We start from the raw sequence: 72,089 nt of genomic DNA, 5'->3' as shown, positions 1-72,089 counted from the left end.
CCACACCTTTGGACTTTGGGTGGAAACAGAATAATCCGGGGGATACCCTCGCAGACACGGGGAGAATGTGAAACTCCACACAGACAGTCGCCTGAGGGTGGACAGGAGCCCGGGTGCCTGGTGCTGTGAGGCAGCAGTGCTAGCCTCTGAGTTTTGTGATACTACCCTCTGCTGGCCTCGCCACACCACTGCATCGATGGCAGAGTTTTTTTTACTCTCAGAAGATAACAAATCATTTACTGTGAATCTCTCAAATTGCACGAATGTTTGAATTTTCAATAATATCTTTGGAAGCATAGAGCTGTTTTGTCCGATATTGAGCAATGTTGTTCCTGCGTCATTAGCAACACTACTGGGTCTTTTTTCAGGAGTTTTCAATACTTTATCACATGAGTTTTAAGCATTGCAAGTCACAGAGTGAGAAATTAATTCATCTCATCTCATGACAAAATGGTTCACAAAGAGATGAGCATTTCCATTCTGACAGGCCCAAGTATATTTGCAACATTCCATCTACCAGCATGTGTGTGCGAGCCTGTTCGTGTGTGTGTGTGTGTGTGTGTGTGTGTGTGTGTGTGTGTGTGTGTGTGTGTGTGTGTGTGTGTGTGTGTGTGTGTGTGTGTGTGTGTGTGTGTGTGTGTGTGTGTGTGTGTATTCATGGTGCTGTCAGTTTGGATCGTGCTATGAGCTCTCTCAATCTCTTTCCCTCCAAGACTCAATCCTCGAGGGTTGTCACTCTCTGCCACTGTCACTGCAGTTGGGTGGGCAGGCCAGCTGAGGGAGAGATTTTTTCACTTTCAGCACAACAGAGACGGTCAGACCTGCACTTACATATGGATACTCACAGAATCAAATACAGACACACAGGTACGGGTAGTGGTGAGGAGATGGATATTGGGCACTTCACCACCCGGCTTGTCCTATTCCAGGCTGTTTCTCTTGGAATGCGAGAAATAGAGGAAGGGACTGAAGGTGGGAGTGGGGGTCCCTGCTTTCGTGCTGGTATTGGTGGGGTGGGGGGGAGGGGCGGTGGGTGGAGAGGGTGGTGTGTCCAGAGGGAGTCAGTCCATAGTGTTGTATTGAAACAGTGTTATTATTGACAGAGGTATAGTGGAGGCGAAAGAAAGAGAGACGGAAGGTGTTGTTTGCAGCAGTGAGAGTGGTGCAGCATGAGCCTTGTTCGGGGGTCGGTGCTATAACAGATATACAGTGAGTGTGAGGGAGCAGAGAGAATACAGTGAGCCTTATCCTGACAGAGCGGGGAAGGTTATTGATGCTTGTCCTGTATTGATGGACATTTGTTCAGTCCACAGATACTGCACTGAGCTGGGTGGTGAGCTCAGACCATGCTCGGTGGGTCTGGTGGCGTGGTCTCCTCTGGGAAGAGAATGGTCCCCTCTGTACTAGCCTATCCACCAGGACCTCCGTGTCCCTGTCGACAAACCATGGTGTAATTGCTCCTTACCTGCTTTCCTCGGGATAAACTGTGCAGAGCAACTCTAAGCTGAGAAAGCTCAACCGTATGCCCATTGCCCTTTTAAAGATGGCACCATTTTCAGGGATCACGGAATACCCAGGGGCATCTGGGCAATGGTGAGTACCTCCAGCCATGATGGGTGGGAGAATCGGAGTAGCATTGAATGTGAGGGGCATCATGGGGTGGGGTGGGTAGTTAATGAGGTGCATTCGATAGGATAGCACCAGGAAACTAGATCAGTCTCGTGCAGACAATCCCTCTGTCACACTCAATGAAAATGTCACTGAGACAAATTATTGTTAGAATCAACCCAACGGGTCGAAGACTCTGCAGACCCCAATCCCAGTTACAAAGCTGCAGCTGCTTTTCCAATGCTCTCCATCACAGGGAAGGAGCTAAACGTCACCTTACCCTTGGGAAATATGGTAATGGGGAGGGGGTGGTTGAGGTATCAGTCGGGGAGCACTTTATGGCAAGTCATCATAATTCTATTAGTTTCAAAATAAAAATGGAAAAGGATGAACCATGTCTAAAACTAAAAGTTCTAAATTGTTGGAAAGCCAATTTTGATTATATTAATCAAGAATTTTCCAAAGTCGATTGGGACAGATATTCGCAGAGAAGGGGGTCAGTTGGGAAGTCGGAAGCCTTCAACAATGAGACGTTCGTGTGAAGGGTAACGCTGATAAATGCAAGGAATGCTGTAGGATTGGAGAAGTTGAGGTTCTGGTCATGGATAAAAGTGAAGCGTATATCAGGTAAAGGCAGCAGGAATTGAGGGTTTTTTTCCCCCTTAATTCATTCACGGGATGAGGGCGTCCCTGACTAGGCAAGCATCTATTACCCATCCCTATTTGCCCAGAAGGCAGTTAACAGTCAACCACATTGTTGTGGGTCTGGAGTCACATGTAGGCAAGACCAGGTAAGGATGGCAGATTGTTTCCTTAAAGGGTGTCAGTGAACCAGATGGATTTTTCTGCCAATCGGGATGGTCATCATTATCCTCTTAATTCTTGATTTAAAATGAATCACTAGATGAGTCTGAAGGCAACAAGAGTATAGTTAAGAGGGAAATTGGGAGCATAAAAAGGGGACGTGTGATAGCTTTGGCAAATATAGTTAAGGAGAATCCAAAGGAATTCTACAAATACGTCAAGGACAAAAGAGTAACTGTGGAGAGAACAGGACATCCTTAAAGATCAGCAAGGCTGCCCATGTGCAGACCACTGGAAACGGGGGAGACACTGGACGAATATTTTGTGTCAGTATTTACTGTGCAGGAGGATATGGAAGCTAGAGAACTTGGGAAATAGGTAGTTGCATCTGGGAAAGTGTCTGTACGGCAGAGGAGATGTTGGAGATCTTAAAAGGAAGGAAAATGCCTTGGATTTTATTGGATGCACTCTCGGAATCTGTGGGAATCTAGGGAAGTGATTGTTGAGCTCCGTGTTAACATCAATAGCCACAGGTAAAATGCCAGAAGACTGAAGGATGACTAACGTGGTGTCACTACTTAAAGGATTTATGAAGAGTAATAAGGAAAAACCAGTGAGCCTGACGTTAGTGGTGGGTAAGTTGTTGGACCGGATTATGAGGCATATGATTTTAAAGCATTTTGAAAGGTAACGACTAATTAGGGATAGTCAACATGGCTTTATGTAAGCAATATTGTGTCTCACTGACTTGACAGATGTTTTGAAGAAGCGACTAAGAAGATTGATTGAGAGAGAGTGGTCTACATTATCGATCTGGACGTCAGTAAGTCGTTGAATAACATTGTGCATGGTCATCTGTTTAACAAGGTTGGTTCATATGAAAACCATTTGGTTACAAAACTGTCTCAAAGTTAGGAGGCAGAGGGTGGTGGTAGAGGGCTGCAATATCCTGGCAAAGGTTTGCAATGCTTCCCCCTGCTGTGCAGATAGTTCAGTTTATGGAATAATCCCTTGCATGACCTGCACAGCTCTCCATCTTAGCCATTACCTTACCCCAGTTCAGAATTTGAGGCAACAGACCGTTCTAGCCGATTTGGCAATGTCTCCATTTAATGTTTGCTTTCTTAGCATTGGATCCACCATCGTCTCTCTTATCCCGTTATTCCGCTCCCCATCTCCTTATTCATATTTTCAGCAAGTTATCAATTAATAAATTATTCGTTTTTCTTCTGTATCTTTCCCTGGCCTTAGGTTTTGACTCCCTCGTACATTGAGTGCTGGCATTGTGAAGCTCAGAAACATTGAAATAGTGTGTGTCCGGCTGTTGTTCACTTCCCGATGTGTCCCATGTGGTGTTCTATGGACAGGTGTGTTACGTACACTGACACCATCAAAGTCAACCTGACCCGCTCACACTCACTCCATCACCATCACACTGAAAGCCCTCACACTCACTCCACCACCGTCACACTGACCTCCTCACACTCACTTCATCACCGTCACCCTGACGCCCTCACACTCACTCCATCACCATTACCCTGGCACCCTCACACGCACTCCATCACTGTCAAACTGTCCCCCTCACACTCAGTCCATCACCGTTATCCTGACACCCTCACGCTCACTCCATCACATTCACCCTGACACCCGCACACTCACTCCATCACGGTCATACTGACCCCCTCACATTCACTCCATCACCGTCACCCTGACCCCTTACACTCACTCGATCACCGTCACCCTTACTTCCTGACTCACTCCATCACCCTCACCCCGATCCTCTCACACTCTCTCCATCACCATCACCATGACCATCTCACACTCACTCCATCACCGTCACCCTGACCTGCTCACACTCACTCCATCACCATCACACTGAAAGCCCTCACATTCACTCCACCACCGTCACACTGACCTCCTCACACTCACTTCATCACCGTCACCCTGACGCCCTCACACTCACTCCATCACCATTACCCTGGCACCCTCACACGCACTCCATCACTGTCAAACTGTCCTCCTCGCACTCAGTCCATCACCGTTATCCTGACACCCTCACGCTCACTCCATCACATTCACCCTGACACCCGCACACTCACTCCATCACGGTCATACTGACCCCCTCACATTCACTCCATCACCGTCACCCTGACCCCTTACACTCACTCGATCACCGTCACCCCTTACTTCCTGACTCTCACTCCATCACCCTCACCCCGATCCTCTCACACTCTCTCCATCACCATCACCATGACCATCTCACACTCACTCCATCACCGTCACCCTGACCACCTCACACTCACTCCATCATCATCACACTGACCCTCTCACACTCAATCCTTAACTGACATCCAGACCCCCTCACACTCACTCCATCACTCTCACCCTGACACACTCACAGTCACTCCATCACTGTCACACTGACCCCAACACACTCACTCCATCGCCGTATCCTGACGCCACATACTCACTCCATCACTATCACCCTGACCCTCTCACACTCACTCCATCGCCGTTACCCTGACCTTCTCACACTCACTCCATCACCGTCACACTGACTCTCTCACACACTCCATCACAGTCACCCTGACCACCCTCACTCACTCTATCACCATTACCCTGAACGTCTCACACTCTCTCCATCATCGTCAAACCGACCCCCTCGCACTCATCCATCAACATCACACTGACCTCCTGACACTCACTCCATCACTGTCACCCTGTCCCTCTCACACTCACTCCATCAGTCACCCTGACCCTCTCACTCACTCCATCACAGTCATCCTGACCACCCTCACTCACTCTATCACCATTACCCTGAACTCACACTCTCTCCATCATCGTCAAACCGACCCCTCGCACTCATCCATCAACATCATCACACTGACCTCCTGACACTCACTCCATCACTGTCACCCTGACCCTCTCACACTCACTCCATCAGTCACCCTGACCCGCACACTCACTCCATCACAGTCACCCTGACTCTCTCACACTCACTCCATCACTGTCGCCCTGACCCCATCACACTCACTCCTTCACTGTCACATTGATCCTCTCACACTCGCTCCACCATCGTCACCCTGACGCCAGCACACTCACTCCATCACTTTCACCCTGACCCTCTCACACTCACTCCATCATCGCCACACTGACCCGCTCACATTCACTCACATCATCGTCACACTGACCTTCTCACACTCATTCCATCAACATCACACTGACACCCTCACACTCACTCCATCACCGTCACCCTGACCCCCTCACACTCATTTCAACACCGTCACACTGACTCACTGACACTCACTCCATCACCCTCACACTGACCCGCTCACAGTCATTCCAAGACTGTCATCCTTAACCTCTGACACGATCTCCATCACTGACACACTGAACCCGTCACACTCACTCCATCACCGTCAACCTGATCCACTCACACTCACCCCATCAACGTCACCCTGACCCCCTGACACTCACTCCGTCAACCTCACCCTGACCCGCTCACACTCACTCCATCACTGTCACCCTGAACTTCTCACACTCACTCTATATCTGTCACACTGAAACCCTCGCACTCACTCCATCATCGTCACCCTGTCCCTCTCACACTCAATCCCTCAATGTCACTCTGATCCCCTCACCCTCACTCCTTCACCCTCAACCTGTACCCCCACACTGACTCCATCACCATCGCGCGGACTCTCTCACACTCACTCCATCACTGTCACCCTGACCCCTTTACACTCACTCGATCACCGTCACCCTTAAATTTCAATCTCACTCCATCACCCTCACCCCGACCCTCTCACACTCACTCCATCACCGTCACGATGACCACCTCACACTCACTCCAGCTTTGTAACAGTGACCTCCTCACATTCACTCCATCACCGTCTCCTTGACCCTCTCACACTCACTCCATTACCGTCACCCTGAGCCCCTCACACTCACTCCATCATTGTCACCCTGACCCGCTCACACTCACTCCATCACCGTCACACTGATCCCCTCACTCTCACTCCATCACTTTTAACCAGACTCTCTCACTTTCACTCCATCACCATCACCCTGACCCCCCACACTCACTCCATCATCATTACCCTGAACCTCTCACACTCTCTCCATCATCGTCAAACTGACCCCATCGCACTCATCCATCAACATCACACTGACTCCCTGACATTCACTCCATCGCCGTCACCCTGACTCTCTCACACTCACTTCATCACCATCAAACTTACCCCCTCACACTCACTCCATCACCGTCACACTGACTCCCTGACACTCACTCCATCACCGTCACCCTCACCCCCTCACACGCACTCCATCACTGTCGCCCTGACCCCATCACGCTTGGTCCATCACCATCACCATGACCCCCTCTCACTCACTCCATCACTGTCATCCTGACCCTCCCACACTCACTCCGTCAACGTCACACTGACCCCCTCACACTCATTCCAGCATCGTCACACTGATCCCCTCATACTCACTCCATGACCGTTACACTGACCCACTCGCGCTCACTCCATCACTGTCAACTAATCACGTCACACTCACTCCATCAACGTCACCCTGAGCCACTCACACTCACTTCATCTTCGTCATCTTGACCCACTCACACACACGCCACCACCGTCACTCTGACCCGCACATACCCCATCACCGTCATCTGACTCCCTCACACACACTCCATCGCCGTCACCCTGACCCCCTCACAATCACTCCATCATTGTCATACTGATACTCTCACACTTGCTCCATCACTGTCATGCTGGTACCCTCACACGGACTCCATGACAGTCACCCTGAACCTCTGACACTCAATCCATCTCCGTCATACTAAAACCCTCACACTCACTCCGTCACACTCACGCTGACCCCCACACTCACTCCATCACCATCACCCTGACTCTCTCACACTCACTCTATCACTGTCACCCTGACACACTCACAGTCACTCCATCACCATCAGACTCATCCTCCCACTCTCACTCCATCACCGTCACCCTGACAGCATCACACTCGACCCATCACCGTCAGCCTGATCCCCTTACACTCACTCCATCTGCATCACCCAGACAATCTCGCTCTCACTCCATTACCATCACCCAGACAATCTCACTCTCACTCCATTACCATCACCCACACCCTCTCACACTCACTCCATCACCGTCACACTGACCTCCTCACACTCACACCATTACCCTAACACTGACCCACTCGCTCTCACTTCATCACCGTCACACTGATCCCCTCAGACTCACTCCATCACCGTCACCCTGACCCTCTCACACTCACTCCATCACCGTCACCCTGTCACCCTCACACACACACGTCATCTCCGTCACCCTGACCCTCTCGCACTCACTCCATCAACATCATCTTAACCACCTCACACTCACTCCATCGTGGTCACCCTGACCCACACGTACTTAGTCCATCACCATTTGCCTGACTCCCTCACAATCACTCCATCACTGTCACACTGATCCCCTCACACTCATTCCATCACCGTCATACTGATCCCCTCACACTCACTCCATCACCGTGACCCTGACCATCTCACACTCACCCCATCACCATAAGCTTGACCCTCTCACACTCACTCCATCAACGCCACGCTGACACACACACTCCATCACCATCACAATGATACCCTCACACCCACACCATCATCGTCACACTGAACCCCTCACACTCTCTAAATTATCAACACCCTGAGTCCCTCACTCTCTCTCCATCACCGTCACCCTGACCCCACACACTCACTCCATCACCGTCACCTTCAACCTCTCACACTCTCTCCATCATCGTCAAACTGACCCCCTCACACTCACTCCATTACCGTCACCCTGACTCTCTCACACTCACTCCGCCACCGTCAGCCTGATCCCCTCACACTCACCCCATCTGCATCACCCTGACCCCCCACACTCACTCCATCTTCGTCACCCACACAATCTCACTCTCACTCCATTACCATCACCCTCACACTCTCACACTCTATGCATCACCATCACCCTGACTCCCTGCCACTCACTCCATCACCGTCACCCTGAACCTCTCACACTCACTTCATCACTGTCGCCCTGACCCCAGCAGAATCACTCCATCACCATCACCCTCACCCCCTCACACTCACTCCGTCACCGTCAGCCTGATCCCCTCACACTCACTCCATCTGCATCACCCTGACCCCCTCACACTCACTCCATCCCCGTCACCCAGACAATCTCACTCTCACTCCATTACCATCACCCTCACACTCACACCCTCACCGTTAGCCTGACCCCCTCACAATCACTCAATCACTGTCACACTGATCCCCTCACACTCATTCCATCACCGTCATACTGATCCCCTCACACTCACTCCATCACCGTGACTCTGACCATCTCACACTCACTCCATCACCATCACCTTGACCCTCTCACACTCACTCCTTCAATGCCACTCTGAGACACACACACTCCATCACCATCAAACTGACACCCTCACACTCATTCCATCATCGTCACACTGACCCACTCGCCCTCACTCCATCACCATCACACTGATCCCCCAGACTCATTCCATCACCGTCACCCTGACCCTCTCACACTCACTCCATCACCGTCACCCTGTCACACACACACACGCGATCTCCGTCACACTGACCCTCTCACACTCAGACCATCACCATCATCTTAACCACCTCACACTCATTCCATCGCGGTCACTCTGATCCACACATACTTACTCAATCATCATTACCCTGACCCCCTCACAATCACTCCATGACTGTCACACGGATCCCCTCACACTCATTCCATCACCGTCATACTGATCCCCTCACACTCACTCCATCACCCTGACCCTGACCATCTCACACTCACACCATCACCATCACCTTGACCCTCTCACACTCACTGCATCAGCGCCACGCTGACACACACACACACTCCATCACCATTACACTGACACCCTCACACCCACTCCATCATCGTCACACTGAACCACTCACACTCTCTCCATTATCATCACCCTGACCCTCTCACACTCACTCCATCACGGTCTGCCTGACCCTCTCACACTCACTCCATTACCTTTACCCTGAGTCCCTCACTCTCACTCCATCACCGTCACACTGACCCCACACACTCACTCCATCACCGTCACCCTCAACAACACACACTCTCTCCATCATCGTCAAACTGACCCACTCACACTCACTCCATCACCATCACCCTGACTCTCTCACTCACTCCCTCACTGTCACCCTGACACCCTCACACTCACTCTATCACCATCACCCTCAACCCCTCACACTCACTCCGCCACTGTCAGCCTGATCCCCTCACACTCACTCCATCTGCATTACCCTGACCCCCTCACACTCATTCCATCCCCGTCACCCAGACAATCTCACTCTCACTCTATTACCATCACCCTCACACTCTCACACTCTATGCATCACCGTCACCCTGACTCCTGACACTCACTCCATCACCATCACCCTGAACCCCTCTCACTTACTCCATCACTGTCACCCTGACCCCCTCACACTCAGTCCATCACCGTCGCCCACACTCTCTACACTCACTCAATCACTGTCACCCTGACCCTCTTACACTCACTCGATCACCGTCACCCTTACCTCCTGAAACTCACTGTATCATCCTCACCCCGAACCTCTCACACTCACTCCATCACCGTCCCCCAGACAATCTCACTCTCACTCCATTACCATCACCCTCACCCTCTCACACTCACTCCATCACCGTAACACTGACCGCCTCACACTCACAACATTAACCTAACACTGACCCACTCGCTCTCACTCCATCACCGTCACCCTGGCTCCCTCACACTCACTCCATCACCGTCGTCCTGACTCTCTCACACTTACTCCATGACAGTCACCCTGACCCCCTTACACTCAGTCGATCACCGTCACCCTTACCTCCTTACACTCACTCCATCACCGTCATCATAACCACCTCACACTCACTCCATCACTGTAACCGTAAACCCCTCACACTCAACCCATCACCGTGACCCAGACAATCTCACTCTCACTCCATTACCATCACCCTCACCCTCTCACACTCACTCCATCACCGTCACACTGAACCCCTCACACTCACACCACTACCCTAACAATGACCCACTTGCTCTCACTCCATCACCGTCACACTGATCCCCTCACACTCACTCCATCACCGTCACCCTGACCCTCTCACTCTCACTCCATCACCGTCACCCTGTCACACTCACACACACGACATCTCCATCACCCTGACCCTCTCGCACTCAGTCCATCACCGTCATCTTGACCCCCTCACACTCACTCCATCGTGGTCGCCCTGACCCACACGCACTTACTCCATCACCGTTAGCCTGACCCCCTCACAATCACTCAATCACTGTCACACTGATCCCCTCACACTCATTCCATCACCGTCACACTGATCCTCTCACACTCACTCCATCACCGTGACCCTGACCATCTCACACTCACTCCATCACCATCACCTTGACCCTCTCACACTCACTCCTTCAATGCCACTCTGAGACACACACACTCCATCACCATCAAACTGACACCCTCACACTCACTCCATCATCGTCACACTGACCCACTCGCCATCACTCCATCACCATCACACTGATCCCCTCAGACTCACTCCATCACCGTCACCCTGACCCTCTCACACTCACTCCATCACCGTCACCCTGTCACACTCATACACACGCGATCTCCGTCACACTGACCCTCTCACACTCAGTCCATCACCATCATCTTAACCACCTCACAGTCATTCCATCGCGGTCACTCTGATCCACACACACTTACTCCCTCACCATTACCCTGACCCCCTCACAATCACTCCATGACTGTCACACTGATCCCCTCACACTCATTCCATCACCGTCATACTGATCCCCTCACACTCACTCCATCACCGTGACCCTGACCATCTCACACTCACACCAGCACCATCACCTTGACCCTCTCACACTCACTCCATCAGCGCCACGCTGACACACACACACTCCATCACCATCACACTGACACCCTCACACCCACTCCATCATCGTCACACTGAACCACTCACACTCTCTCCATTATCATCACCCTGACCCTCTCATACTCACTCCATCATCGTCTTCCTGACCCTCTCGCACTCACTCCATTACCTTTACCCTGAGTCCCCCACTCTCACTCCATCACAGTCACACTGACACCACACACTCACTCCATCACCGTCACCCTCAACAACACACGCTCTCTCCATCATCGTCAAACTGACCCACTCACACTCACTCCGTCACCATCACCCTTACTCTCTCACTCACTCCGTCACTGTCACCCTGACACCCTCACACTCACTCCATCACCATCACCCTCACCCCCTCACACTCACTCCGCCACCGCACCCTGATACCGCACACTCACTCCATCACTGTCACCCTGACGCTCTCACACTCACTCCATCAACATCACACTGAGCCCCTAACTCTCACTCCATCATCCTCACCCTGACACCATCACACTCACTCCATCACCATCACCCTGCCCCCCATACTCACTCCATCACCGTCGCCCATACTCACTACACTCACTCAATCACTGTCACCCTGACGCCCTTACACTCACTCGATCACCATCACCATTGCCTCCTGACTCTCACTCCATCACCTCACCCCGAACCTCTCACTCTCACTCCATCACCATCACACTGACAGCATCACACTCAACCCGTCACCGTCACCCTGATCCCCTCACACTCACTCCATCTGCATCACTCTGAACGCCTCACACTCACACCATCACCGTCACCCAGACAATCTCACTCTTACTCCATTATCATCACCCTCACCCTCCCCCTCTCACACTCAGTCCATCACCGTCACACTGACCCCCTCACACTCACACCATTACCCGAACACTGACCCACTCGCTCTCACTCCATCACTGTCACACTGATCCCCTCACACTCACTCCATCACCGTCACACTTACCCCCTCATAATCACACCATTACCCTAACACTGACCCACTCGCTCTCACTCCGTCACTGTCACACTGATCCCCTCAAACTCACTCCATCACCGTCACCCTCTCACACTCATACACACGCTATCTCCGTCACCCTGACCCTCTGGCACTCACTCCATTACCGTCATCTTGACCCTCTCACACTCACTCCGTCGCGGTCAACCTGACCCACGCATACTTACTCCATCACCGTTACCCTGACCCTCCCACAATCACTCCATCACTGTCACACTGATCCCCTCACACTCATTCCATTACCATCATACTGATCCCCTCATACTCACTCCATCACCGTGACCCTGACTATCTCACAGTTAATTCATTACCATCACATTGACCCTCTCACACTCACTCCTTCAACGACACCTGACATGCACACACTCACTCCATCATCGTCACACTAACCCACTCGCTCTCACTCCATCACCAAAACACTGATCCCCTCACACTCACTCCATCACCGTCACTCTGACCCTCTCACACTCACTCCATCACCGTCACCCTGTCACACTCACACACACGCCATCTCCATCACCCTGACCCTCTCGCACTCACTCCATCACCGTCATCTAGACCGCCTCACACTGACTCCATCGCGGAAACACTGACCCACAGATACTTACTCCATCACCGTTACCCTGACCCCTTCACAATCACTCCATCAATGTCACACTGATCCCCTCACACTCACTCCATCACCGTGACCCTGACCATCTCACACTCACTCCATCAACGTCACCCTGAGACACACACACTCCATCACCATCACACTGACATCCTCACACTCACTCCATCATCGTCACACTGACCCTCTCACAATTACTCTATTACATTTACCTGAGACCCTCACACTCACTCCATCATAGTCACCCTGACCCTCTCACACTCACGCCATCACCGTCACACTGATCCCCTTACTCTCACTCCAGCACCATCACCCTGACCCCACACACTCACTGCATCACCGTCACCCTCAACCTCTCAAACTCTCTCTATCATTGTCAAACTGACCCCCTCACACTCACTCCATCACTGTCACCCTGACCCCCTCACACTCAGTCCATCACCGTTACCCTGACTCTCCCATACTCATTCCATCACTGTCGCCCTGATCCCATCACACTCACTCCATCATCATCACACTGATCCACTCACACTCACTCCATCACTGTCAACCTGTCTCTCTCACATTCACTCCATCACCGTCACCCTGACCCCTCACACTCACTCCATCACCGTCACCGTGAATCTCTCACACTCATTCCATCACTGTCGCACTGACCCCATCACACTCCCTCCATCACCGTGACCCTGACCATCTCACACTCACTCCATCAACGCCACCCTGTGACACACACACTCCATCACCATTACACTGACATCCTCACACTCACTCCATCATCGTCACACTAACCCTCTCACAATCACTCTATCACCTTTACCTGAGAGCCTTACACTCACTCCATCATAGTCACCCTGACCCTCTCACACTCACGCCATCACCGTCACACTGATCCGCTTACTCTCACTCCAGCACCATCACCCTGACCCCACACACTCACTGCATCACTGTCACCCTCAACCTCTCAAACTCTCTCTATCATTGTCAAACTGACCCCCTCACACTCACTCCATCACTGTCATCCTGACCCCCTCACACTCAGTCCATCACCGTTACCCTGACTCTCTCATACTCATTCCATCACTGTCGCCCTGATCCCATCACACTCACTCCATCATCATCACACTGATCCACTCACACTCACTCCATCACTGTCAACCTGACTCTCTCACATTCACTCCATCACCGTCACCCTGACCCCTCACACTCACTCCATCACCGTCACCGTGAATCTCTCACACTCATTCCATCACTGTCGCACTGACCCCATCACACTCCCTCCATCACCGCCACCCTCACCCCCTCACACTCACTCCATCACCATCACTCTGACCCACTCGTGCTCACTCCATCACCGTCAACCGATCACGTCACAGTCATTCTATCAACGTCACCCTGACCCACTCACACTCACTCCATCACGTGACCTTGACCCCCTCACACTCACTCCATCTCCATCACCCTGACCCCCTCACAATCACTCCATCACTGTCACTCTGACCCTCTCAAACTTGCTCCATCACCGTCACGCAGGTACAATCACACTGACTCCATGATCATCACCCTGAACCCCTCACAGTCACTCCATCTCCGTCACGCAGCAACCCTCTCACTCACTCCATCATTGTCACAATGACCCTCCCACACTCACTCCATCAACGTCACACTGACCCCCTTACACTCACTCCATCATCGTCACCCTGACCATCCACACAGACTCCATCACCGTCACACTGATCCCCTCACACTCACTCCATGACCGTAACACTGACTCACTTGTGCTCACTCCATCACAGTCACCCTGACACTCTCACACTCACTCCATCAACATCACACTGACCCCCTGTTCCTCACTCCATCACCCTCACCCCCTCACACTCACACTCACTCCCCTCACACTCATTCCATCACCGTCACACTGATCACCTCACACTCAAATCATCACCCTCACCCTGACCACCTCTACTCACTCCATCTCTGTCACCCTGACCCCCCTCACACTCACTCCATCATCGTCACCCTGATCCCCTCACACTCACTCCATGACCATTACACTGACCCACTCGCGCTCACTCCATCACCATCACGTTGACCCACTCATATACACGCCATCACCGTCAGCCTGACCCGCACATACCCGATCACCGTCATCCTGACTCCCTCACACTCACTCCATCGTCATCACCATGACCTCCTCACAATCACTCCATCATTGTCACACTGATCCTCTCACACTTGCTCCATCACCATCACGCTGGTACCCTCACACTGACGACATGACCGTCACCCTGAACCCCTCACACTCACTCCATCTCCGTCACACTGAAACCCTCACACTCACTCCATCACCATCACCCTGACCCTCTCACACTCACTGCATCAGCATCACACTGACCTCCTGACACTCACACCATCACCGTCACCATGACCACCTCACACTCACTCCATCACTGTAACAGTGACACCCTCACTCTCACTCCATCACCATCACCCTGACATCATCACGCTCAACCCATCACCGTCACCCTGATCCCCTCACACTCACTCCATCTGCATGACCCTGATCCCCTCACACTCAATCCCTCGCCATCACCCAGACAATCTCACTCTCACTCCATTTTCGTCGCCCTGACTCTCTCACACTCACTGCATCACTGTCACCCTGACCCCTTTGCACTCACTCAATCACCATCACCTTTCCCTCCTGACACTCACTCCATCACCCTCACCCCGAACCTCTCACACTCACTGCATCACCGTCACCCTCATCCCCTCACACTCAGTCCATTACCGTCACCCAGACAATCTCACTCTCACTCCATTACCGTCACCCTCACACTCTCACACTCACTCCATCACCGTCACCCTGACCTCCTCACACTCACTCCATTACCGTCAGCCTGAAACCCTCACAATCACTCCATCATAGTTACACTGTACCCCTCACACTCACTCCATCACCGTCACCCTGACCCCCTCACACTCACTCCATCACTTCACCCTGACGCCACATGCTCACTCCATCACCGTCACCCTGACCCTCTCACACTCACTCCATTACCGTCAGCCTGAAACCCTCACAATCACTCCATCATAGTTACACTGTACCCCTCACACTCACTCCATCACCGTCACCCTGACCCCCTCACACTCACTCCATCACTTCACCCTGACGTCACATGCTCACTCCATTACCGTCACCCTGACCCTCTCACACTCATTCCATTACCGTCACCCTGAACCCCTCACAATCATTCCATCATACTTACCCTGTACCGCTCACATTCACTCCATTACCGTCACCCTGACCGTCTCAGATTCACTCCATCACCGTCACACTGCCACCCGCACATTCACTCCATCACTTTCACCCTGACCCTCTAACACTCACTTCTTCATCGTCACACTGAAATTCTCACACTCATTCCATCATTGTCACACTGACCGACTCACACCCATTCCATCAACCTCACACTGACACCCTCACACTCACTTCATCACCGTCACACTGACTCCATGACACTCAATCAATCCCTATCACCCGGACACGCTCACACCCACTCCATCACCGTCACCCTGACCGGCTGACACTCATTTCATCACCGTCATCTTGACCCCTCACACTCACTCTATCACTGTCAATCTGACACAATCACAATCACTCCATCAACATCACAATCACCATCACCCTGACCCGCTCACACTCACTCCATCACCGTCACCCAGACCATCTCAGACCCACTCCATCACCGTCATTCTGACCCACTCACACTCGCTCCATCACCGACACCCTGACCCCCTCACACTCACTCCATAAGCGTCAAACTGACCCCATCAGACTCACTCCATCTCCATCAAACTCAGACCATCACTGTCACCTTGACCTTCTCACACTCATTCCATCAGAGTCATCTTGACCCCCTCACACTCACTCTATCACTGTCAACCTGACACACTCACTCTATCACTCCATCACCTTCACCCAGACCCCGTCATACTCACTCCATTACCGTCACCCTGACCCGCTCACACACATTCCATGACTGTCAACCTGACCCCCTCACACTCACTCCATCACCGTCAAACTGATCCCCTCACATTCACTCCATCACCGTCAAACTGACCCCCTCACACTCACTCCATCTGCGTGACACTGACCCCCTCACACTCACTCCATCTCCGTCACACTGAACCCGCACAGTCACTCCATCGCTGTCAACCTGACACACTCACAATCACTCCATCACACTCACCCTGACCCCTTAACACTCACTACATCACCGTCAAACTGACACCATCGCACCCACTCCATCACCGTCACCCTGACCTTCTCACACTCACTCCATCACCGTCACCCTGACCCCCTCACACTCACTCCATCTCCGTCACCCTGACCCTCTCACACTCAATCCATCATCCTCACCCTCTCCTCTCACACTCACTCCATCACCTTCACACCAATCCCCTCACACTCACTCCATCACCGTCAAACTGACCCCCTCACACTCACTCCATCTGCGTGACACTGACCCCCTCACACTCACTCCTTCTCCGTCACACTGACCCCCCACACTCACGCCATCGCTGACAACCTGACACACTCACAATCACTCCATCACCCTCACCATGACCCCTTCACACTCACTACGTCACCGTTTCACTGACACCATCGCACCCACTCCATCAATGTCACCCGGACCCTCTCACACTCACTCCATCACCGTCACACTGACCCCCACACACTCACTCCATCATCCTCACCCTGACCCCGACACACTCATTCCATCACCGTCACACTGAGCCAACACTCATTCCATCACCGTCACACTGACCCCAACACTCACTCCATCTCCGTAACACTGACTCCATTAAACTCACTCCGTCATCGTCATACTGACACATTCACACTCACTCCATCACCCTTACCCTGACAAACTCACACTCACTCCATCACAGTCACACTCATCCCCTCACACTCATTCCATCGCCGTCACCCTGACACCATCACACTCACTCCTTTTCCCTCACTTTGACCCCCTCACACTCACTCCTTTACCATCACCCTGACACCATCATACGCAATACATTTCCGTCACACTGACACCATTAAACTCACTCCATCAGTGTCACACTGAGACACTCACACTCACTCCATTACCCTCACACTGACACCCTCAGATACACTACATCACTGTCACATTGACCACAACACATTCACTCCATCACCGTCATACTCATCTCAAACACACTGACACCATCACCCACACCCTGACCCGCTCATACTCATTCCATCACCTTCATCTTGCCCTCCTCACATTCACTATATCACTATCAACCTGACACACTCACTATCACTCCATTACCATCACCCTGACACCATCACACTCATTCCATCACCGTCATCGTGACCCCCTCACACTCACTCTATCACTGTCAACCTGGCACAATCACAATCACTCCATCACCATCTCCATCGCCCTGACCCCCTCACACTCACTCCATCACCGTCACCCCGACTCCCACATACTCACTCCATCACCGTCACACTGACCCCTTCACGCTAACTCCTTCACCGTCACCCTAACACACTCACACTCACATCATCACCGTCATACTGACCCCGTCACACTCACTCCTTCACCGTCACCCTGACCCCCTCACACTCACTCCATCACCGTCACCCTGACCTGCTCACACCGATTCCATCACCGTCATCTTGACCCCCTCACACTCACTCTATCACTGTCAACCAGACACAATCACAATCACTCCATCGCCATCTCCATCACCCTGCCCCCTCACACTCACTCCATCACCATCACCCTGAACGCCTCACACTCACTCCATCACTGCCACACCGACTCCCACATACTCACTCCATCACCGTCAGTCTGACCCCCTCACACGCACTCCACCACCGTCACAATGACCCCCTCACACTCACACCTCCGTCACTTTGACCCTCTCAGACTCACTCCATCACCGTCACACTGACCCCCTCACACTCACTCAATCACCATCACCCTGAACCCCTCACACTCACTCCATCACCGTTACACTGACCTCCTCACTCTCACTCCATCACCAACACCCTGACCACCTCACACTCACTCCATCACTGTCGCACAGACCCCCTCACACTCACTACATCACCGTCACACTGACCGCCACACAATCACTCCATCACCGTCACCCTGACCCCCTTACCCTCACTCCATCTCAGTCACCCTGACCCTCTCACACTCAATCCATCATCCTCACTCTCTCCCCCTCACACTCACTCCATCACCCTCACACCAAACCCTCACACTCACTTCAGCACTGTCACCCTGAACCTCTCACACTCACTACATCACCGTCACACTGATCCCCTCACACTCACTGCATCACCGTCACCCTGACTCCCACATACTAAATCCATCACCGTCACACTGTCAATCCCACACTCACTCCATCATATTAACACTGAGCCCTCACACTCACTCCATCACCATCACTCTGACCAGGTCACACTCACTCCATTACCGTCATCTTGAGCCCCTCACGCTCACTCCATCACCATCACCCTGACCCCATCACAATCACTCCATTCCATTCATTCTGACCGCCTCACACTCACTCAATCACTGTAGCCCTGACCCCCTCACAGTCACTCTATCACTGTTACACTGACCCCGACACACTCACTCCATCATGCTCACCATGACCCCGTAACAGTCATTCCATCACCGTCACCCTGACCCCGACACACTCATTCCATCACCGTCACCCTGACCCCGGCACACTCACTCCTTTACCATTACCCTGACACCATCACACTCAATCCATCTCTGTCACACTGACTCCATTAAACTCACTCCATCAGTGTAACACTGACACACTCACACTCACTCCATTACCCTCACACTGACACCTTCAGATACACTACATCACTGTCACATTGACCACCTCACATTCACTGCATCACCGTCACACTGACTCCCACACACTGACACCATCACCCTCACCCTGACCCGCCCACACTCATTCCATCACCGTCATCTTGACCCACTCACACTCACTCTATCTCTGTCAACCTGACAAACTCACAATCACTCCATCACCATCACCCTGACCCCCTCACACTCACTCCATCACTGTCACCCTGATCCCCTCACACTCACTCCATGTCTGTCACACTGACCCTCTCACACTCAATCCATCATCCACAACCTCTCCCCCTCACACTCACTCCATCACCGTCACACTGAACCCCACACACTCACTCCATCACAGTCACCCCGACTCCCACATACTCAGTCCATCCCCGTCACACTGACCACCTCACATTCACGACATCACCATCACACTCACACCATCTCTGTCACACTGACCCTCTCACACTCAATCCATCATCCTCACCCTCTCCCCCTCACACTCACTCCATCACCTTCACACCAACCCCCTCACACTCACTCCATCGCAGTCACCCTGATCCTCTCACACTCACTCCATCACCATCACACTGATCCCATCACCCTCACTCCATCACCGTCACACTGATCCCCTCACACTCACTGCATCACCGTCACCCTGACTCCCACACACTAAATCCATCACCGTCACACTGTCAATCCCACACTCACTCCATCAAGTTTACACTGATCCCCTCACATTCACTCCATGACCATCACTCTGAGCACCTCACACTCACTCCATCACCGTCATCTTGACCCCCTCACACTCACTCCATCACCGTCATCTTGACCCCATCACGCTCACTCCATCACCATCACCCTGACCCCATCACAATCACTACATTCCATTCATTCTGATTCCCTCACACTCACTCCATCACGGTCACCCTGAACCTCTCACACTCACTCCAACTCCAACTCACTGACCCCCTCACACCCACTCCATCACAGTCACCCTGATCCTCTCACACTCACTCCATCACCATCACACTGATCCCATCACCCTCACTCCATCACCGTCACACTGATCCCCTCACACTCACTGCATCACCGTCACCCTGACTCCCACACACTAAATCCAACACCGTCACACTGTCAATCCCACACTCACTCCATCATGTTTACACTGATCCCCTCACACTCACTCCACTACCATCAATCTGAGCACCTCACACTCACTCCATCACCGTCATCTTGACACCCTCACGCTCAGTCCATCACCATCACCCTGACCCCATCACAATCACTCCATTCCATTCATTCTGATACCCTCACACTCACTCCATCACCGTCACCCTGAACCTCTCACACTCACTCTATCTCCAACTCACTGACCCCCTTACGCTCACTCCATCACTGTCACCCTGAATCTCTCACACTCACTCAATCAACGTCGCTTCGACGCTCTCACACTCACTCCATCACCGTCACACTGACCTCCGCACACTTACTCCATCACCGTCACCCTGAAACCCTCACAGTCACTCCATCCCCGTAACACTGACCCCGATACACTCACTCCATCATTCTCACCATGACCCCGAAACACTCATTCCATCACCGTCACCCTGACCCCGACACACTCAGTCCATCACCGTCACCCTGAACCCGACACACTCACTCCTTCTCCCTCCTTTTGACCCCCTCACACTCACTCCTTTACCATTACCCTGACACCATCACACTCAATCCATCTCCGTCACACTGACTCCATTACACTCACACTGACACCCTCAGAAACACTACATCACTGTCACATTGACCACCTCACATTCACTCCATCACCGTCTCACTGACTCCCACACACTGACACCATCACCCTCACCCTGACACGCGCTCACTCATTCCATCACCGTCATCTTGACCCCCTCACGCTCACTCTATCACTGTCAACCTGACACACTAACAATCACTCCATCACCATCACTCTGACCCCCTCACACTCACTCCATCACCGTCACATTGACCCGCTTACACTCATTCCATCACAGTCATCTTGACCCCAATCACACTCAATCTATCACTGTTAAACTGACACAATCACAATCACTCCATCACCATCTCTATCACACTGACCACCTCACACTCACTCCATCACCCTCACCCTGACGCCTTCACACTCACTACATCACCGTCACACTGACACCATCGCACCCACTCCATCAACGTCACCCTGACCCTCTCACACTCACTCCATCACCGTCACACTGACTCCATTAAACTCAATCCTTCATCGTCATACTGACCACCTCACACTCACTCCATCACCCTTACCCTGACAATATCACACTCACTCCATCACTTTCACACCAACCCCCTCACACTCACTCCATCACAGTCACCCTGATCCTCTCACATTCACTCCATCACCATCACACTGATCCTCTCACACTCACTCCATTAACATCACTCTGAGCATCTCACAGTCACTCCATCACCGTCATCTTGATCCCTCACGTTCACTCCATCACCATCACCCTGACCCCATCACAATCACTCCATTCCATTCATTCTGATCGCCTCACACTCACTCCATCACCGTCACCCTGAACCTCTCACACTCAATCTATCTCCAACTCACTGACCCCCTCACGCTCACTCCATCACTGTCACCCTGAATCTCTCACACTCACTCAATCAACGTCGCTTCGACGCTCTCACACTCACTCCATCACCGTCACACTGACCTCCGCACACTTACTCCATCACCGTCACCCTGATCCCCTCACAGTCACTCCATCCGCGTAACACTGACCCCGACACACTCACTCCATCATCCTCACCATGACCCCGAAACACTCATTCCATCACCGTCACCCTGACCCCGACACACTCAGTCCATCACCGTCACCCTGACCCCGACACACTCACTCCTCCTCCCCCACTTTGACCCCCTCACACTCACTCCTTTACCATTACCCTGACACCATCACACTCAATCCATCTCCGTCACACTGACTCCATTAAACTCACACTGACACCCTCAGATACACTACATCACTGTCACATTGATCACCTCACATTCACTCCATCACCGTCACTCTGACTCCCACACACTGACACCATCACCCTCACCCTGACCCGCTCACACTCATTCCATCACCGTCATCTTGACCCCCTCACGCTCACTCTATCACTGTCAAACTGACACACTAACAATCACTCTATCACCATCACCCTGACCCCCTCACACTCACTCCATCGCCGTCACCCTGACCCGCTCACACTCATTCCATCACCGTCATCTTGACCTCCTCACACTCACTCTATCACTGTCAACCTGACACAATCACAATCACTCCATCACCATCTCCATCACCCTGACCACCTCACACTCACTCCATCACCGTCACCCTGAACTCCTCACACTCACTCCATCACTGTCACCCTGACACCCACATACTCACTCCATCACCGTCACACTGACCCGCTCACACTCACTCATCCGTCACTTTGACCCTCTCACACTCACTCCATCACCGTCACACTGACCTCTCACACACACTCCTTAACTGTCAACCTAACCCACTCACACTCACTCCATCACCGTCATACTTACCCCCTCACACTCATTCCTTCACCGTCACACTGACCCGCTCACACTCACTCCATCACCGTCACCCTGACCAGCTCACACTCATTCCCACACCGTCATCTTGACCCCCTCACACTCACCCTATCACTGTCAACCTGACACAATCACAATCACTTCATCACCATCTCCATCATCCTGACCCCTCCCACTCACTCCATCACCGTCACCCTGAACTCCTCCCACTCACTCCATCACCGTCACTCTGACTCCCTCACTCTCACTCCATCACCGTCACCCTGACCCCCTCACACTCACGCCATTACTGTCACACGGAACCCCTCACACTCACTCATCGTCACTTTCACCCTCTCACACTCTCTGCATCAACGTCACACTGACCCCCTCACACTTACTCCTTCACCGTCACCCTGACCCCCTCACACTCACTCCTTCACCATCACCCTGACCCCCTCGCATTCATTCATTCACCGTCACTCTGACCCCCTCACTCTCACTCCATCACCGTCACCTGGACCCCCTCACACTCACTACATCACTGTCACACGGACCCCCTCACACTTACTCCATCACCGTCACCCTGACCCCCTCAGTCTCAGTCCATCGCAGTCACCTTGATCCCCTCACACTCACGACATCACCGTCACACTGACAATCTCACACTCACTCTATCTCCATCACTCTGACCCCCTCACACTAATTCCATCTCCGTCACCCTGACCCTCTCACACTCAATCCATCATCCTCACCCTCTCCCCCTCACACTCACTCCATCACCTTCACACCAACCCACTCACACTCACTCCATCACAGTCACCCTGATCCTCTCATACTCACTCCATCACCATCACACTGATCCCATCACCCTCACTCCATCACCGTCACAGTGATCCCCTCACACTCACTGCATCACCGTCACCCTGACTCCCACACACTAAATCAATCACCGTCACACTGTCAATCCAACACTCATTCCATCATGTTTACACTGATCCCCTCACACTCACTCCATCACCATCACTCTGAGCACCTCACACTCACTACATCACCGTCATCTTGACCCCCTCACACTCACTCCATCACTGTCATCTTGAACCCCTCACGCTCACTCCAACACCATCACCCTGACCCCATCACAATCACTCCATTCCATTCATTCTGATCCCCTCACACTCACTCCATCACCGTCACCCTGAACCTCTCACACTCACTCTATCTCCAACTCACTGAACCCCTCACACTCACTCCATCACTGTCACCCTGAATCTCTCACACTCACTCAATCAACGTCACTTCGACCCTCTCACACTCACTCCGTCACCCTCACACTGACCTCCGCACATTTACTCCAACACCGTCACCATGATCCACTCACAGTTACTCCATCCACGTAACACTGACCCCGACACACACACTCCATCAATCTCACCATGACCCCGAAACGCTCATTCCATTACCGTCACCCTGCCCCCGACACACTCATTCCATCACCGTCACCCTGGCCCCGACACACTCACTCCTTCTCCCTCACTTTGACCCCCTCACACTCACTCCTTTACCATTACCCTGACACCATCACACTCAATCCATCTCCGTCACACTGACTCCATTAAACTCACTCCATCAGTGTCACACTGACCCCCTCACACTCACTCCATTACCCTCACACTGACACCCTCAGATACACTACTTCACTGTCACATTGACCCCCTCACATTCACTCCATCACCATCACACTGACTCCCACACACTGACACCATCACCCTCACCCTGACCCGCTCACACTCATTCCATCACCGTCATCTTGACCCCCTCACGCTCACTCTATCACAGTCAACCTGACACACTAACAATCACTCCATCACCATCACCCTGACACCCTCACACTCACTCGATCACCGTCACACTGACCCGCTCACACTCATTCCATCACCGTCATCTTGACCCCCTCGCGCTCACTCTATCACTGTCAACCTGACACAATCACAATCACTCCCTCACCATCTCCATCACCCTGACCCCCTCACACTCACTCGATCACCGTCACCCTGGCCTCCTCACAGTCACTCCATCACTGTCACCCTGACTCCCACATACTCACTGCATCACCGTCACACTGACCCACTCACACTCACTCCTCCGTCACTTTGACCCTCTTATAGTCACTCCATCACCGTTACATTGACCCCTCACACTCACTCCTTCACCGTCAACCTAACCCACTCACACTCACTCCATCACTGTCAACCTGACACACTCACAATCACTCCATCAACGTCACCCTGACCCGCTCACAGTCATTCCATGACTGTCAACCTGTCCCCCTCACACCCACTGCATCAACGTCAAACTGACCCCCTCACACTCCCTCCATCTGCGTGACACTGACCCCCTCCCACTCACTCCATCTCCGTCACACTGACCCCCACACTCACTCCATCGCTGTGACCCTGACACACTACAATCACTGCAGCACCCTCACCCTGACCCCTTCACACTCACTACTTCACCGTCACACTGACACCATCGCACCCACTCCATCACCGTCACCCTGACCCCATCACACACACACCATCAACGTCACCCGGACCCTCTCACACTCAATCCATCACCGTCACACTGACTCCATTAAACTCACACCATCATCGTCATACTGACCCCCTCACACTCATTCCATCACTGTCAACCTGAACCTCTCACACTCGCTCAATCAACGTCACTTTGACCGTCTCACACTCACTCCATCACCATCACACTGATCCCCTCACAGTCATTCCATCACTGTTATACTGATCCCGACACACTCACTCCATCATCCTCACCCTGACCCCGACACACTCATTCCATCACTGTCACCATGACCCCAACACACTGACTCCTTCTCCGTCACTTTAACCCCCTCACACTCATTCCTTCACCTTCACCCTAACACCTTCACACTCACTCCATCTCCGTCACACTGACTCTATTAAACTCACTCCATCATCGTCATACTGACCCCCTCACACTCACTCCATCACCATCACCATGGCCTCCTCACACTCACTCCATCACTGTCACCCCGACTCCCACATACTCACTCCATCACCTTCACCCTGACCCGCTCGTACTCGCTCCATCACCATCACCCTGACCCGCTCACAGTCATTCCATGACTGTCAACCTGTCCCCCTCACACTGCATCAACGTCAAACTGACCCCCTCACACTCACCCCATCTGCGTGACACTGACCCCCTCACACTAACTCCTTCACCGTCACCCTGTCCCGCTCACTCTCACTCTATCACTGTCAATCTGACACAATCACAATCACTCCATCACCATCTCCATCACCCTGACCCCCACATCATCACTCCATCACTATCACGCTGAACTCCTCACCCTCACTCCATCACTGTCACCCCGACTCCCACACACTCACTCGATCACCGTCACACTGACCCCCTCACACTCACACCTCCGTCACTTTGACCCTCTCACACTCACTCCATCACCGTCACACTGACCCCCTCAAACTCACTCCTTCACCGTCACCCTGACCCACTCAAACTCTCTCCAACACCGTCACACTGACCCCCTCACACTCACTTCTTCACCATCACCCTGACCCCCTCACACTCACTCCATCACCGTCACACTGACCCCCTCACACTCACTACATCACTGTCACACTGACCCCCTCACACTCACTCCATCTCCGTCACCCTGACCCTCTCACGCTCAATCCATCATCCTCACCCTCTCCCCCTCACACTCACTCCATCACCTTCACACCAACCCCCTCACACTCACTCCATCACAGTCAACCTGATCCTCTCACACTCACTCCATCACCATCACACTGATCCCATCACCCTCACTCCATCACCGTCACACTGATCCCCTCAAACTCACTGCATCACCGTCACCCTGACTCCCACACACTAAATCCATCACCGTCACACTGTCAATCCCACACTCACTCTATCATGTTTACACTGATCCCCTCACACTCACTCCATCACCAGCAATCTGAGCACCTCACCCTCACTACATCACCGTCATCTTGACCCCCTCACACTCACTCCATCACCATCACCCTGACCCCATCACAATCGCTACATTCCATTCATTCTGATCCCCTCACACTCACTCCATCACCGTCACCCTGAACCTCTCACACTCACTCTATCTCCAACTCACTGAACCCCTCACACTCACTCCATCACTGTCACCCTGAATCTCTCACACTCACTCAATCAACGTCACTTCGACCCTCTCACACTCACTCCATCACTCTCACACTGACCTCCGCACACTTACTCCAACACCGTCACCATGATCCACTCACAGTTACTCCATCCCCGTAACACTGACCCCGACACACTCACTCCATCATCCTCACCATGACCCCGAAACGCTCATTCCATTACCGTCACCCTGCCCCCGACACACTCATTCCATCACCGTCACCCTGGCCCCGACACACTCACTCCTTCTCCCTCACTTTGACCCCCTCACACTCACTCCTTTACCATTACCCTGACACCATCACACTCAATCCATCTCCGTCACACTGACTCCATTAAACTCACTCCATCAGTGTCACACTGACACACTCACACTCACTCCATTACCCGCACACTGACACGCTCAGATACACTTCATCACTGTCACATTGACCACCTCACATTCACTCCATCACCGTCACACTGACTCCCACACACTGACACCATCACCCTCACCCTGACCCGCTCACACTCATTCCATCACCGCCATCTTGACCCCCTCATGCTCACTCTATCACAGTCAACCTGACACAATCACAATCACTCCATCACCATCTCCATCACCCTGACCCCCACATCATCACTCCATCACTATCACGCTGAACACCTCACCCTCACTCCATCACTGTCACCCCGACTCCCACACACTCACTCGATCACCGTCACACTGACCCCCTCACAGTCACTCCATCACTGTTATACTGACCCTGACACACTAACTCCATCATCCTCACCCTGACCCTGACACACTCATTCAATCACCGTCACACTGACCCCAACACACTGACTCCTTCTCCGTCACTTTGACCCCCTCACACTCATTCCTTCACCTTCACCCTGACACCTTCACACTCACTCCATCTCCGTCACACTGACTCCATTAAACTCACTCCATCATCGTCATACTGGCCCCATCACACTCACTCCATCACCATCACCCTGGCCTCCTCACACTCACTCGATCACTGTCACCCCGACTCCCACATACTCACTCCATCACCGTCGCACTGACCCCCTCACTCTCACTCCATCACCGTCACCCTGACCCCCACACTCTCTCCATCGCTGTCACACGGACCCCCTCACACTCACTCCTTCTCCGTCACCCTGACCCACTCAAACTCAATCCATCACCGTCGCACTGAGCCCCCACATTCTCACTCCATCACCGTCACCCTGACACCCTCACATTCACTCCATCACTGTCACACGGACACCCTCACTCTCACTGCATCACCATCACCCCAACTCCCACACACTCACTCCATCGCAGTCATCTTGATTCCCTCACGCTCACTACAGCACCGTCACACTGACAATATCACACTCACTCCATCTCAATCACTCTGACCCCCTCACATTCACTCCATCTCCGTCACCCTGACCCTCTCACACTCAATCCATCATCCTCACCCTCTCCCCTCACACTCACTCCATCACCTTCACACCAACCCACTCACACTCACTCCATCACAGTCACCCTGATCCTCTCACACTCACTCCATGACCATCAGACTGATCCCTTCACACTCACTGCATCACCGTCACCCTGACTCCCACACACTAAATCCATCACTATCACACTGACCCCCTCACACTCACTCCTTCACCGTCACCCTGATCCCCTCAGACTCACTCTTTCACCGTCTCACTGAAACCCTCACATTCACGCCATTACAGTCACACTGACCCCCTCACACTCACTCCATCACAGTCACAGTGATCCCATCACACTCACTCCATCACTGTCACCCTGACCTCCTCACTCTCACTCTATTACCCTCACCCTGACACCCACCACACTCACTCCATAACAACCCCCTTGACCCCCTCACACTCTCTCCATCACTCTAGCACTGATCCCCTCACACACACCCTGAACCGTCACCCTGAACACCTCACACTCGCTCCATCACCGTCACCATGAATCCCTCATTCTCACTCCATCACCGTCACCGTTAACCTCTCACACTCATCCCGTCACCGTCACCATGAACCTGTCACACTCACTCCATTACAGTCACCCTGACCGCCTCATACACACTCCATCACCATCACCCAAACACCCTCACACTCACTCCATCACAATCACCTTGACCACCTAACCGTCGCTCCATCACTGTCACTGTGAACCCCTCACACACACTCCTTCATCGTCACACTGATACTCTCACACCCACCTCACACCCACTTTATCAGAGTCACCCTGACCTCCTCACACTCGCTCCATCACCATCAACCTGACCACCGCACACTCATGTGATCACAGTCACACTGACCCCTTCACACTTACTCCATCACCGTCAAAGTTATCCCCTCACACTCACTCTATCACTGTCATCCTGACACATTCACAATTACTCCATCACCGTCACTTTGACCCCCTCACACTCACTCCACCTCTGTGACACTGACCCCTCACATTCACTCCATCACCATCACCTTGGACCCCTCACTCTCACTCCTTAACCGTCACTCTAACCCCCTCACACACACACTCCGTCACCGTCACTCAGATCGCCTCATACTCACTCGATCACCGTCACCCTGAGCCCCGACACTCACTCCATCCCCGTCACACTGACCGCCTCACACTCACTCATCATCCTCACCCTGACCCCCTCACACTCACTCCATCATCCTCATCCTGTCCCCCTCACACTCACTCCATCACCGTCACACTGACCCCCTCACATTCACTCCATCCCCACCACCCTGACCCCCTGACACTCATTCCCTCACAGACACCCTGACCCCCTCACACTCACTCCATCACCATCACCGTGACCCCCTCACACTCACTCCATCATCCTCACCCTGACCCCCTCACACTCACTCCATCATCCTCACACTGGTCCCCTCACACTGACTCCATCACCGTCACACTGACCCCCTCACATTCACTCCAACACCGTCACACTGATCTCCTCACCCTCACTCCAACACCATCACACTCATCTCCCCACACTCACTCCATCACCAACACCCTGCACTCCATCACCACCACCATTAGACACACAGCCCCACAACACCCCCACTGTCACGCTCACCTCCACACACTCCACCAAACTCGCACACATTGCCCCACACCACCCCCAACGTCCCGTTCACAACCACAAACTCCACCATCATCACACACACTGCCCCCACCACCTGCACCATCACGCTTACCCCATCACACTCCACCACCGTCAGATACACTGCCCCACATCACCCCCACCGTCACACTCACCTCCACACACTCCACCACCATCACACACACTGCCCCAGAACACCCTCACCATTACGCTCACCCCCACACACTCCACCACCCTCACACACTCTGCTCCACACAACCCTCACCGTCACGCTCACCCCCACACACTCCACCACCATCAGACACACTGCCCCTCACCAACCTCACCGTCATGCTCATCCCCACACTCTCCACCACCGTCACACATACTACCCCACAACACCATCACCGTCATCCTCACCCCCACACTCTCCACCACCATCACGCACACTGCCCCACATCACACCCACCGTCACGCTCACCCCATCACACTCCACCACCATCAGACACACTGCCCCACATCACCCCCACCGTCACACTCACTCCCACACACTCCACCACCATCACACACACTGCCCCACACCACCCTCACCGTCACGCTCACCTCCACACACTGCACTGCCCCACACAACCCTCACCGTCACGCTCACCCCCACACTCTCCACCACCATCACACACACTGCCCCACACCACCCTCACCTCATCCTCACCCCCACACACTCCACCACCATCACACACCCTGCCCCACACCACTCTCACCGTCACACTCACCTCCATACACTCCACCACCCTCACACATACTGCCCCACACAACCCTCACCGTCACACTCACCTCCACACACTCCACCACCCTCACACACACTGCCCCACACAACCCTCACCGTCACGCTCACCCCCACACTCTCCACCACCATCACACACACTGCCCCACACCACCCTCACCTCATCCTCACCCCCACACACTCCACCACCATCACACTCACTGCCCCACACCACCCTCACCGTCACGCTCACCTCCACACACTCCACCACCCTCACACACACTGCCCCACACAACCCTCACCGTTACGCTCTCCCCACACTCTCCACCAACATCACACACACTGCCCCACACCACCGTCAACTCATCCTCACCCCCACACACTCCACCACCATCACACACTCTGCCTCACACCATCCACACCGTCCCGCTCACTCCCACACACTCCACAACCATCACACACACTGCCCCACACCACCCCCCGTCACGCTCACAACCACACACTCCACAACTATCACACACACTGCCCCACACAATCTCCACCATCACGCTCACCCCCACACGATGCCCCACACCACAGCCACCGTCACGCTCACCCCATCACACTCCACCATCATCAGACACACTGCCCCACATCACCCCCACCGTCACACTCACTCCCACACACTCCACCACCATCACACACACTGCCCCACACCACCCTCACCTCATCCTCACCCCCACACACTCCACCACCATTAGACACACTGCCCCACACCACCCTCACCGTCACGCTCACCTCCACACACTCCACAACCCTCACACACACTGCCCCACACAACTATCACCGTCACGCTCACCCCACACACTCCACCACCATCACACACACTGCCCCACACCACCCCCGTCACGCTCACAACCCCACTCCGCACAACCATCACACACACTGCCCGACACCACCCCCGTCACGCTCACAAACACACACTCCACCACCCTCACACGCCCTGTACCAGATGACCACCACCATTACTCTCACACCCACACTCCACCACCATCACACACACTGCCCCACATCACCCCCACTGTCACGCTCATCCCCACAAACTCCACCACCCTCACACACACTGCCCCACACAATCCCCACCATTACGCTCACCCCCACACGCTGCACCACGGCACCCTCACCTTCATGCTCATCCCCACATAATCCCCCATTCTCCCACACATTCCCCCACCATCACGCTCACTCCCTCGCACACTCATCCAGCATCACACTCACACGCCCACGCAGTCTCCCACCATCACACTCCTCACACACCTTAAACTGAGCTCCCGCCTAAGAACACCGACCCAGTTGATCCCCTCTAAATGGCCTTTAACCCCATCCCCATTCTATTCCCTGAGTAACAGACAGTGGGTCCCACACAATGTGTTCTGTTTGTGATTACCTGTTGTACCAGTCTCAGCCACAGCCTACGGTGCCACTCCACCTATTACCACATAGTAACGGCTGGTGTTCTCACACCCACTATGTCCCCGAGCAATGGCGTTTGGCCCAAGCTCCATACTGTTGCCCTGGCAATGGCCTGATATGCCGTCCCAAACTCTGTTCCCTAACATCGGCCTGAAGATCGACAACCCTCTTCTGATCCCCCAGCACCGAAGGATTTGAGGAAGACAGTAACATTGGGAGGTTATGATCGCAGGATGGAGAGAGAGTGAATGAGATTGGGGAAGGCAACGTCAGTGGAATTGAGTGTGTAAATGGAAAAAATGAGAGAGAAATAGCAGTGCAGTGTGAGAGTGGGAGGGATAAATGGAGGGAGAGTGACAAAGGGAGCAAGGTGAATTCTGCTGAGAGCCAAGTTGAAGTGGGAGACTCAGAAGGGAAAGTAAGGACAGAGAGAGTTAAACGCAGCTCCTGAGCTCAGGCGCGGTGCCCACCCCTTCCCTGAGGACCAGGACTTGGGGCTGAGTCTGTCTCTCTCCAGCTCAGCTTCTCCAACACAAAGACACACAACACCATCCGTCACTCTGCTGCTCGGCACGCTTTAGTGAACATTTTTATTGTTTACAAATGGAAGTGATGGATACAGTCAGTGGGATGGTGCCTTTTCTCACTGGCCCCTGAGTTGTGAGAAACATTGAAATATTTCCCTGAAACCCCCGTGTGGGATAAGGATGGACAAGCCAGCGCTACCCTCAGTCTGTTACCATAGCGTGAGGCTGCTCTATCGCAGAAACACTGAACTGAAATGAGAAAATCCCGGATGGATTGATTAATGAGGGAATTTGATGGATGGATGGATTTGGGTGAAGGGATATTTCAGCACATTCTTCAGCTGCTGCCTGAACTTAGTCTGGGTCACGGCATAAATCGCTGTGTTTGTGCAGCAACTGAGGAGCTGCAGCATGAAGCCCAATTCCCGCACAAAGTAATGGAGGTACACAGGGGTATCCACAATCCACAACATCCGGTACCATATAGAATACAACATTAACGTTGGCCATAACAGGATGAAATTGGCCGAGATCACAAACAGTAAAATGATGGATTTTCTTCGGTTTCTCATTTCTGAATCAGACTGAGCTTCCCCCTTGGTGTGAACGCGGAGTCTCGTGCGGGCTCTGCTGGTCACTAAAATGTGTCTGACGGTGAGAACATTGAGCAGCAGAATCAGGAGAAATGGGACACACGGGGTTAGAATGTGGTGGAGGAACTCGATTGTGACCCAGACAATGGAGTCACGAACAGCGTCTGTTACATCACAAAACCAGGGGCGGTTCCACATCCGATACCGAGCAGTGAACATAAAATACCAGGAAATGTTCTTTAAACAGCTCAGCACAGTCACTGCTCCCAGAACCACAGCCGCCGTTTTCTCACTGCAATATTTACTTTTCAGCGTCTGGCAACAAATGGCCACAAACCGATCAAAGGTGAAAGTGACGGTGAACCAGACAGAGCAGTCAGTGGCTGCATAAAGCAGGACGGCGTGGATATTACACACGGGGACGGAGTGCCTCAGGAAATAAAACTGCTCCCAATACACAATGGGAATGTGTCTCAGGATCAGGTCGAGGATAATGACCAGGAGATCCGCCGCTGCCATGGCTCCCAGGTAACGTCTGACACATGGAGACAATCCACAATCTTTATAAAGCAGGACGTAGATGGTCAGTACGTTAACTGTGAGGAAGGAAAACAAACCCATTATCCATCAGCCTGGAGGCAAAGGGGCCCGTTTGATTGGGGACCCAGTGAGATTTTCAAATGTGTCCCTGTATTCAGGGATTTATTAAAATAATTGGAGCTGGAATAACAAATGGGAAGGTCGGAATTACTGACAAAAATGTGACATAAACCACAAGAAACCCTCCCTCCCCAAACACACAGAGACATATCCATAACGGCAGATGGTTTCTAGAACATTCCCACACACTCGATCACTCTGGAGCAGACACAAGTCACTCCTTTCCAGTTCCTAATGCGGGGGGGTGGAAACTTTGCTGTCCTGAACGATTGTCTCCCAGTTTCCTGAAGACAAATAGAGTTCGGAAATCTTTGTATTCTGGTTTAAATAATGGTTGATCCCGTGCCGTGGAGAAACGTAAACGGAGGGAAAACGTATTCACCCCTTTACCTGCCTGAGGGGACTTCGGAACAGTGTTTCCTTTTCCCTGGAACGGGATCTCTTCCTTCGGGATCTTATCGTTTGTTCAATTCACTGACGTCCGGCCGTTGACAAACAATGTCAGGGACAGAACGTTCTGGGGAATGTCAGTTATCGAATGTCAGGGACAGAACGTTCCAGGGAATGTCAGTTATAGAATGTCGGGGGCAGAACGTTCCGGGAAATGTCGGTTATAGAATGTCAGAAACAGAATGTTCCGGGGAATGGCAGTTATAGAATGTCGGGGACAGAACGTTCTGGGGAATGTCAGTTATAGAATGTTGGGGACAGAACGTTCCGAGGAATTTCGGTTATAGAATGTTGGGGACAGAACGTTCCAGGGAATGTCAGTTATAGAATGTCGGAGACAGAACATTCTGGGGAATGACAGTTATAGAATGTCTGGGACAGAACGTTCCGGGGAATGTCAGTTATAGAATGTTAGGGACAGGACGTTCCGGGGAATGTCAGTTATAGAATGTTGGGGACAGAACGTTCCGGGGGACTCCTTGACCTGTCCATCACATTTCCCACTATCCACCCCACCAACATGATACTGTGCACAGGCTGCATATCTGTCCAGCACCGGGAGCTGCACTGAACACATCATTGCATCATCTGTAAACCTCAACCAGATCGTCTGACCAGCACAGCGACCTGTGCAATGATCAGTCGTGAATTAATCTGTAAACCAGGAGCAGTTACCCTCCCAGCATGTAGGACTGTGTACCCCATCCCCGTGCATTGATCTGTAAACCAGGAGCAGTTACCCTCCCAGCATATAGGACTGTGTACACCACCCCAGTGCATTGATCTGTAACCCAGGAGCAGTTACCCTCCCAGCATGTAGGACTGTGTACCCCATCCCCGTGCATTGATCTGTAAACCAGGAGCAGTTACCGTCCCAGCATGTAGGACTGTGTACACCAGCCCAGTACATTGATCTGTAAGCCAGGAGCAGTTACCCTCTCAGCATGTAGGACTGTGTAAACCGCTCCAGTGCATTGATCTGTGAACCAGGAGCAGTTACCCTCTCAGCATGTAGGATTGTGTATACCACCACAGTGCATTTTCCGTAAACCAGGAGCATTTACCCTCCCAGCATGTAGAGCTGTGTGTACCATCCTAGTGCATTGCTCAGTTACACTGTGTTCGATCACTGCTCTGTGTGGGGAAACTTGCAGCCCATGCTGGAAGTGACAGGATGTGCAGCTCTCACCCATTTACAGCTCCTTATCTCCATTGTGCCATGACAAGGGGGTGCTGTGGGTGTGAACATCACTGCCAGAGAGAGATGGCGGGGGAATCAGTTTAAATATCACCACAGGGGAGGTGTTTGGGGTAAAGACAGAGAGGGGGAGACTGAGAGACAGTGTCATGGAAGGATGTGTTCCCAGGTTTCAGAATGATGAAATTTCAACTCTACGATAGCATCAATGGAATCAGTTTAGGTAAAGGGGCAGTACAGAGAGATCTGGGTGTTCTTGTACACCAGTCAATGAAGGCAAGCATGCAGGTACAGCAGGTAGTGAAGAAGGATAATAGCATGCTGGCCTTCATAACAAGAGGATTTGAGTATAGAAGCAAAGAGGTGCTTCTGCAGCTGTACAGAGCCCTGGTGAGACAACACCTGGAGTACTGTGTGCAGTTCTGGTCTTCAGGTTTGAGGAAAGACATTCTGGCTATTGAAGGAGTGCAGCGTAGGTTCACAAGGTCAATTCCTGGAATGGTGGTATTACCTTACACTGAAGACTGAAGCAACTGGGCTTGTATACCCTTGAGTTTAGAAGACGGAGAGGGGATCTGATTGAGACATATAAGATTATGAAAGGATTGGACACTCTGGCAGCAGGAAACATGCTTCCGCTGATGGGTGAGTTTCGAACCAGAGGACACAGCTTAAAAATACGGGGTAGACCATTTAGGACAGAGATGAGGAGAAACTTCTTCACCCAAAGAGTGGTGGCTGTGTGGAATGCTCTGCCCCAGAGGGTAGTGGAGGCCCAGTCTCTGGATTCATTTACGAAAGAGTTGGATAGAGCTCTCAAAGCTTGTGGAATCAAGGGTTATGGAGATAAGGCAGGAAGAGGATACTGATTAGGAATGATCAGCCATGATCCTATTGAATGGTGGTGCACGCTCGAAGGGCTGAATGGCCTACTCCTGCACCTATTCTCTATTGTCTATTGTCTATTATCTTATCCTGTAACATGAGCCAGTCTTCCCAGGAAAGATGGGAGAAAAGGGATATTGGTGTGCGGTCAGATGAGCATTTGTTCTGCATCATTGTAACTGGAATTGGTTTCAACAGAATCTACTATGACTCATTGGGCAGATTCTAACAATAATTTGTCTTTGTTTGATTTCCCTTGAGTGTGACAGAGGGATCGTCCGCACAAGGCTGAGTTATTTCCTGGCGCTATCACTTCGAACTCACCTCATTAACAACCCACCCCACCACATGGTGTCCCTCTCATTCAATACCAGCCCAATTCTCCCACCCATCATGGCTGGAGATGCTCACCATCGCCCGGATGCCCCTGGATATTCCATGATCCCAGGCACTGGTGCTATCTTTAAAAGGCCAATGGGCACACGGTGGAGCGTTCTCAGTTAGGAGCTGCCCTGCACAATTTAACCCGAGCATGGCAGATAAGTGACAATTACACCACAGCTTGTCGACAGGGGCACGGAGGTGCTGGTGGATGGGCTAGTACAGAGGGGGACCATTCTCTTCCCAGAGAAGACCAAACTACCAGACGCACCGAGCATGGTCTGAGCTCCCCACCCAGCTCAGTGCCGTATCTACAGTCTGAAGAAGTGTCCAGCAATATAGGACAAGCATCAATAAACTTCCCCGCTCTGTCAGGGTAAGGGTCACCGTATGCTCTCTGCTCCCTCACACTCACTGTTTATCTGTTATAGCCCCGACACCCGAACAAGGCTCATGCTCCACCACTCTGACTACTGCATGCATCACCTTCTCATGTCTCTGTGTCTCCCTCTCTCTCTCTCGCTCCCGCCACTTTACTCCCCCCACCACAAACTAATGACACTGCATGGACACAACACTGTGGACTGACTCCCTTCGGACTCATCACCATGTCCCCGTCCCCTACACCTACACCAGCACTAACAGCAGGGCCACTCATTCCCACCCTCCCTCCCTCCCTTTGTCATATTCCCGGAGAAACAGCCTGGAATAGGACAGAAAGGGCCAAGCCGGGTGGTGGAGTGACTGGTATCCATTCCCTCCCCCCCTCCCCCCGCCATGTGGGGAGGGCCCTGGTACGAGTCGGAGAGGACCGGGACGCCTCGTGTGGAGATTCTGAAACATCCATGTTCCACCGTCCGAGTAAGGAGCAATGTTCAGTGAAGGGCAATTCTCACTTTAAACCCATTGGCAGCTCCGTTTCCCCCCGGCACAACGTAGAAGCCATGGCCCTGATGCCATCTCCCTTTTGTGTTGAGCTGTTACAAAAGGAATCCCCACAGTATCGGTGGGCTCACAACACATCCTCACCACCACCTCCCAGGGAGGGAGCACGGAAGTTCCCTCCACACCTCCTCCTGTAAACAGCTCAGAAACTGAAACTAATCTGTGATCGTTACTGCTCTCCCCACTTGTCATGACATTTTCCATAACCTGTGCTTACATGCATCCAGGGCCCTCTGCTCCTGCAGCCCCTTTATGATGGCACAGCCTGTTTTAAAATGTCTTTCAATGTCCTTCCTACCAAAGTGCATCACCTCACACAGCTCTACATTGATCCCCATCTGCCTTACACCTGACCACTACACCAACGTGTGATTGTCCTGTTAGAGTTCCACATTGTCCTCCATAGACTTCAGAGTTCTTCCAGCTTTGTTGCCATCTACAAACATGGAGATTGTCAAAGTGTCACAGTCCCCATGAACCAACTGAAATCCTGATCACACTCACGAGTGTGAGCAAATGAAATACTGATATATTCCCACGGACAGAGTCGAATAATGACTTGCTGTCAATGGAGCAACAAAATTCGTGATACACACCAGACGGAGTGAATGAAATATTGACAAACCATAGAGCAAGAGAAATCCGGATTGGCTCCAAGTATCTGTATTGACATCAGGGTATTAATGTCATGAAGTTGAAAGTGTGTACTGTACCTTTAAGAGAGAGGGAAAGATGTTCTGAACTGAGAGCTTTCAAGCACCTGTGTATATGAGAGGGTGGTAGACCCAGAGTGTCAAGGACAAATGAAAATATGCCACATTTGCGTGTGAAGTAGATCCCTGAGATGGTTGCTTTTTGGACAATAATTCGAATTTTACCAATCAGTTTAAATTATACCCCAGGAAACTAAAACCAAATCAAGTTTGAATTTATTGGGTTTCGAAAATTGAACCAATGTGATGATCCGACGTCATGGATATTAAAAATGCAGGCATTTAGAAAATTGCAGACAGAGTAAATGTCATCAACACAGATCTAAGAGATTAGGAAACACTCTCTATCAAACCTTTTCATATGAAATATATATGCAGCAAAACAAAAAGACAGAAGATGACCCAGGGAGATCTATAGCTGCAAGAAGACACACAAACAACAGCTGCTGTGTGATTTTGATTTTAAATTAGTGCAATTTTAATAAGTGTCTTACTGAAAGAGTATATTGTTATAGAGTTGGAGTGGGTAATAAGCAGTTAGGAGAAAGGGTGTCTCAGAGTTCAGAATGCTTGATGTAAAATGTTCACTTTCAGAGTTAAAAAATAAATTGATATTATTTAAACAGTGGAATTTGGGAGTTCTCTGTCACTCATATTTTAACAGTTTATGAGGTGAATTGAGTATTTCTTTATGTTTAGTTTAAATTACCAGATGAGCTGACAATTCCCGCGTGCGTATTTGTGTGTCTCCGTGTGGGGCAGGTCTGGCAGTCTCTGTGGTGTTTAAAGTGATACAATACCACCTTCTGCTGGTCTCCACACGCCACTGCACAGGCATTGGCAGAGGGTGAAAACCAACAGGGATTCATTCAGAGAGGGAGAGGGAGAGGGCAGCTGCTCACAGCACCATCCAAAAGGATGTCTTATCCAAGTACTGATCTAAATGTACTTCAAACATTGTAACTGTCCCTGCTTTCACCACTTCCTCTGGAAATTCATTCCACATACAAGCTAGATTCTGTTGAAAATAATTACCTCTCATTACTTTTGTAAATCTTTTTCCTCGCACCTTAAAATATTCCGCAGTTTTGAATCCCCACTTCGAGGGAAAAGACATCAGCACTTCAACTTATGTACTCTTCATGATTTTATAAACATTTGTAAATTTACCCCTTGATCTCATACTCTCCAGTGAAAAGACCCCAGCCTATCTAGCCTCTCCTTATTGCTCAATCCCTACATTCCCAGCAACATCCAGTTTAATGTCTGCTCAGTCCTCTCCAACTTGATAATATCAAGGTCAGTAATATCAAAGTGAATAGTCAAGATATTTTCTAAGTGTAGGGGAGACCAAAACTAGAGGGTACAGTTTTAAGGTGAGAGGGGAAACATTTAAAAGTGACCTAAGAGACATCTGTTTCACCCAGAGGGTGGCGTGCCTATGGAATGAGCGGGCAGGATGACAAGAAGAGGTCTCACCAATGTCCAGTACAACCTCAACATGACGTCCCAATTCCGATACTCAAAGGTCTGACCAATGAAGACAAGTGTGTGAAACACCTTCTTAACCACACTATCAGTATTTTAAATTTTAAAGAATTAGACCTGACGGCCTAGGTCTCTGTTCTACAACACTGCCAAAGGCCCTGCTTTTAATTTTATAGGTCCTATTCTTGTTTAATTTACCAAATACAATTCCGCGTATTAAGCCAAACTGAAATCCATCTACCACCCCTCAGCTCAGTGTGTGATATTACTGCCACCTCTCCCTCCCCCTTCAATTTTAAAATGCACATCCCCCTCTCCAGCCTTGATTTTCACAAAGACCCTGAGTTTGGTTTGCCTTGTGCGGTTGGGGGAGGAGGGACAGATTGCAGACACTGTCGGTGGGGAGGAGAGGCTGGACAGTAATCAGCGGCCTGGTATCATTTCATGGTTTTAGGAAGAGGGCCGTCGCACGTGTTTTGGGACCAGAAATTAAACTCTTCCTTTGTCTCTGGTGTTCAGTAATAAATATCTATGCGAGACCCTTCATTAGGCAGACTGTGACTGTAGGACTCCTTTCGTTAATATTGCAGACTACAGATAATAGCAATTAAAGATGTTCATAGTTAATTTCGATGGCACAGCACGTGCACTCAATATCCTACAGTTGAGACACATATCTTGCATTTGTTTAACAATACAAAGTGTTTTGTGTAGTTCAGTAATGGTAACCCGATTATAATAAATCCACACCGAGCTAAAAGCTGGCACTTAAAATATGACCCAAAATCTGGATATGGTAGTTGTAGTGGGTAGTGTCCCTGTCTCTGAGCCAGAAGTTTGGATTTGATTCCAATTCCTAAAATTGTGTGATAGTGCTCCTAGCTGTGGACTAGAAGGCCTGGACTCAAGTCCTGCCTGTTGCAGAGGTATGTCAGGACAGGCTGACGAGCAAACACACAGGAGAATACTGTTACAGTTTTATGGGTATTGCCCAGTGATGCTAGTGCCCCTACCTCCGGGCACAAAGGTCTAGGTGTAAAGCTCACAGATGTATCTCGTGATACATCTGAACAAACTGATTAAAATGGATTTAGAATTGTGAGCTGATGGAGAAGAAAGAGGTGTCAGTATTGCATTTCAGAAGTTAAGTCCGGGATGACTGAAAGTCCAGCCATTCGTGTTGATTGGAGTCACATTTCGCAGCAGTAAAGGTTTATAAAATCAGAATGATTATGGTTTTTCCCCCGGTTAGGGGCGTCTATAACTAGAGGGCATTGGTTGAAATTGAGAGGGGAAATGTTTTGATGAGACCGAAAGGGCATCTTTTCACACAGAGGTTGGTGTGCGTATGGAATGAGCCATCAGAGGAAGTGGTGGAGGCTGGTACAAATGCAGCATGTGAAAGGAATCTGGATGCGGACAGACCTGCCGAGTTTTTCCAGCAATTTCTGTATTTCTTTAAAAAATGCAATCATTTTAACACAGGCATTCTGAATAAATTGAACGTTCTATTTTTTTTAATGACACAGGGCCATGTAAACATATTTCAAATCTGCCAAGACGATTGCTGCTAAGGGTATAGCTCTGTGTATGACAGCAGAAACGATGCACCTACATGGAACAGGGAATGTGATGGAGACATAGTTTGGGCAATGGACAAGGAGACCTCACATGGTCCAGTTTGGGAGAGGATGACATTACTGTGTGATTCAGCTCAGAGAGGGAGAGAATGTAATCTGCCCGAGAAGGAATGGACGATCGCACTCTCTCTCCATCATTGTTCCTCATCACAGCAATGTGTGCGAGGTAAAAAAAAAACTCTACAGTCATCGTTACCATTCTTGCTTTTATAGAATTCCTGCAGTGGTGAAACAGGCCCTTCGGCCTAACAAGTCCATACTAACCTTCCCAACCCATTTCCCCTATATTTACCCCTGACCTAACATAGAAATCCCTGAACACTACAGACAATTTAGCATGACCACTCCACCTAACCTACACAGTTTGAGCTGTAGGAGGAAACGGGATTACCCATGAGAAGCACACACAGAAAAGTGGAGAATCAGTATCAGACAGTCACCCAAGGCTGGAATCGAACCCAAGTCTCTGGTGCTGTGAGGCAGCAGTGCTAACCACCATCTTTGGGTGATCCCTGACCAGAATTCACTGGAATCTCCTCACTGCCTGAAGCAAAGGGAATTAAGCCAAATCCAACTGTCCCAGGATGGAATCTCATTGCTAACAGCTGCGTGAATACAATACCTTTAGAAGCAGAATAATGTTTTGGACAATCTCACAATTTTTCCTTTTGTCATGAGTTCCAATAATATCTGGACAAAGTTCTTTCAAGTTAAAATTGCAGAGAGAGAGAGAGAGAGTGTGTGTGTGTGCGTGTGTGTGTGTGCGTGTGTGTGTGTGTGTGTGCCAGTGTTTTTACAAAGGGAAATATTGATTATAAAATTGCAATACCCAAACAGTTTGCCATTCATCTTTCCATCATAGTTTGAGTAACATTGCTCTGGATCATAAACGTGGTGTTTTAGCCGATTAAAGAGACTAGCCTGACTTGTTCATAACACTGACCCCGACCCAATCTGAGACCGATATCATTGGCCATATCACAAACCTGGTTACATTTAACATTTGTTGCGAGGAATGGAGGGGTGGGACTAGAAAAGAAAACAGTGACAACAAAAAGCCGGGGAATGATAGACCGTTGAGCCTAATATCAGTGGTGGGTAAGTTGTTCGAGGGGATTCTGAGGGATAGCACTTACATACATTTGGGAAGGAAAGGGCTGATTGGTGTAGACAACATGGTTTTCTGCATGGGAAATGATGTCTCATTAATTTGGTTGAGTTTTATGAAGAGTTCACAAAGAAGATTTATGACGGCAGTTTGGTAGACATTGTCTATATGGACTTTTCAAGGTGTTCATTTAAAGAACAAAGACCAAAGAAAATTTACAGCCCAGGAACAGGCCCTTCTCCCTCCAAGCCTGAACCTATCCAAATATACTGTCTAAATCTGTCGGTCAATTCCTAAGCATCTGTATCCATCTGCTCCCTACCTACACATGCATCTGTCCAGAGGCATCATTAAATGAATGGGCGGCACGGTGGCACAGTGGTTAGCACTGCTGCCTCACAGCGCCAGAGACCCGGGTTCAATTCCCGCCTCAGGCGACTGCCTGTTTGGAGTTTGCACGTTCTCCCCGTGTCTGCGTTGGTTTCCTCCGGGTGCACCGGTTTCCCCCCATCATCACAAAGATGTGCAGGGTCAGGTGAATTGGCCACACTAAATTGCCCGTAGTGTTAGGTAAGGGGTAAATGTAGGGGGGTCGGTGTGGACTTGTTGGGCCGAAGGGCCTGTTTCCACACTGTAATGTAATGTAAAATGAATCTACCGTGCCTGCCTCTACCACATCTGCTGGCAACGCGTTCCAAATGCCCACCACCCTCTGTGAGAAGTACTTTCCGCGTGCATCCCCCTCAAACAGTCTCACTTTGAAAGCACAACCTTCCGCTATTGGATGCTTCAACCTGGGAGATTTTGTAAATCTCAATCAAGTCTCCCCTCAATCTCCATTTTTCTAATGAAAATAAACCTAAAATACTCGGCCTCTTTTCACAGCTAGTATTTCATTCTGATTGGTAGACAGATTAGTAAGTTTCAGTCACATAGGATACAGAGGAAGCTAGTCACAATTGGCATGAAGGAAGAGAGGTATTTTTTAGACTGGAGGATTGTGAGCAGCAGTGTGCTGTAAGAATCAGTACTGAGTTCACTGCATTTCATCATTTATGTAAAGGATTTGGATGTGAATATTGGGGCCATAGTTAGTAGGTTTACAGATTACATCAGAAAGGTGGTGTAGTAGATTTCTCAGAGTACAACGAGACCACATATAGATGAGACAAAGGGACAAGGAGTGACAGATGACGTATAATTTAGATAAGTATGAGGTTTTGCATTTTGGGAAGGCAACCTAGGGAAGAAATTATACACTTAATGGTCAGGTCCTGGGAAGTGTTGTGAAACAAAGGAACATATGGCTGCAGGTATATTGTTCCTTGAAAGTGGAGTCGCAGGTAGACAGTGTGGTGCAGAACACATTTGGCACATTTGCCTTAATCAGTCAGAGCATTGAGTATAGGAGTTGTGGTGGCATGTTGTTTCTGTGCAGGATGTTGGTGAGGGCACTTTAAGAATACTGCGTACAACTCTGTTTTCTGCAGAAATGACTTACACGGATGTTCCAGGACTGGAAGTTTGAGATTTAGGGAGAGGTTAATTTGGTTGAAGCGTTTCCCCCGGAGGGTCAGTGGTTGAGGGGTGACATTATAGAGGTTTATAAAACCAGCAGGGGCATAGTTATTCTGATCAGCCATGTTCTGCTCCCCAGGGGAGTCCAGAACAAGAAGACATAGGCTGAAGACGGGAGGGCGAATGATTTAGAAGGGACCGGAAGGTAAATGTTTCACACACAGAATGGTGTGTGTACAGAAGGTGCTGCCAGAGGAAGTGCTGAAGGCGGTTACAATCGCACATTTAAAAAGTATCTGAAATAGGAGGGATATTGGCCAAATACTGGCAAATGTGACTAAATCAGATTTGATATCTGATGGGAGTGAACAGATTCTATAAGAGGGATGATGAATAGAGGGATGATGAATCGTTCTGAATGGACCTTTCAAGTCGGAATTCTATTCAGTGGAAGGTTATCGTGCCTCTGTGCTCACACTGATTGAAACCTGCGTTAGTTAAATATTTGACAGGGAAGTGAGTCATGGATAATGGGATACAGACAGGAAAATGGGGCTGATGGGAGATCCACAACCTGATCAGCCACAATCTTAGTGCCTGGTGGAGAAGGCTCAAAGTATCTAATGACCCGCTCCTGCTACTCAGTCCCATGTTTCTGTATTCCATTCAGCCCCTCATACCTGCTAGATAGGATCAATTGGAGGCTACTTACTGCTATAACCTGGTGCACAGAAACAGAGGAGACAATTCGGCCCTTCAAGACTGTCACACACGGTTTGAGGTGATTTGGGAAATGCAATTGGAAAATCCAGGCTGGGTATGAAAGAGGCCCCTCATTTCTCTTTACGGAACTTCCCCTCTCTGCAAGTTGTGCTTCATTTGTTGGTTATATTGTAGGCTCAAATTCACTGAATACAGCCCACAAGCCTCACCCAAAGATGGCTCACAAAATCCTCTGGTCTCCCTGACTGCAACATTCATTAACAGAACATTCATGAAAATAACACCCTTTAACTTTCCAATAACAGAATGGGAGAACATCAGAAACAGGGGCAGGTTGTTCACTCCCCAAGCCCGCCTTGCCCTTCATTAAGATCGTGGCTGATCTTCGCTCGGTCTGAAATCCTCTTTAATGCCCAATTCCTCATAGCCCTCACATCTCTGACAAGTCAGTATCCATCTACCTCCTCTTTAAATAATTTCAGTCATCTAGCTCCCCCAACACTCTTGAGAAGAGAAATCCTGACATTCAATCCCAACTGTTTGAAGAAAACACTTGCTGCTCCTATATCATGGCTTATTGATATGAACAAAAGAGTTTGACACAGGTGTTCAGGTCATAATGTCTGGCCCCGATATCAAGGCAGTGGTTGCCTTTTATTGACATCAAGGAGCTTAACAAAACTGAATTTAATGGGAATCAGAGTAAACTCTTCAGTGTTTGGAATCAAACATGGCACAAAGGAAGATGCTCAACATCTCAGTCCTGGGTCACCTCTGTGGGAGATCCTCAGGGTAGCTTCCTCTTCACAAACATCGTCAGCTGCTTCATCAATGTCTCCCCGCCCCCACCCTCCCCACCATTAGATCAGAAGTGGGGATTGTCACTGAAGATTCCACAATGTTCAGAAAAAGTTGTCTCCCGTCAGCTCTTGAACTGGTCTGTGTCCGTGTGCAGCAAGACCCGGACACCATTCAGGCTTGTGCTGTTAAAGTGTCCGTGACACTCATGTATCAGCACTGCCTAGCACTGAACATTGCCACAGTAAAACAAGAGTTCATTCAGCATCTCACGCTGGTTTTACAGGAATATGAGGAAGTCATTCAGCCCATTGACACTATTGGAGAAGAACAGGCACAGCCCATTCAGTGTCTCCAGCATATTACTCAGGGAGAGAAGGAGTGATGGACCACACCAGAGCCCCTCGAAAATATTTGAAGGCGGTAGCCTAGATTCTAATATTTTCATACTTAAAAGGAAATGTAAACTGTCAGTCCCAGATACAAGGTGACTGGTCAAACTACTCGGTGTGAAGCAAAACACCATCTACTTAAACACGAAAGAGAAAATTAAATCAAAGCATGGAGAATTTAGAATAACGTAATTCTATTGGACAAGTTAACAGAATAACAGATCTAGGAACTATTACTGATGAACTGTTCCAATATAGGAAACTCCCATAAACACAGCCCTTGGCGTAATGGAATATTCAGACACAGATTGTCATAAACATTTCTCCAATCCAGGAATTAAAAACAGCAAGAGAAATTTCAAAGAGTGTAGCAGGAGACATTCACTGAAGCTTCCAACTCTGTGGAGACCCCAATAGTTTCTGATGTTACTGAGAAACCAAAACCCAGAGATCCTAATCTGTGAGAGCTGGCCACACCCATTCAAGCTGCATTCAAATAAACACAAGGCCTCCCTCTCTGTTTACTCAAGTGGTCTTAACTAACCAGCTAGGTAACGGCCGTTCAATCTCTCTCTTCAAAGAAACCAGGTCAAAATAACCTCTTAAAGCTGCAGCATCATGACACTAGTCAGCACATCGAGCTGTCAAACAGGAACCAGGTGTAACCCAGTAGGCCCTTGGCCCTATCTAATCCGTCGAGGATTATGGGCGGCACGGTGGCACAGCAGTTAGCACTGCTGCCTCGCAGCGCCTGAGACCTGGGTTCAATTCCCGCCTCAGGCGACTGACTGTGTGGAGTTTGCACGTTCTCCCCGTGTCTGCATGGGTTTCCTCCGGGTGCTCCGGTTTCCTCCCACGGTCACAAAGATGTGCAGGGCCAGGTGAATTGGCCATGCTAAATTGTCCGTAGTGTTAGGTAAGGGGTATATGTAGGGGTCTGGGTGGGTTGCGCTTCGGCGGGTCGGTGTGGACTTGTTGGGCCGAAGGGCCTGTTTCCACACTGTAATCTAATCTAATCTAATCTAAAAAGTCATTCATCCCCTTGAGTCACCTACGCAGGAACAGGAGGAGGAGATTCAGCCCCTTGTGCCACTTAGAGAGGAACAGGAGGAGGCCATTCCCCTCACAATGTACTTACACAGGGGCAGAATGAGATAATTAATGCTGATTCCTGATGACCGGATTATTCACGAAACGTCGATTCTCCTGCACCTCGGATACTGCCTGACCTGCTGCGCTTTTCCAGCAAACCACTCTCTACTCTGATCTCTGGCATCGGCAGTCCTAATTGTCTCCTAATAGATGCTGTAACATGATGAACAAGTGGCGCAGAGGCTGCACAGACAGACTGCTCCATGTTGTTCCACCTGGCTCCATTGCTCATGATACACACGTGGGACTTTAACGTGGATTTCTAGTGGTGAGGAGGGAAGCCATATGTCTTGTGTGAAGTAACAACAAGGCATATTCCTTCTCCGAGAAGACTGATTGGCATTCTCTATGTAGGGCAGAAGCTGGTGGGAATGGCTAGCTGTTTCAGAACGAAGGTATTGTGGCTGCTGTTGGGGATTGTGAGCAACATGATTGTGAGCAACGTGAGTACGGGTTAACACGCCGACTGCACAATAATGTGTGGACAGTTAAGTTAGGTATATAAACTATTAGGAAAGCCACGTTAGACTGATTAATGGACTCTCTAAGGTCAAATAATGCGGAATTGTTCATGTTGATTTTGTCTCGTGCAGTATAACCTGTATGCCTAAATCTGTCCAAGTCTATTTTCAACCTCTGACCTGTCTGACCATGCTTACTATGATTTGCCTCCACTCTCATAAATAAAGTATTTCCCGGTACTGTTGTACACGTGACAATAAATCAAACCAATCAACCCTGGATAAAGTATGTTTTTGTTTCACCTTACCAATGTCTCTTTTGTAAATAAGTGATCACTGCCACTCCTCACATTTATTCATATTCACATCTCTACTGATTAAACACTCAGCTTCTTCACTCTATCCTCATGTAACCACCATCTGTATCTGTGGTAAGGAGATCATTCCTTACAAAGGGGATCAAATCTGTACAGAGTTGCCCAAATACTCTCTCAGCAAGGCTCTCCAACAGCAGGAAGATGGCTTCACTTATGTGCACGAATCATCTTACAATGAAGGACAGCATACTATTGATTGCACCCCTTACTTACACAGGGTTTGATTCGGAGCAGCCAGCATAGACTTTTGATTGGGAGATCATGCTTCCCAAATTTGTTAGAGTTCTTTGATGCAGTGACCAAGAAAATTGCCGAGGGTAAAGCGGCAGGCGTAGCATCTGTGGATTTCAGTAAGGCCTTTGATAAGGTTTCGCATGGCAGGCTGCTCTGGATTGTTACATCACGTGGAATGCTGGGGTATTTGGACAATTGGATATACAGTTGGCCTATTGGTAGGAAGCAGAGGGTTTAGTGGAAGGGTGCTTGTCAGACTGGAGGCTGAGTCCATAGCTGTTTGTTATCTATGATTTGGTTGAGAATGTTCAAGGCATGATTAGTAAGTTTGCAGATTTCACTAAAATAAATGGGATCCTGGTCACTGAGGATCGTAATGAGAAATTGCAGCAGGACCTTAATCAGGTGGTGAAGTCGGCCAAGAAATGGCAAATGGAATTTAAAATAGAAGTGTGAGGTCTTGCATTTTGGAAACTCAAATCAAGGTATGAGTTTCACGGTGAATGGGAGGGCCTTAAGGGGTGTAGTGGGCAGAGAGAACTTGGCGTTCACGTGCACGGTTCTGTAAGAGTGGGGTCATAGTTAGACAGGGCAGTGAAGAAGGCTTTTGGCACACTGGCCTTCGTCAATCAGAGCATTGAGTATAGAAGTTGGGAATTTATTTTGCAGTTACACAGGACTTTGGTAAGGCCATACTTGGAGTAGTGTGTTCAGTTTTGTCACCGTGTTATAGGGAGGATGTTATTAAATTAGAAAGAGTGCAGAAGAAATTTACGTTGCCAGGACCAAATGGTCTGAGTTATAGGGAGAGTTGGACAAGCGAGGACCTTTTCTCTAGCGTCTGGGAGACTGGGGGAGGGGGGAGAACTTGTAGAGTTGTATAAGATCATGAGGGGTATGGATAGGCTTAATGCTCTCAATGTTTTTCTAAGATGTAGAGAAACAAGGACTAGAGAGGATCAGTTTAAGGTTAGAGGGCAAGGAATAAAAGGGAACCTGAGGGGCCATTTCTTTAAACAGAGGGTTGGTACGTGGATGAGCTGCCAGCAGATGTGGTTGAAGGTAGTACATTAACAACATTTCAAACACATTTGGATAAATATGTGGATAGGAAAGGACGAGAAGGATATGGGCCAACTGCAGGGAAATGGGGTTAGCGTGGATTGACATTTACAAGGGAGAGTCGAACCCCTCTGTTAATTAAAACCATCAACAGAAAAACTCGCCTCACCTCGTAATCTGTTACACTATGAGAGATACAGATCTCCTACATTCCACTATTTAAACAAAAATAACAAGTTAGTTTTTTAACTTTAATAGTGAACACTAAACAACAACTATTCACAAATGCAAGACCCTCTTTTCTAAACTACTTACTATCTGACTCCAACTCTGTACACTGTAAAGTAATCTAAAGTAATCTAATCTAATCTAATAATGAAAAGATGGCGTCATTTCTTTTCCTATAATTCTGAATCCCATTTTTACGAATTACAAAAGTAGTAATCTCAGTTATACATTCATATTAATTCTGCACACATATATAACACTGGAATAAATCAAATCTTATCTACACTTCTTCCTTTAAATTCATGATAACACATCTGCTATAACATTTTTACGACCCACAGCATACACATTTTGTAAGTTTAAAGTCGGTAAAATAAGACTGCAATGAAATAGTCTCATATTTTGGTTTTTAAATATCCCCCCAAAAATGAGAGGATGGTCGTTGTTGTCCACAACTGTCTCCGATAATTTGTTTGTCATGTAAACATTAAAATACTGTCAGGCCATTACGAAACTCAATCATTCTTTTTTCAATAATGGGGATGTTGTATTTATTTGTGGTGGATATTGAGATTTTCGACAAGTAGCCAATTGGCCATTCAATTCAATCATCACCTTTCTGCATCAATACATCTCCGACCCCTATATCCCGAGCATCAGGCACAATTTTCAAAGGGTTTCAAAATATTTGTCATCGTTAAAACTGTTGCGGTGACTAAACCTGCTTTAAAATTCTCAAATGCCTCCTGGCATTGTTCTGTCCACCACAATTCTGTGTTCTTCCTTAGTAAATCCATTAGAGATGCCAATACGCTGCTGAAGTTTGCAACAAATTTCCGATAGAATCCACTCAGTTCCAAAACCCGAAGCACCTCTTTCTTCGAGGATGGTCGTGGAAATTCCTCAAAGCCCTTCGTCTTTGTGTTCCATGGAGTCAACCTTCCATGACCAATATAATGTCCCAAGAACGTCACCTCTGCCTTCGTGAATTCTGTTTTCTTTAAATTTATTACAAGGTTTGCTTCTTGTAATCGTTCAACATGCTCTGCCAACTGTAACATGTGAGCTTACAATCACTTGCTGAAGATCACTACATCATACAGATAAACTACACAATTTGTTCATCTGACCACAACTCTGTTCCTGAATCTTAAATGTGGTGGCGCATTATTCATTCACATGACATGCTCGATAACGGTTTTGTCATATATGGTATCTTTACCAGCTAGTTTAATTAACGCAACATTTTTTTTAATTTGAAAGGGGCCACTAAACCTGGCTTTGAAGAGATTTCCTACCACTGGTGGCAATACTAATACGTCACCACCACGGGAAATCGTCAAAGTTTCAGAGTTTTTACCTGCCACCTGCTTTACTCAATGCTGTGCCCTCTTCAGGTGCTGTTGAGCTAACTGACCTACTCCATTTAATCTCTCCCTCACCTCAGATACATAATCCAAGTGTGAGATCTCCGACTTCGGACCTGTCAATTTATATTTAATAAATTTCAAAGGACTTCTCACTTCATGCATGAATATTAATTCAAAGGAAGTAAAGTGAGTAGATTTATTTGGGGCATCTTCGATGATAGGCAATTTAATGGGACATCTTTATCCCAATCATTTGGCCAATCCTGACAGTACGCTGTTAACGTGGTCTTCAGTGTCTGATGCTAACTTTTCAATGTTTCCTGGGATTCAGGATGGGACGCCTTTGATTTGAAGTGCTGTCTGCCTAAGCCATCCATGATTTCCTTAAACAGCTGAGCGGTAAAATGAGACCCTTGGTCTGACTGAGTCTCTCTGGGTAGGCAACAACGAGTAAAGAAAGCTATCAACTCCTGCACCTCCCTTTTTTTCTTAACACTCCGTAATGGAAATGCCTCTGGAAATCTGGTAGACGCATACATTATGGTCCGCAAATATTGGTTTCCATTTTTAATTTGAAAAGGCTAGCTATACAACTAATCAGAACCCACGTGAAAGGTTCTTCGAATGCAGGAATTGGCAACAAAGGTGCTGGTTTTATTACCGCCTGCGACGTACCTACCATTTGGCATGTATGACATAAACAAAACTTAACCACGTTCTTGTGCATTCTAGGCCACTAGAAATGCTTCTGTACCTTAGCCTGAGTCTGTACACCTAGTTGACCGCCTGCAGTTAGTTCGTGTGCTACCCATAACACAGTATGCTACCGGTAACACAATCTAGTGCACTTCGGCCTATTTCCCTTCTGAACTAATCTACCGTTTCTCTCCACGTTCAGGTGTTTTCCTGCAACATTACATCAAACAGGGTGTTAGTTAACTGAACATCAACTCCTTTGTCTTTTTCTTTAGTTTTCCTTCCTTCTGTAACTTATTACAGTGGGATCTTGTTAGTACACAGTGAGGAAAAATTCCTGGGTATATTTCTTTTAACTCCTCAGTTCCATAGTTTTTATTTGACTTCTCCAACACAAGGGTTGTCTCTCCCACCTTGGATCCTGCTAAACCGTTCCTAAGAACAAACTGTATTCCTGGAACTGACAGTCTGTCATTCACTCTCACTGTTACTTCCCCAATCTTAATTTGGCACTCCAACCTGATGTTTCTGTCCCCATCCTTAATTTCCGTCCCCATTCCACAAATTATCACAGTCTTGAGTAACACATCAGAAAGAGTGAAAATAGCAAGAGATGGAAGCTCTTGCTATTAGGGGCTGAGAGAAAGTGAGGGCTGCAGATGCTGGAGATCCGAGTTGAAAACTGTTGGGCTGCAAAAGCACAGCAGGTCAGGCAGTATCCGGGAGGCAGGAGAGTTGACGTTCCAGGCACAAGTCCTTCATCAGGAAAGTGGAGGGTAACGGAGGGGGAAGGGGGCTTAGAAATAAGTAGGAGGGTGGGGTAGAGCTGGGTGGAAGGTAGCTTGGAAGGTGATAGGTATATGCAGATGGTGGTGATAGATCGGAGAGGAGGGGGAAGTGGATAGGTGGTGGGATAGCTGGACCCCTCAAACAGTACAGCATAAACATCGACTTCACCAATTTCCAAATCTCCCATCCTCCAACCTCACCCCAGATCCAACTGTTCAAATTAGCACCGCCATCTTGAACTGTCTTAATTGTCCAATTCTTTCCCACCTCCCCATTCCACCCTCCCCTCCGACATATCACAATCACTCCCACATATATCTTCCTATAGCCTTTCCAGTGAACCTCCCTCCTACACTCCTATTTATCTTTCAGCTCCCTTGTCCCACCATCACGTTCCTGACGATGGGTTTATGCCTGAGATGTCGGTTGTCCTGCTCTTCAGATGCTGCCTGATCTTTTGTGCTTTTCGGGCGCTTCACATCTCAACTATTAGAGATTGAGCAAATCTCGCATCTCACAAAATTATAATTGCTTGTCCTTCCCCTTAACCCTCTCCCCCCCACCCTCCCGCCTTTTCTGAGTAAAGTTTATCCACAGAGGCAAATTCTTTACAGGGATCAGGTACTAACTCCATACCCAGCGGCTGCCTCAGCTGCAGCTCCTCGGCACTACTTGGGGTCTCCTTTACCAGTTTCACTAATGCCACTGGCTTAGCCTCTTTTACCACTTCTTATTCCAACGTTTCTTCCTCCAACGCCCAGCACGGTGTGTCCCAGCTTACCACAGTGAAAACACCTTTTCCCAGTGCCCTTCGAAAACCATCGGCACTGTAATTTTATGTGTTCCACTCCTTTATAGTGAGAACATCTGAGGCCTTTCACCTCCTATCAACCCCCTTGGGCTTCTTTTTTCACCTGTGCTAACCTATTGTCAGTGTGCTCTACTGTTCACTTTGTCGTGTAGGATCTCACCTTCTCCCAATTTTTATCACTCACAGGATGAAAATCCTCCCACGTTATTCGACAGTCTTTATAAATCAGACAGAGAATGTAGAGTACTACGACCAATGGGGGTATCCTCCATCAGTACTACTTATCATTTACTACATGATGAAGTATCGGGAGATATGGACAATTTGCTTAAAACTTGGGATCAGGATTTGGGACTGGAAATCTCTATAGAAACATGGAATGACATTTGGGAAAACGCCAGAAGAATCACCATCTGCAAAAGAACTCAGGCTATCCAGCTGAAGTTACTTCATAAGGCCCATATAGCAGAGGATTGATTGGCAAAATGTAAGGCAGGAGCATCTCCAATGTGTCCCAAATGTAAAATAGAGATGGGCACTCTTGTACATTGCCTATGGACCTGTCATAAGATCCGTAGATACTGGATTAAAGTAGCAAGTACCCTGACAGAAATACTAGGAACGTAAATTAAAGTGGACCCTGTATCTCTCCTTTTGGGCTTTTCAAACTTACCCTCCCCTGGATATGCACAGGAAGAGACTATGTTCCATTCTCTCTTTCTGTGCAAGAATAAATATTTTGGTAAACTGGGTGGCTTAGGGCCCCCTTGGACTTTCATGTTGCACAGATTAATTGTGGAAAGTGTTCCCCTTGACTTCCTTACAAATATGGTGCACTGAAAGACCGAATTATTTTATAAAATATGGCAGACCTTCTTGAATTACATAAATACAGATATTTTGGCTATCATAACAAGGGCTTTTATGTAATTGAGATTACAAACCCGGCTGGTCCGGGGCCCCTTAGGAGAGGAATCCCGCACAAATACTGGTTTTGTTACATTTGATGTTAACACATTCCGAGCATGTATCTCACAACCCAATTTCTATGTAATATGTTGTTTTTTGGGGTTTTTTTCTCTCTTGTTTGAATAATGTAAGAGACTTAAATATTCACTCTGGTTAGTTGTAGGTTAGATTAGTTGTTAGTTGAGTTTTGTTTTTTTTTCTTTCTCGGTATTTTTCTTTTGTTAAATTTTGGCTATTGTATATTTAAGATTTGATTGTATATCAATGTTTGTACTTGAGAGTTTTGTTTATTTTTGTAAACTTGTAAAAATGTTAAATTTCTAATAAAAATATCTATAAAAAAAGAAAATCCTCCCAGAAGCTACACTTCATCTCATACACCAATGCATATTTACCTGCCATTTCTGCCGCACTTCTCACCCCTTGAACTTTCTGTTCATTCACATGAATTCTTACCATCTCTGGAAATGAGTCTTTAAACTCCTCTAGCAGAATAATCTCCCTTCAAGCCTGTCAGGTCTCATCCATTTTTAAAGCCAGCACCCATGTATCAAAATGACTGTGGTTAACTCTTTCAAATGCAACAAAAGTCTGACCTGGTTTCGTCTCTATATTTCTGAACCTCTGTCTCTATTCTTCAATAAACAGAATATATGTACCAATGCATAACCACTCAAAATAGCCAGTTTGACATCTGCATAATCTCTTGACCCTTCATCTGACAGCGCTGCACATAACTCACCAGCTGTGCCCACCCGCTTAGTCTGATGGAGCATTACCCACAAGCTCACTGGACACACCATCTACTGAGCTATTTTTTTCAAATGAAATAAAAACAGATTTTGACATTTTTCTCATCGAAATATAGCAATGTATTAACATAGCTGTGTACATCCCGACATTCTCCCTTCATCTCTATTCTGTTAATTTAACTTTCTTGTCTAATTCCTAAAGTCGGAATTTTAAATTTTCTCTCTCTTTTTCCTCTCTTTTCCTTTCTCTCTGTTCTCTCTCTGTTTCCATCCCTATTTTCACCTTCTAATTCCAGTTGCCATATTTCTAATTTAAGTTTTTTCTAAGTCTACTGCAGTTGTCTGTTTCTCTGACACACCAAAGTGCTTGACCATCTTCATTGCAATTTCAGCTTTCCTTTTCTCCCTGGTTAAACCCAATTCCAACCTATTTGCTATTTCTAACAATATTCCTTCTTCTGTCTTTGTAAACTTCCTTGGCACATTTGGGAACCTCTTTAGTAATGTTAAAAAAACATTTCTCTCACTTTTAATTTTACCAACCACAAGTTAACAAATTTAAATGACTTTTTCCACCGGTTTTATTTGAAGATCTAGGTCACTAATTGCTACGTGGTGGAATCTGCTGGGACCTTTTGTATCCTAAGTCTGTCCAAATCCCATACAGCAAGGCTGCAAACTGTTATGACATCAATATCAAAACCCTCTGTTAATTAAAACCGCATACCGAGAAAAGCTCTCCTCACATCATAATCTGTTAAAACGTGCGTGACAGAGAACTCCTAAATTCCACTAATTAACGAAAAATTACAATTCATATGTATGCAAGGTAGCTCGCTGAACATGAAGGTGTGTTTTCAGACATTTCGTCACCATGACTAGGTGACATCATCAGTGAGAGTCTCCGCTGAAGCGCTGTGGTATGTCCCGTCCCTCTATTTATAGGTCTTGGTTTCTTAAGGTGGGTGATGACATTTCTGGGTTTTTTATGAAAAGGGAAGGTAGATAGGATCTAAATTGATGTGTTTATTGATTGACTTCTGGTGAGAATGCCATTCCTCTAAGAACGCCCTCGCTTGTCTTAATATATGCCTGTCTTGTGGCAGTCAAAGTGGTGTCCTTCTTTGTCTGTATGTATGGAACATAGTGATAGTGGGTCATGTCTTTTGGGGGTCATGTCAGTTGGTGTTCATGTATCCTGGTAACACGACAACAGGACCATTTCAATGGCGGAAAAATGATTTTGTATACATTATTTAATCAATCTGTGTGTGCAGATATCTTTCATATGTGCACAACGTATTCTAAATAAATAACGGAGACACAGTTATCGAAAAATTATGCACATGATGTATAAAATTTATAAAACATTGTTTGGTGCTCATCTAAAGTGATATGTTCCCCTTCTCTCAATGTTCCCTCCTTTTCTAGAATTCTCTACTCCCATCTCTTATTCTGAACAAGGGTGTGTGTTATAAATCTTGTTTCTGGTATCCCAATTTATTTCAGTTAATCCCCTTTCTACTGGGAATTCAATATATTGACCTGCTGGGTTCTTTCCAAAGCTGTTGTCTGTCATATTACTGGAGTTTAAAATTCTGGTATCAGACCCAGCATTTGAACACATTATTCTGTTGTACGTGCACTGTACAAACGACCACAACGCACAGGAATTAACAGAACATTGAGGGATGTGCATCTACTTCTTTCAATAATCTAGTTTTCTCATTTTTCACATTTCCTCATCTATATCCTCTCTCCCGTTTCTCTTTGTATCTAGATAAGAAATCTGCCAATTATTCTTTATGTCCAATCTCTCAAAACTCCTTTTGGTTTGTATTTCTTGCCGTCTTATTGATGTAATGTATTTATAATTGAGCAATGTCACTACAAAGACATGCAGGAGGAGCTACCAGAGTTAATTGGAACGGGAGCCGAGCAGGGAAGACCATGGAGCAGCAAAGGCAGGAATTTCTGTGGATGACTCGGAGGATATCAGAAATTTATCCCAAAGGAGATGAAACATACTCACAGGAGGACAAGTCAGTCATGCGCGATAAGGCATCAAACCAAAAGAGGAAACATACGACGTGGTGAAGATGATTGGGAACCGAGAGAATTCATTAGCTCTGAAACTACATAAGGATGGCATCACTGACACTACAGAGCTCTTACCCATGGTCAGGGAGAGAAATAGAGGGAAAGACATCCTCTTTAAACACAGAAGATGGTATTACTCAAGGAAAAAGATTTAGATGAATTAAACAATTGAATTAAAATCAGTTTTTTTATGGAATGTGTCAGAGTGGAATCATGATCTCAGCAGAATGAAAAAATGAAAATGAAAGTGTTTCCACATCAGAAACCAGAGTAGGTCACTAAGTACAGGGCTGATGGGTGAATGGGTCTCAGTGAGAATTGGGGGACAGACAGTAGAATTGCATTGCAGATATTGCAGCTCAAAACTGTGTATTCATGTAGTGCTGTAGACCACAGCAGCAGGAGACGCAGAACAGTATTCAAGAAAAACTGCAATATTTTGTCTGGGATAATCTCCTCAGTCTGCCATTACCATCAACACAATCTATGGCTCAGTGACGAGTGTGGGTGAACATGTCAGGGCGAACCTAAACCTGATGCTAACTCATTCAAGCTACCGGACTTGACCAACAGATCTGATCGAAGCCCTGCAGTCCTGCAACATTCAGTCATAAGTGGTGATGGATGATTAAACAAATGACTGGAGGAAAGGGCTCCACAAACATCCCCAACCTAAATAATCTAACAGAGTAATACACATCAGAGTAAAAGACAAGGATGTAGTATCTGTACCATCCTGAGCCAGAAGTGTTCGATTCAACAGCCGTGTCCCTGGGGAAGCTGTTTCATTCCATCTCCACCTCTGACATTTCTCTGGTAATGTGGAAAGTTACTCAGCTATATCCAGTTCCCTAAGGCGGGAATAATTACAATCTGACCAATTACCACTCCCTCAGTACAATCATGATAGTCAAATTGGTGGGAGTTATTTCTAACAGAGCTGTCAGGCAGCACAGAAATAACCTGCTCAGTGTGGTTTCTGATCGGTCCCCATGTGGAGATGGTGCTGTTGTGGAAATGTCACTGGATTACTAATCCAGACCAGGCTAATGATCTGGCAGCTCTTGGAAGTTAAAAATAATTAATAAAATACTAAGATGCAAAATCTGGTGTCAGTAATAAATCTGGTGCCAATGTCGATTGTAAACACCAATTTCCTTCCCCGATGTACTTTCAGGAAGTGAGTCTCCCGTGCTTTCCTGTTGTGACCTAAAATTGACTCCAGACAGACAGACATGTGATAAACTCATCAATGGTCTCTGAATCGTCCAAGCAAGACAGTCAATTGTATCAAACTGTTCCGAGCCCTTAAAGGATAAAACCAGACTGAACACCCGGCACCAACCTTGGTATCTGAAAAGGGAATGGTAAACAGAATCCTGTCGACCCTGCAGAGACCTCCTTCCTAACATCTGAGAGTTTGTGACAACTTTCCCACAGATTACACAGAAACACCGGTAAAGGAGGAGGTCGTGCAACACATTTCCTCAATGCACTTATCCCACACAATGAATATATCCGTTAGTGTGATTAACCTTGGAAAGCTATAAATAGAAAGTACAGTACTCCCTTTGGTCCATCGAGTTTGCTACCCAATTCAGCATAATTATGGCTAGCCTTTTATTTCCACACGTACCGTTTCTCTGCCCTCATCCCTTTAGTGCCTCTAAATCATTATTTATATTCAGTGCCTTGGCTTCTAGGTGTGAGCGAAATCCCCCAGGTCACCAGTGTCGGAGTGTAGACATTTATTCTCATCTCAATGCAGAGTGTCCTGCAAGTACATACTACTGTGGTCCCTTGTTTTAGCATCCCAGCCGAGGGAATTATCATCCCTGCTTCCAATCTGTCACACCCTGTCAGAGTGTTATACATCTCACTGAGATCTCCACTCATTTTCCTAAAGCCCATGGAATACAGGCCCAGTCGCCCCAAACTCTGCTCCCACAACAAGCCTTTCATCCTTGAGATCAGCCTGGTCATCCTTCGCTGCTCTCCCTCAATGTCAGGTTTTTCCTTTATAAGGTAAGGAGGCCAAAACCGCACACAATACTGCACAATGTTCGAAACTGGTTCTCTCCAAGGGCCGGTACAGCTGCAATAAGACACCCTTACTCCTGGACTCAAATCCTCCTGAAATAAAAGTCAACGCACCATTTAACTTCCTAACTGCTTTTTGTTCCAGCAATATTGTTTTCAGTGACTGGTGTACAGGGAGATCCAGATCCGTTTCAATGTTACAGCTCCCGCCTTGGAGGGTCTATGTACACTGGGCAGCGTGACAATGCTATTCCCAGTATTGACCTCTGGGTTGAGAACTCACTGCGCTGCAGGGACCTCGGAGGGTTGCTCAGAAGGAAACAACAAAAACGAGTATACATCGCTTTGTAGATCAACATGGTTCAAACAATCCAATTTCAAATTTAGGCTGCCAATCTCTTGTTCCCACCAAACGGCATACCATCACCTCTTCCCACCTTGCTCTCCATCTGCTACGCATTTGCCCATTCACTCCACTTTTCCTAGTCACCTTGGAGCTTTTTTTACAATCTCCTTACCCACTCACAACCCAACATCCTTTCGTGCAGTCAGCAGGTTACGATATATTGTATTTGATTCCAGCAAACAAATGTTTATTAATGGGTATTGGGAACAGCTGGGGCCTGGCCACTGATCCCTGCGATACCTCAGCAACCTTCCTCTGTTATATGTTTTTTTTTTTCGATTTCTTTATTTCGTGTCTCTGGGTGTCTCTGGCTGGGCCAGCATTTGTGCCTGTCACTAATTTCCCTTGAGAAGGTGGCGGTGGCCTTGCTGTACCGCTGTAGTTCACCTGTGCAGTTGACCCACAATGCCATTAGGGAGGGAATCCCAGGATTCTGACCCAGCGACTGTGAAGGAACGGTGATATATTTCCAAGTCAGGATGGTGAATGGCTTGGAGGGGAACTTGAAGATGGTGAGTTCCCACACATCTGCTGCCCTAGTCCTTCTGAATAGACATGGTTGTGTGTTGGGAAGATGGTGTCTGAGGATCTTTGGTGAATCATTTCAGTGCAACATATAGATAGTACAACACTGCTGCTGCTGAGCGTTGATGGTGGAGCAATGTGGATGAAACGAAATTCAAACTGGCTGCTTTGTCCAGGATGGTATTGAGCTTCTTGAGTGTTGTTGGGAATGCAATCATCCAGGAAGATGGGGAGTATTCTGTCACACTTCTGTCTTATGCATTGTAGATAATGGGCAGGCTTTTGGAAGTCAGAATGTGCGTTACTTGTCGCAGTACTCCTAGCTTCTGACCTCCTCTTGTAGTTACTGTGTTTATGTAGCGAGTCCAGTGAGTTTCTGAGCAATGATTACCCCCCCCCCCCCCCACCCCAGAATTTTGATACTGGGGAATTTATTAGTGGTTCCACCATTGACTGCCAAGGGGCAATGGTTAGATTCTATTTTAGTGGTGATGATCACGGTCTGGCATTTGTCTGGTGATAATATTACTTGCCACGTGTCAGTCTGGATACTTTCCAGATCTTGTCGCATTTGGATATGGCCTGATTCAGTATCTGAGGAGCCACAAATGTTGCTGAACATTGTGGAATCATTTGCGAACCGTCCCAATTCTGACATTATAATAGAGGAAAAATCATTGATGAAGCAATCCTGAAGACGCTTGGGCGTAGGCCACTGCCTGAGGGACTCCTACAGATTTGTCCTTGAGCTGAGTTGACTGACCTTCATCAACCATGACCTTCTTCCTACTTGTCAAGTATGATTCTAACCCAGGTGGGGGTGGGGTGGGGGTGTTGCTCCTGATGCCCATTGAATCCAGTTTTGCTAAGGCCCTTTGATATCACACTTGGTCGGAGTCTTGTTTTAAAAGGCTGTCACTCTCACGGCACCTCTGGACTTCACCTCTTTTGTCCATGTTTGAACCAAGGAAATGAGATCAGGAGCTGAATGACCCTGCGGGAGTCCAAACTGGGCGTCATTGACCAGGTTATTGCTGAGCAGGTGCTGATTGAAAGCACTGACACCATCCACCACTTTACTGATGATCGAGAGTAGACTGATGGGGTGGTAATTGCCGGATTAGATTTGTTCTACATTTTATGTATAGGAGATACTTGGGTAATTTTCCACATAATGGGTAAATGTTGTTGTTGTAACGATATTGGAACAGCTTGGCAAGGGCAGTGACAAGTTCTGTTGCACAAGTTTTCAGTACTATTGCCAGAATGTTGTCAGGGTATGTCCCCTTTGGAGTATCCAATCTCTCCAACTGCATCTGGATATCACGTAGAGTGAATCGAATTGGTTGATGACTGGTAACTGAATTACTGAGGACCACTGGAGGAGGCTGAGATGGATCATCCACTCAGCATGTCTAAATGAAAATTGTTGAAATGCATCAGCCTTATCTTTTACACTGAAGTGCTGGGCTCTTCCACCATTAAGGTTGGGGATATTTGTGGAACTCTCCTCCAGTGAATTGTTTAATTGTCCGCAGCGTTTTTCGACTAGAAGTGGAAAGACTGCAGAGCTTAAATCTGAACTGTTGCTTGTGGGATCGCTTAGCTCTGTCTATCACTGCTTCTGCTATTTAGCACAAATGTAGTCCTGTTTGGTGGTTTCACCAGGCTGACATCTCAATGTCAAGTGTGCCCAGTGCTGCTCCTGCCCTCCTGCAATCTCCATTGAACCAAGGTTGTTTCTCTGGCTTGATGATGATTGTTGAGAGGGGTATGTGCCAGGCCATGTGATTGTGCAGGAGTACAATTCTGCTGCTATTGCTGACCCACAATACCTTATGGAAACCCAGACTTGAGCTGCTAGATCTGTTCGAAGTCTGCCTTAATTAGCACGTGGATAGTGCCACTCAAAATGATGGAGCTTATTCTCAATGTGAAGGTGTGACTTGTCTCCACAATTACTATGCGGTAGTCATTCTTACCAATATTGTCATGGGCAGATACTTCTGCAATTGGCAGAATAGTAAGGCTGTGGTCAAGTATATATTTTCCTCTAGTTGGTTCCTTCACCACCTGCGACAGACCCAGTCTAGCTGTTAGTTCATTTCGGATCCGACCCGCTCGATCAGTAATGCTGCTGCAGAGACACTCTTGATGGTGGACATTGAAATCCCCCACCCAGAGTACATTTTGCGCACGTGCTACCCTCAGTGCTTCATCCAAGTGTTGGTCAGCATGAAGGAGTACTGATCCATCAGTTGAGAGAGGCTGGTACATGGTAATCAGCAGAAGGTTTCCTTTCCCATGTGCAAACTAATGCCACGAGACTTCCTGTGATACGGAGTCACTGTTGAGGACTCCCAGAGCAATTCCCTTCCAACTGTATCCCACTGTGCCGCCACTTCTGCTGTGTCTGTCCTGCTGGTGAGACAAGAGATATCCGGGGAAGGTGATGGGGAGCCTGGGACATAGTCATACTCACAGAATCATACCTTACAGGTAATGTCAGGCTGTTGCTTGCCGAGTCTGTTTATTTCTATTCACTCTTTCCTGCCAGCTGTCCCATTCTAGAAATGTGGCCATATATTAGCCTCAATCCACTAAGATGTGATTTTGCAAACTAGGTTTGGCGATTTTCCAAAGTTTTTTTTCTGAAATTCCAAATGTATTACCTCCATTGCTTCTCTTTCATTTGCCTCCCAGTCTGTTTCTCAATCATAATTCCCATTTCATAAACCTATGTTAATGTTGTCTATGCCCATTATTTTCACTCCCAATAATTTCTCCTAAACTATTTACTTACTCTGTTCTATGTTCTGTGTACTATGTCATTTTCCCACACCAGACTTGGTTTTCCTAGTATTGTTATAAAGTTCTGTGAAGACAGAACTGAAGTAATGGCTTCATAGTTCTGCCATTTCCCTGTTCCCCATTGCCCATTCTCTGGTTTCAGATTGTAAGAAAGCTGCACATATTTTCTCATACTTCTCATATTGACATGATTTAACAAGCTATTACAGTTCATTCTTATAACCCTCGTGAATATACTCTTCAGAAAACGATCAATGTCTGCCCTCAAATGCTCAATAATTGACCTTCCACACCATACTCTCATAGGAGTATAGACCCTGTGCCAAAAGAAATACAGCACGATCTATATTAGTCCCACTTTCCAACACCAGGCCCGTAGCCAGGAATGCTATGACACCTCTAAGTGCTCGTGCAAGCACTTTTTAACCTTTGTGGGGTTACCCCTGGTAACTCCCCTCCTAGCAAGTGAATTCCAGACCCCAGCACCCTCTGTGTGAAAAAAGCCCTCTGTGTACCTCAAACCCTTCACTTTAAAAGTGTGCTCCCGTGTTCTTGACCCTCTGACTAAAATGAACAGCTGCTGTCTATCCATCCTGTCCATGTCCCTCATTATCTTATCCTTCTGAATCACATCCCCCTCAGCCTTCTCTGTTCCAAAGTAAACAATCCGAGCTTACCCAGCCTCTCTCCATAGCTGATATGCTCCATCCCAGGGAACATTCTGGTGAATCTCCTATGCAGACCCTCCAGTGCAATCACATCCTTCCAGTAATGTGGCTCCCAGAACTTCACACACTATTCCATCTTGGACTAACCAAAGCCATGCATAGCTCTTATAATCTAAGCACTGTTTAATAAACGCTGCACCCAAGGTCCAATCTTAACTTGTTCAGTACCCTGTCCAGTCATATTCAGGGATGTGTGGAGGAGCACACTCTGAGCTTCCTATGTGCTGCCATTCACTGAGTACTCCCCTGTCTTGTTGCTTCTTCTAAAGTGCATCACCTCATATTTATCAGGTTTACATTCCATCTGCCATTGATCCACCCGTCTGACCATTCCTTCTGTATCTTCGTGCAACTTAAGCCTTTTTCCTCACTGCCAACCACCTGGCCAATCATTGTATCAAACGCAAACTTACTTATCACAACTCCCACTTTCTCTACTCACCCCCTGCAAATTCACACCTACACCATTTATGAATAAACATAAACAATAAGGGACACAGCACTGATCTCTGTGGTACACCAGGGGACACTGGAATCAAGTCACACAAACAGCCTTCTCCTACCACCTTCTATCTCCTGGCACTAAGACAACTTTCGTTATAACTTGTCAAGTTATCCTTGATACTGTGAGATTGTACTTTATTTTTCAATTTCCCATGTGGAACTTTGTCAAAGGCATTGCTGCAAGACTAAATAAGCGACCTCCTCAAATTCAATCAAATTCATTACATGTGACTTCCCTCTGATAACATCATGATGATTATCCCTGATCAAACCTTGCCACTCTGATTGGAGTTCAATTTTCTCCTTTGCTATTTTCTCATTTAGTTTCCCTAACAATGATCTGATACTCGCTTGTCTATAGTTCCCTGGTCTATCTCTCCCACCCTTACTGTAAAGTGGAATCATATTAGCAGTTCTCCAGTTCTCTGGCACCTCCACTATGGTCAGATTCTAAATAAAATTTTCAGTCAGGGTCTTTCCTCCTTTGACCCCGACCACAGCCTGTGATACAATTCATCCAGACTGGGGGATTGGTCCAATTTTATACCGGACAAAGCCTCAAACCCCTGCTCGTAGTTTACATCAATCTGTTCAAGAGCTTTCCAGTTCATCTTCTCGAATTCTGTACCTGCATCCTCCTTCTCCCAAGTAAAACAGATGTGATTGTCTCATGTAACAATCCATCAATGTTCACCAGCTTCACACACAGATTGTCACCTTTGGTTTCTAATGGAAACTAACTGTTGGCTGATAATTCTGTTCTACTTGTACGTGTAGAATATCGTGGGATTCTCGCTAAGTTCGCCTGTTTGCACTTCTCCATGTCCCTCTGTTATTCAGTCCCCTCGTTGTTTCTAAGTTTCACCATATGAAACTCAAGATCACAGGCTGAGTTTCCCCATCAGAAAATCTTGCCATTTTATGGATTAATCTGGATAATACCTTTTGCAGTTCCTGTGTAGTCAGTATATTCTATCTTAGATTGGGACTCCAAACGGTACACAATACTTTAAGTTTAGTCTCACCAACACTTTATGCAACTGGTGCACGACATCTTCTACATTTCCATTGTATTCACATGAATGTAAACCTAATTTATACCGTCCCATTTGCATATATTCTTCCCAATACCTTGCGCTTTAATTTTTCTTATGAGCTTACGTGTCAGTACTTTTAAAAAATTGCTCCTGAATCTCCAACTATACGTTATCCATTGGATCTTCATTGCTTATGTCTACAAGAATCATGTTCAAACCATTACAAAAAGTATTTGCCCCTTATGGCTTTCATTTTATCGATGCATTATCATAATTTCGAGTTTTGCCATTTCTTTCTCTATATCTAGCAGCACGTTCTTTGTAATAGAGTCCAACAGACACCCAACCACGGATGACATGTTAGCCGGTCTGTAGTTCACCGCTCTCCATCTTCATCCTTTCTTAAACTGTCGGATAATATTTATAACCTTCACCTTATTCAGATTGGCTAAATGCCTTTCAGTAATGTGTAGGAAAATAACATGAAAATCCACAATGCAATCAATATGTCTATTGCTGCTTCATCTGAAATTCTTGTATGAACTATATCTGGTCTGTCAGATTTATCAATACTCAATCCAGCTATCTTTTCAATGACGACCTCATCACTGATATGAATGACCTTAGACCTTATTTACACAAGTCTCTCAGTCTCTTGGTATTTCTGGGAGAATTTCTGGATATTTTTCCTTGAAGATGGACACAAAAATTACTGTTTCTTTTCCTTGTGATTTCTCTGTTCTCTACAATAAATTATCCTGTCCGCACACTCACTGTGCCACATTTTAACTTCTTTTTAATTTCATATATTGTTAGAAGCTTTTTAGCAGTCTTTATGATTTTCTTTTATTTGCATGCTTTACGTTTTGGATTTCCTTCTCAGTTTCTGGGCCATCCTTTACTAGGTCTTACATTTCTCTGAATCCATTGGCTTACTACAACACTTGGCATTTTTCCACGCTGCCTCCTTTGATCTAACAAGTTGATGAAGGAGGGGCTGATGGAATTGAAGGTGGACGCATAGGAACGTTCAAAAGGTCGGTGCTGAGTTAGAGGTTTGGACTGGGATAAGCTGGAGTTTGGGCAAGTGGGGAAACTGGTCAAATCCACATTGACCCCTGTGGTTGGAGAATCCCAAGGTAGACGTTTCCCAGCTCGTCGAACAGAACCACAACAACGAGCACCCGAGCTACAAATCTTCTCACAAACTATGAGGCTTTCTTCCTCCAGACTTCTGGTGGTTAGGGAGTGGGGATGGAGCAGGCCCAGAACCCTCATGTCCTTGGCAGAGTGGGAAGGGGAGTTAAAGTGCTCAGCCACAAGACTGTGGAGTTGGTCAATGTGGTATTCTCTGAAATGATCCACAAGTTGGCGTCCTGTCTCTCCAAATTATAGAAGACCACATTGTGTGTAATGGGTGCAGTAGATGAGGCATTCTGTCTCCGTTCATCACCTTTCACTTTCAGCCCCACCTTCATCTACCTATCACATTCCCAGCTACCTCCCCCCACCACACTCCCTTCTCATTTATCTCTCTGCCCCCTTGGCCCACAAGCCTCATTCCTGACGAAGGGCTTATGCCCAAAACATCTATACTCCTGCTCCTAGTATGCTGCCTGTCTGTGCTTTTCCAGCACCATTCTCTTCGACTCTGATCTCCAGCATCTGTAGTCTTCATTTCCTCCTCACACCTTCATGGTTTGCATGATTCAGAATTATAACGGTTACTTCAAATAAAACAAAAATTGTCTTGTGCTCAAACATCATAAAAGAAAACAAATGTATTGTGGTCACTGTTCCCAAAAGGTCCTTTACAGCAAAGTTTTCAATGAGCTCTTATGATCATCCAACAGAAATTCCTAAATAACCTGATCTCGAGCTTGGTGCTCGACATAATGTTAATACAAACCATCTAACACATGCTCATGAAATCCATTTTCCCAGCATTAGCATTCAGTTGGGTCAACACAGCTTAGATATAATTTAAACAGTACATTATTACTGCAGTAGCCACAGACGTGTATGTTTCATTTTCCTGTTTTATAACATATCCAGCATTTGTATTGCAACTTTCACTTTGATATATAACTCCCATCAAATTTTGCTTCTCCTTGCTGTTTCTGAGCTCCACCTGATCAGGTTCTGTAGAATCTGAGCGTCGTGGAATCTGGGTAAATTAATGTTAGAGATCATCTTGCCACATCATTTAACCGCTTCTTCAGATCTTCTGTTATGCTGTGGAGTAGAGAAGGACAATGATCTTTCAACAATGCTGTGTACTTCCCCTGAGAATGCTCTTACCGAGGTGGGAACCAGACAGCAGGCTGATGAAGTGCTGCTGCTGCTGCTGTCCAGGGTCTTAGCGAGATCACATCTGGAGTCGTGTGTACAACTTTAATCTCCTCACTGAGGAAAAGATATTGTTACATTGGAAGCAGCTCAGAAATGGTTCCCTCTACTGATTCCTGTAATGAAGGTATTAACCCATAAGGAAAGAATGATCAGGTTGAGTGTAGAGGAATGAAAGATTATCATATTTTTACATCGAACACCGGAAGGAGTCAGCAATAGAAGCCAATTACACAATAAATGGAGGAATCCATTCCACTTCTCCAGCTTGATACACAGGAACAGCAGAAGGGTATTCACGCCTTCGACCCTTTTACACCAGAACAGTACAAGGATATTCAGCCCTGAAGCCTGATATAAGGTGACAGGAGGAGGCCAATCAGCCCCTCGAGTCAAATCACTGGACTCAGAATAGGCCATGCTGCTCCAGTATCCTGTTACACAGCAAGAGGATAAGTCCATTCAGCCTCCTCAAGTCTCTAACACAGAAACTGGAAGAAGCCACACAGTGACTGGAGATTTCTTACACTGGGATAACAGGAGGTCATTCAGCCACTCTGATCCTTTGTAGGGGAATTGAATAAGGAGACAAAGTATCTGAGGCAGTTTTTAATAAGAAAGTTGGAGGTAATTCAGATACGTGTCTGTTGTGTGTGAACAGGAGAAAAGCAATCACTCCCTCAGACCCATCTCAGGGATGCGTGAGGAGACTGTTCAGTATCTCTAGCCTGTTATGGAGAAGTATGAGAAGATCCATCATCCCCTCAAAATGTTCAACAGCAACAGGAAGATTCCATAAACTCCCAACCCTCTAACACATCAACAGAAGGAGGTCATTCTGGCCATAGAGATTAGATTATTGGAAAACCAAAAATACATCAGCCCATCGAGTTTGTACACCAGGATGATGATGAATCCATTCAGCCATACATGGCTCTTACACAGCAATTGGAGCAGATCTCTTAAAAACGTGTGCGCATTAAACAGGATTTCAAAGAAAACGTAAAGGTTTTCAAAAGGGAAGAACTTGTAATAACTGTATACATTAGGGAGTAAAACATAACGAAAAAGCTATTGTAATTTAAGGCATATTATTGGAATCCGTTGTTGAGGACATTTGCAAAGTTAAACCACAGTCTATCAGAGTCAATATGGTTTTACGAAGGATAAACCGAATATGAATTGTTTGCTTGAGTTACTTAAGGATGTGACTAACAAGATTGATAGTAGGATTCCTGGAGATGAAATGTCAGGTCTTTCTGAAAGCATCGGATATGTCGCTTCTCCAAAGAGTAAATGGTAAGATCAGACAACATCTGTTTAGGAGTAATTTATTAGCTTGGATGGAGGATTGGTTAACCAATAAAATTCAGTCAGATGGAATAAATCTGTCATTTTCTTTTGGCAAATGCAACTTGTGGGGTGCCATAGATTTCAGTACTTTTGCCTCAACTATTTGCGTTCGATATTATTAGTCGGTTCACGGCATAGAAAATGCTATTTTCAGAGGACACTGACAGTGGCGCAATCTATAGCAAGAGACCAGAGTTTTAGGGTTGAGAGATGCCAGGAAAGTGGAACAGAGGCCGCGAGGACATCAGCCATGATTGTATTCAATGGCGGAGCAGAGATGACATCAACCGTGATTGAATTCAATAGTTGTTATGGTTCTGTTCGCCGAGCTGGGAATTTGTGTTGCAGACGTTTCATCCCCTCTCTAGTAGATATCATCAGTGCTTGGGATTCTGCTGTGAAGCGTTTCTGTGATGTTTCCTCCGGCATTTATAGTGGTTTGTATCTGCCACTTCTGGTTGTCATTCCGCTGCTGTGGCCGGTATATTGTGTTCAGGTCGATGTGCTTAAAAACGGCTTTTAAAAAAATGGCCAAAATAACACACAACAGAGAGGACACCACATCACACTCTTGGGTTAGAAACCTCTCCCACAGACAGCTCATAGACACGGAAAGAACAATACTGGCCAATGGACTCAACTACAACCACAGGGACGCCAAGACAGCAGACTTCCTAGCAGCACTAGAATGCACACTCAGGGACAATGGACTGACAGAAAAGACACAACAAACAGTGAGACAAAGTATCGTACCCCTGATAACAAGGAAAAGACAAACACATAACCTCAACACCAAGGAGATGGAAGCACTAAAAGCACTAAGAAACGATAAGAACATAATCATACTACCAGCAGACAAAAGCAGAATGACGGTCATTCTGGACAAAGCAGAGTACATCCAAAATGTGCAACAACTACTTGCAGATACCAGCACCTACCAAAAGAGGGAGTTTGACGCGACCCCACAGCTCACCAATAGGGTAAAGAACACACTGAGGAACCTACAAAAAACAGACAGATAACCAGGTTTGACCTACAGACAATGAAACCTGAAAGCAACAACACCCCCAGATTCTGTGGAATTCCTAAAGTGCACAAACCAGACATCCCACTCAGACCCATAGTATCACTACCAGGGACACCATCACACAAACTGGCTAAAGAACTACAGCAGAAACTGAAACAACTGATCGACGGATCCAGACACTCTACACAGTCAACACAGAAATTCTTGGACATCATCAGAAATATACACATAGGCAAGGAAGAAATTATGGTCTCATTCGATGTAACGGCACTGTTCATCTCTATCGACAAAACTCTAGCCATAAAAAACAATAGCCAACCTGCTGGACATACAGAACAGACAACAAGACGGGAAACCTATCAACAAAAACTGCATACTCACTCTACTGGACCTGTGCCTCACAACACACTTCACATTCAACAACCAAATATATGAACAAATCAACGGCACACCCATGGGCTCACCCATATCTGGACTCATAGCAGAAGCTGCAATGCAAAGATTAGAACAAACAGTCTTACGGAAAATTCAACCCAAACTCTGGGTCAGATATGCAGATGATACGTTTGTAATTATTAAAAAACACAGGAATAGAGAACACATACCGGATCATCAACGCCACTCTCACAGGAATCCGATTCACTAGCGACGAAGAAAAGGACAACCAGCTCCCATCCCTTGATGTGATGGTACAAAGAACACAGAACGGAGAATTCACCACAAAGGTATACAGGAAAGCCACACACACAGACCAAGTCCTAAACTACGAAAGCAACCACCCCAACACACACAAAAGAAGTTGCATCAAGACACTGTTCAAAAGGGCCACAGCACACTCAATTACACCAGAACAGCAAAAAGAGGAAGAAGAACACCTATATAATGTATTCACCAAAAACGGACACCCACGCAATTTCATCAACAGATGCCTAAGGGAAAGACAACGGAATGAGGACATTCCACAACCCAAAGGACTAGCCACACTACCATTCATCAAAAACATTTCTGAACTGACAGCCAGACTGCTGCGACGATTCGGACTCATTATAGCAAACAAACCAACAGCCACTCTCAGACAACTCACCAGAACGAAGGACCCGATACCCAGCAAAACCAATGTAGTGTACAAAATCCCATGCAAGGACTGCACAAAACACTACATAGG

The sequence above is a fragment of the Chiloscyllium plagiosum genome, unplaced genomic scaffold, assembly GCF_037043375.1.
Source record: "Chiloscyllium plagiosum isolate Xiang-an unplaced genomic scaffold, Cpla_swu_hap1 HiC_scaffold_39, whole genome shotgun sequence".
Lineage (NCBI taxonomy): Eukaryota > Metazoa > Chordata > Chondrichthyes > Orectolobiformes > Hemiscylliidae > Chiloscyllium > Chiloscyllium plagiosum.
Note: the sequence above shows the minus strand (reverse complement) of the source record.